Below are 55,012 nucleotides of genomic sequence, written 5' to 3' on the forward strand. Positions count from 1 at the left end.
TCCGTCCCTCTGTAGTAGAGACATTTCATTTTCAGCACTCATTTTGAAAAAAATGTTAATAAATAATTAAAATAGAGAAAATGTAAAATAAGAGAAAGAATAATATAGTAAAGACTCTTAACTATATTATTCTCTTTTTTACTTTACTTTCTCTCAACTTCAACTATTTATTAATATTTTTTTCAAAACGAGTGCTCAAAATGAAACGCCTCTACTACAGAGGGACGGAAGGAGTAGTATATTTGATGTATTTTAGACTTGTTCAGTTTGAAAAATTATATCTCACAATTGAATATGTACTAAGTATTATGTTTGGTTTATAGAATCTCATACTTGAAAATCAATAATTATATGATAACGAGGCATAACCACCATTCCAACTAAAATAGTATCACAACTTAATTTTAGATGAATAATTATATGATAATGATGTTAAAAAGAAAAAGATATTATAGTAAAATTATAATATTGGAGCCTAAGATATTTGAAGCACTAAGTCTTACTATACATATTTGAAGCACTAAGACTTAGTGACATATTATTGAATAAGATCATAAATCTAGAAATCTAATCTTTCATAATTTAATTCTAAAATAGATAATATGATAGGAGTAGATAATTAGCAATACTTCTACTTGTATGTACGTGTTTAATGGATATAAAGTAGGACCGACAGATAGTGAAGTTGTGGGATCGGATTCACCTTGAAAATAAAAATGATCTGCTCCTTTGTTCTCGCTTTCATTACTTTGTTGCCTCTGCTCAAACTTTACTCAACAATTATCTCACTTCGGTAAGAGGTAAAATCCCTCATCCCATCTCTACACTTTGTTGATCTCCAAAATTGAAGCTTTGCTGTTAAATTTTCTTCATTTTGTGTGTATTTCAAGAAAGTGATGATCTAATTTTACCACTGAGGAGTTTCGGTATAGCAGAGGCAAAATTTAGAGATTTTATTAGATGACATTTGCACTCACTTGTTTGTAAGATGTATAGATCTTGATTTTCTGTTTGTATACATGTCGCAAAATAAACCACTCTCATATTTTCTGATTATAAAATTTGTGCTGGTTAGAATCACATCTTTTAAACACAAAATTTGCATTACCTGATCCTCCTGCATATTTGAAGATTGAAGAAAAAGGGTTTAATTACATTACTGCAACAAAATCTTCCATTGGCAAGAGGATTTATGCAACAATACTTAAATCTATGCTTATACTTGAACCTCTTAGCCTTAATCTCTTGTACTCTTGTTGAATAGTTTTATATGTTCATTGTTTCCAAATGAAAATGTGAATTTCAAGTTTTGATAGTGCTTTTTTTTAATAAAAAGCAACTCTGGTTGATTCTTCAATTTCGGTGATGCTTACTCTCAGTTCCAGCAACAATGCAAGGAGGAATTCAAGCTTTTTTCTCACATAGCAATGTGATCAAGAGCGCAGTCCTGCGCCACCTGCTCGTGGCGCCTCCAGCCGCTCTCTCTCTCATGTTTGCACGCCACGAATCCACGACTGCTACTCGTATGGAGGAGCATGGCTTCGAGAGCACCACCATCTCCGATATTCTTCAAGACAAAGGGAAAACTGCAGATGGATCATGGCTCTGGTGCACCGTGGAGGATACTGTCTACGATGCTGTCAAGTCGGTATATAACTTCTCTCTTCCGCCACATGCCTCACTAGCAATTTTCTGAGCTCGAATTGTTTGATATCTTTACATTGTTTCGTTTCACCATCGGGGCTAGAGTTATAATTTGTGTTTGTGTGCTCTCATTGAAGATGACTCAACACAATGTTGGGGCTCTGGTGGTGGTTAAACCCGTGGCTGGGGAGCACAAGTCTATTGCTGGGATCATCACTGAGAGAGGTAGTATCACCGAAAACTATATTTTTTGAATGGAAACTGAAAATAATGTGCGTGTGTGTGCAAGATATGATGATTTTATGATGCTGTTTTTATCTAGATTATCTGAGGAAAATCATTGTCCAAGGAAGGTCATCCAAGTCAACCAAAGTTGGCGATATCATGACTGAAGAGGTATGCATAAATATTATACATACATATATTCTGTTAGGGTTCACGCGAATGGTCATAATAAACTCTAAATGGACTGACTGATTGCAGAACAAGCTGATCACAGTAACACCAGATACAAAAGTTCTCAAGGCAATGCAGTTGATGACAGGTACTAGTTTCCATTGATACTTGCGATTTCTGCAACAGTCTGGACTAAAATTACTTCAAACTCTTGGTTGGCAGATAATAGGATCAGGCACATTCCGGTGATCACTGAAGGAGGAATGATTGGCATGGTGTCCATCGGAGATGTGGTTCGTGCAGTTGTGAGCGAGCATCGCAATGAGTTGAACCGTCTGAATGCCTTCATACAGGGAGGATACTAACTATGGAGGGACTAAAGATTGCTGTAAATATTTTGCTGCCATGGCCCATGAATCAATCTACTGGAGTGTCTCTGTCAAACGGAGTTCAACAGTAATAATATGCACTCTAAGCTGACTGCTTTGTTTTAATTATGTGTGTGATGATCACACAAAGTCAACTGCTATTTCTAGTGTTTTCTTAGCCCAAGTGTTATGTGGTTTTATTTATTGCCAGTTTGGGAACCATCAGGACAATGATGAATTCCTTCAAGCAAGGTATCAAGTATTGAGACAAAAAAAAGAAAAAATGAAGGTTACGCATATTCTACCGTAGGTTTCGATTTCTATATATTAGAATGTATTTGTACGAAAATTCAGTACTAGAGTATAAGATAAGATGATGTGCTACCAAAATTATAAGCGAAACAAGATTTCGAGGAAAGGCCAGTCTCCACACAAGAAATCATGGAACAAGTCTAACACTACTCCACCCCCATTGAGAAACGATCGCAATCACAAATATCCAACACAAGTAAAATGATCCTACTCAAATCCAACACAGCTCACTCTCATAATAGATACTACTCTGATAGTAGTATTCCGATTGCCCAGTGGCTCCATATCCAAAGCGATCCTCTTACCATTTGATTAAGAATGAATAAGTCACATGATACTCGACCACACCCTTTTAGTTAATGTATAACCACGTTTTAATGCATTACTTGAGACCAAATCTTAAATTAAATAAAAAAAATTGAAGGATGAGATTGTATGGGTTTTAAAAACACTATCATTCACTATAAAGGCATTTACTATGGTGTTTTATTTTATTTTAAATAAATCATAATTATTATAAACTAAAACGGGAGAACTTTGTGTTTTCAAATTTAAAAATTTTAAAACTCAATTCAACCTTCCTTTTTTTAATCTAATCAATTGAGATTTGATCTTTAGTTATGCATTAAAAGTTACTACCTTCGTCCCTCATTAACTGTCACATTTATTTTTTTGCACTCGTTTTGTAAAAATGATACTCCCTCGTCCCATAATAATTGTCACTCTTTTCCATTTCGATCCGTTCCACAATAATTGTCACTCTTTTCCATTTCGATCCGTCCCACAATAATTGTCACACTTCATTTTAACCATAAATAGTAAGTAGGTCTCACATTCCACTAACTCACTTAACTCACATCAAACCAATATAAAAAAGTGGGTCCCACATTCTACTAACTTTTCCAACCAATTTTTCTTTACATTTCTTAAAACCCATACCAACAATAAGAGTACCAATTATTGTGGGAATGAGTGAGTAATAAATAGTTAAATACGAGAAATAATAAAGTATGAGAGAGAACAACTATTTTATTATTTTATCTCTCATACTTTATTACTTCTCGACTTTAAATATATCATTTTTATAAAATCATTGTAGAAATATAAATGTGAGAGTTAATACGGGACGGAGGTACTAGGTAATACTAAACACTACTGATTGAGTATTTCAATATTTACATGATCAAACAAGCTTGACATTATTCAATCCGTAGTATGTGAAATCATGTGACTGAAAATAATATTAATACGTCTATGAATTCGTTGTACGAGTACATTTTGATTTGGTTTTATAAAATCATTGCTGCGTAAGGTTTTGTTAACACGTCTATGAATTATAGTTTGCGGAGTGCTTATCAAATTCTCACTAGTAGTTTCTCATCCCGATCAAAATCATTTGATAAAGCCTAGTTGAGAAGGCGAATTGGTGAGCAGAGTCGATTCCTAAAATTTGTGTTTCTACGTTTCGCCTTGTGAAAATATCTACGAAAATCAACAACTATTTCTGTTTGTTTTAATTTTCGTGTAGCAATGAAATCGGATGCCACTGCTGCCGGCGGCGAGGTGAACGAGCCATCGCCCGACATGTTAAAGAATACGCCGCTGAATATAATGCGGTTGTCTAGTGAGATCGAGCAATGTGAGGGGAGGCAGAAATATCTTGCGCGTACTACCAGTCCCTCCGACGGCGGCGATGTGCGCTGGTACTTTTGCAAGGCTCCGTTGGCGCCAAACGGTGAGTATCGACTGTTTTGTCATTTTGTTCTGAAATGCTTGTATTTTTTGGTGGAAACTGTCTTTGCAATCCGTTGTTGTGTCGAATTGATGCATGTTTATCACTGCATTGCTGTGTGCCAAAGTTGATTTTAACCATAGATGAATTGGAGTTATGCATCTGCTTCTTGTCATCTCAAAACAGGACCCAAGCAATTATGCGAACTTCAAAATCCATTGTGTTCTTTTTTAGGTATTCACTGTGCATATGACTACTAGGACATTCAATTACTCACCGAGTCACTAAACAATAGTCAAAGAATGCATAGGGAAGTAAAGCAGCAGGGACTAGGGACTTCATTAAAAGGTCTAAATCCACAAGAAGCTCACAAGTACAACCTCTACAAGACTTTATATAGTCACACATAATCAAAATTGTCAATTTCTGCAATTTTGAAGGATTTGGTTGTACAACTATGTCCAATCCTTTGTTTACAGTGGAAATAAAGATAACAAAATATGTGAGACCATACTTGGATTGTACTAGTTTCCATACTCGACTGCCAATACCAGCTCCATTTTCAATTTATAATGAGAGTCTGGACGATGATAGTATCTCATTTATAACAAATTAACGGAGTCCATCTGGGAATCATTTAAGAAACCTTAATTGTTATTTCAAGAGGAGGTAATTTAATTAAAAAATTCTAGTGTATATTCATGATACATACTCCCTCCCAGAAAATCGTGCATACTTTTCCATTTTAGGGTGTTTCACAAAATAGTGCACATTTCTTAACTTTTACCTTTCTTCATACTTTACCGTCATTTGCACACCTACTTACATAAAAAACAAACATGACTCACCAGTCACCATTATCCGCGTTAACTAACATAAAGAACAACAACATGGGGCCTTTCTTCACTCACAAAATACACTACCTAACTTTTATTAAAACCCATGCCACACCAAGGCATACACTATTTTGTGGGACAAAGGGAATATATGGTAATGATCAGTACCTCTTGTTTTTCTCAGAGTTAGCTGCATCAGTCCCTCAGACAGAAATTGTTGGAAAAGGTGATTATTTTCGATTTGGTATGAGGGATTCTCTTGCAATAGAGGCGTCATTCTTGCAGGTCATGCCACTTTCTTCTGTTTTGTTGATTTCTCAATATCTCATGGATATCTTATTTTCATTTTGAATAGAAAATAATGTGCCTTGGATATGAGTACTCTACTTGATGCCATTTCCTACATTTGCAGAGAGAGGATGAGTTACTTTCAACCTGGTGGAAAGAGTGTGCAGAGAGCAGCGCTGGCCCTATAGAGACAAGTTTTGTTTCAAAGTCACCCTTACATATAAACAGAACACTGCCAGGAACTCCACAATCCAACCAACGATATTCAACTGACGAAGAAAGAGTTGGTGTCCCTGTAAAGGGAGGCCTATATGAGGTATTGCTATATGCAATTGTGTTATCAATTGATATAGTTGTATTTGGTATAGTTATATTTGGTATACTTATGATCCGTAGTAGTCCGTTTAAGAGAGGTGGCTACTTTATAAAGGGAGAGTTGATAGCCTTTTCATATGTAGCTCACCATCATTTATAGCTTAATGGAATCAAAGTACATTATTGGTTCTACAAACTTTATACGCTAATTCAGATAATGGGCTTGAAATACAATAATAAGCAGATATGCTGGTTAACCGGATGCTCTTTTACCTTCTGGCTTGTTGCATTTGGTTTGGTTTGGTTTGGGGGTGAGACGCATTCTGTAAACAACCAGTTGTAACTCTAGAATTGTAATTTCAGCTAGTTATGTTTATTCCATGTTGTGCCCCTAGTCCTTTTAAATCCCTCTCCCCAACAAAGAATTCTGCAATATTCCGAGTTGTAATCCTTCAAGGGAGATTTAATTTTGCTACTAATCAAATAGACCGACTTTATACCAATTTGATCAATCCCAACTGATATTGAAATGCAACAATGCTAATAAGGCACTTACCTTAGGTAGGGATGCCAAATAACAGCTACATTATGTTTTTACGTAATGGGTTACTTTAAAAACTAACAAAATATCAGGTCTTCTGATGAATGAGTAGAACATAGGGGCCATAGGGCTTGATTGAACCCACTCTATTAACTTTTTATGGAAAAAACATAATCATATGGATGGAGAATGTTGATCATAAAGCAAATGCATCAACAAATACAATATACATGTATAGATATCTGCACCATTAAAACTTGTGGGCTCATTCACTTCGTTGTGCTAGTTTGCCTGTCACTTGTGTGTGTATTTCAACTTTGACAAGTCCAATATTAAGGATCTTGAAAATAATGAAGTTCAATGAAAAAAAAATTCACCTAAAAGTTCCTATGTGTACCTCCACTGGTTGATCACATACAACGGCAGTCTGGCTCTTTGTTTGTTGCACCATATAAAATCTTATTTTGGACTGACAGTAGAAGTACTATCCTATAACTGACAAATTTTCCCTTTCTGTAATCAAGTTCTGTAGGATATATTTGCATGGACCAATAATTATATGTCAACAGAACAACAACAATTGTGCCCCTAATTCATTTTTTTGCAAAACGACTTATGGTTTACTTTTGTGGGTAAATCTTTGTAATAAACTTTGTGACATCTAAACACTTCATTCTGCAGTAGAGATTCAATTTGCTCTAGATAGACGAATCTTCAACTCTTGGTAACAATGCATATTTTTCTTTATCACTCTTGACATATTATGCTCATACTTTCCAGTTACTGCTGAAGTGGGTTTATCATATTGCCCATATTTGTTTTGAGAATGCATGTCTATTCTCTTTAACAATTATGTAATGTATAGAAATTTTGCAGATCCGTCATCCATTGGGTGCATTTGTTCACTGCATAAATGAAGAAGCGTAAAATGTTGAACGGTTTTAATTAGTGCAGGTGGATTTGGTCAGGAGACATTGTTTTCCCGTATACTGGAATGGACATAATCGCAGGGTCCTACGAGGCCACTGGTTTGCTTGTAAAGGTGGTCTGGATTGGCTTCCACTGCGCGAGGATGTTTCTGAGCAGTTGGAATACGCATATCGCAATCAGGTGCTCACTAATCCCTTCTTATTGGTGTATTTGTGGTGAATCAAGTAGATTAGAAGGGCATGGGGCCTTGCCATGTTCCTGAAGACTATGTAGATAAAGGTGCTTGATTTTTTTGATTTATATTCCAACCTTCCCCTTTTTTCTCTATTGTCTTTTAGGCTCTTTCTATGCCTCTGATTAATTTAATGGACTTTACTGGTCTAGTTATGACTTTCTTTTTATCGCGAGTTAATCTCAAAGCCTGAATAAGGTTGGGTGCCTGCATTCAGGTTTGGCGCCGAAGAACGTTTCAATTGTCAGGTCTCTATGCTGCACGAGTTGATATACAAGGCCCTACTCCAGTATGCCTTTCTGCTCTAATTTAAAATTACTTTTCATAGTTTTTAAGTTAAGCTATATATGGTTTCTGGCTTCAGGGACATGACAAGTAACCGCATCTAATGCCAATGTTATGGTTAGGGACTACATGCCCTTTTCACTGGGGAAGATGATACGTGGAAAGCATGGCTAGGTGTAGATGTTTCTGGAATTTCTGGTGTTGTGAAATTCGGAAAGAATGGGATCAACATAAGACGTGGATATGCTCCACCTCAGTCTCAGAAACCAACCCAGGTAATTCATTTCACTTGTAATTATTGTTGGCTAACTATGTCTTAGAATGCCGATTACCTATTAATTTCTTGGAACTTAGCGTCATTTTCTACTACGTTTCTCTAAGATTGGAGTGGAAGAGGATTTCTTAATCTACTAGAGTATTTATGGTCCATGATCGATATAGGCTTGGCTATTGACAGTGATAGAACTATTGAAGTAGGCGTTGGATTGCTGAAATTCTCAAAGGGACAGGCAGGGAATATCGAAGAACAGAGAAGTGCTGATCACAAATTGATAAAACTGAACTACTAGGAAATAAAACAACTAATGATACGTCACCTTGAAGAGGGCCACAGCTATGAGAAGGGCTACACTCAACAATCATTGGTACTAAAGACTAATTTTATGGAAACTTCAAACTACTACCAAACAATTCCGGATCCCCTTTTTACTTAATTAACACAATTCAAACTGGCGTAAAAAAGGAAAGGACATATTCATGGGAAAGACTTGAAGAAGAGAAATGTACCACATAGATTAAGTTTCTAGAGAATACAATATTGAGAGAGACCAAAGATGAAGAAGGAAAAATGTACTGCAAAGAGAGGGAGAGACGCATAGAGAGAGAGACAGTAGAGAACGCTCTTTTTTAAAATCCTATATTAGGGAAAATGAATACCTAGGTTGAGATGATGAAAAAGAATATTGATATTTTATACTTCCACTGTCCACTACCTATAGTCTTCATAGTGGATGTCACTATTGAATAATGTTGCTACAACTGTCTTCACTCTTCATTTTGTTTCAGGATGAATTACGTCAACAACAGGAGGAAGAGATGGATGATTACTGTTCACAGGTGAGACAAGATTTCAGTGAGGATATTGGTGTGAAATTTTTAGAGTACGTGAGAAATATGTATGCCAATTGGCAAAACAAATTGTTGTTTGATGGATGAATACTTTCTCTACCAAAAATATGTTTTCTTATTAATGACTAGTTCTTTGTATGTATTGACACATTTTTAAGTAAGAACAGAGTTAGACCATCTTTAACAGGACAGGTATAATGATTCTGAATGGCCAAATGAAAAGACTCGATGTTTGCTCCTCCTATTATAATATTTAATATCATTGCTTATGTCTTTTTTTGCATTCATAATTATTGAGTTTTAATATGAGTCATGAGATGCAAATACGTTTTACATATTATTAAGATTAAACATATAAACAAAAATATTCTGGAATATTCCTTTTTTTATATATAAAATAGAGCAGATGGTTGGGGGATGAGTATAAATTCTGCTGTAAAATAGATACTACCTCCTTCCATGAAAATGGGACCCGCCTTATTAGAGTAAAAATTTTCTCTCTAATAAGGCGGGTCCCATTTTCACTAATAATACTTCAACCACTTTTTCTCTCCATCTCTGTCTTATTTTACCAATTTTATATTAAAATTTGTGTCATTTACTACTAAGACTATTTTTTATGGACGGTGGTAGTATAAGTTTTCTGTAAAATGGAGATGCCTTTAGCTATTTCTTGTCCATGGATGAGACTGCTGAAAGTTTTTGTTAGATAGCAATTCTTGTGAGATCATTATGGCACCTTCCTGACCAAGCTTGGAGTTTTCTCATTCAAAGCTCATACATGGTAAAGTTGACGTGATGGATGCCTGAAATGGTGGACATTGATTGATGAATAGATCGATTCTGTTTCTCATGGAAAATAACTTGCATGTCTCTCGTTTATCATTCAAGCAATGTAAATTGATCTGAAACCAGTACTGCAAGGAACTATATGTTAAGATGTTTGCATGTTCGTTCTCATATATTTAGTGAGTTACATACATTATAAACTTTTAATAGTCGAATATGGTGATATTGAACATTGAATTTTTCAGCTTGTATTTATCATAGAACTATGGCGATGCTAAGGCTCGGTATGGATTTCTAGAAGGATGTTTTTCTCCTTTTCCTGTCCTTGAGTTTACTATGCATTTAGTTCAGTGATGATCTTCCATTAAGCAAAGTTCCTTTTATTTCAAGCTGTGTCTGATTGTTTTCTGGTGTAGGTTCCTGTTGGACATTTAGTCTTCATGGTTCACGGCATTGGTCAAAGGTTGGAGAAATCCAATTTGGTGGATGATGTTGGAGATTTTCGCCTTATAACTGCAAGGGTTGCTGAAAGGCACCTTACTTTTCATCAACTTGCCACTCAACGAATACTTTATATCCCATGCCAGGTAGTTTATTACCCTGTTTATTACTGAATCCCACTTGATTGTCCTCTTTTTAGTCCATGTTGCCATTCTTGATAACATTTACCTTTACCATTGTATATAACTGATTTTGCAAAGTGAAATATTATGAAATTATTTGACTGACCTTTCCTGTATCAACACTGATGTGGAGATTTTTTTGGATATTGATGTGCGCACACGTACACACATGCAAAACTGAGATATGTGGACCTTGCTATGAATATATATGCACTAAAGTTCTAGAAATAATTTTGGGCTTGATACCACATATAGTGCTCAAACAGTAAACTTTTAAAACAGATTTTATATGAATAATCTTGGAAAGCTATAATTCCCATCAAGTATTTGTATTGATGGTTTCTCAGCAAGGACTATTGGCCTTGCATTTCTAGTTCTCTTCTCCTTCCAGGTGGGGGAGGGAAATCTTTTCTATACATACACTTTTTTAAAACATTTATTGGTTTCATATGAAGTTTAGTTTGGCCACGTGAAGAGGAGTTTATTAAAATGGTGGATGGCCACAAGATGATTGGTGGAACCTAAACTATTCCGAATTTATTGATGAAACTGCTTGGCTTTTCCTTACAGTTGATCCCTAAAGAATTTACAATAATTTAAAAGTAGCTAGTTTTTTTTGTATATAGTCAGCCAGGCCTGGTCATTGTGACCCTTTGGAGGCACCCCTTCTCCCAAAGTTACAGGGCTAAGAACATCATGTGCTTAACCTATCAATTGACATCCTAATTATTGCTGAGTCGTGTGTGCATTGGTTGATAAAGCATTGAATCATAGCCCACTTTTTCTTTATATCCTGGGAAGGAGACTCTTACATATAGGGTGCCTGCTTTTTCCTTGGCTGAAGGTGGGGGACACATACAGATAAAATACACTTGAAGAGATGGTGTGAAAAATCAACAACTTTTTTCCCCTCTTTGTCCCACTATATCATTAAGTACATACTTCATCAAATTAGAATGATGATCTAATTGTTTGCCTTATTGTAAAAAATAGCTTAGCATCATCCTCATAGCTGTTGAGATAGGCCTGCAGAAGAGCAAAGAACAATATGGTCTCTGGTTGAAAATATGTTCTTTAGTATCCATGAGTTGTTTTGAGATATTCTAGTTAATTACCAATCCATGAGGATTCTGTTAAGACGGCTACTATTGCAAATTTTTATTTTTATTTTAGTTTTATGCTTTACTTTTGTTGTGACAGAATAGAGCAATTGTGTAATCGAGATAAACAGAAACCTAAAGAGACACAGAATTTACGTGGTAATCGGGCCGGGGGCACTCCGCCCCCCCGGACCCCAGGCAAGGGGGCGTCGCCCCCCTTGACCCCCTGACTCGCTGACTTTGGCTAGCGGCAAACTATACAGATTCAAGGCATAGTAACAACTTTTTTTGCTTGCAATACCATCCTGATGCTTATGAGAACCAATGTTCGTAATGCTGTTATCATTATTAGTTTGTCTTCTCAGAATGACTCATCTCATGTACCCCAACTTCTTTAGTCATGAAATTTGTTTGTTTCGTTGTAATAATAGTAGTATAATACTTTTTGCTTTTGACAGTGGAGGAAGGGATTGACTCTCAGTGGAGAAGCTGCAGTTGAGAAAATTACTTTGGATGGCGTCCGAGGGCTACGCAGGATGTTGAGTGCAACCGTTCATGATGTCCTATACTATATGAGCCCAATATACTGTCAAGAGATAATAGATTCGGTAACTAGCTTCTGATGATCTCTTTTCTACACTATTCACTGACTTCACTTTCTTTTTCTAGATATGTAGATGTTTTTTTTTCTGGTTTTAACATCTGTGTTTTCTCAGAAATTGTGATTTCCGTGTGTTACTAAAGGTCATAGTTGATTTTATAATCATATCAAAACATGCGAAATAGGTACCTATATATTTATTATAGTAAGTGGAGTATCATTTATATGGTTTGATAACCCAGTTATCCTCCATTGTGGGAAAAATTGTTGATTGAAATATATCAATATTGTGTTTCTGCTCTTAATTCTGCTAGCATTTTGTTTATGGTCTTCAGCATCCTATCAAGCAGAGAATACTTCTGCTTTTTATCTGGAGTATTATGTCTCCTACCAAACAGTTGATTACCTTACGTTCGGTCTGTTAATTTTAGCTGTTTACATGGCATGTCCAGGTATCCAACCAACTTAACAAATTATATCTGAAGTTTTTGAAGAGGAATCCTGGTTATGATGGAAAGGTATTGGCCAAAGAAAATATGTTCAACTATCTATATGGCCAAAGAAAATATGTTCAACTATCTATATAATAGTATAATTATAATTAGACTTATCCAAACATGTCACCCGATTTTAGTTGTCTAATAGTGATTCCAATTTATGTAGGTTTCAATTTATGGTCACTCTCTGGGTAGTGTACTGTCTTATGACATCCTTTGTCATCAAGAGACTTTGACCTCACCATTCCCAATGGAGTGGATGTACAAAGAAAAAAATAAAAACAATATTCCTCATTCTGTCAGGAATAATTTAACATCTAATAACAGTCCCAACTCAAATTCTCGGTGTGAGAGCTCAGAGAATGTTTTAAGTGAGAACATGGATCTTGTAGAAGAGCCTACAGAGGGAACTTCCAATCCATTGGGGCCTCCGATATCATCAGAGTCTGATTTATCATCATTGGGTGGAAATGCCGATGAACTTTTCCACAGTTTATATGACATGGATTTCAATAAAAATGACCCGATAAATGAACCCGATACCATGAGAACTGATGCTGTACTGTTCGACGACAGTACAGAAAATTTTCATCGTAGTAAAGCTGATAAAATTAGGTTATTGATGGAAGAGGTAATTAGTGATGACTTAGCTTTGTGTGCTTGCCTCAATATCTTCGTATGCTTCTTACCATAGTTTCATTGTCTCAGAAAGATTTGCTAAAAGCAAAAGTCAAAGAGTTTGAAGCTGATTGTTATGGCAAAGGTATGAATATGCAGTTTCAGTGTAGTTTCAAATGCTTTTTTGGACTGTACTTGTTTGTCTTAAGTATTCTCATTGATCTTAAACACCAATGTCCCGTAATTGATAAGAGGTACTATCAGTGAATGCAAAGAAGAATTCCTCAGACGTAAACCAGTCTGATCCTAAGAGACGTCAGCATGGGCATAGAGATTGTTTGAAGAGTTATACCCCTCAGATCAGATATACAAAGTTAGAATTCAAAGTAACATCTTCTCTCTCTTTGAAAATATCTTTCTTTCTGTTTACATATCGCGTACACCCTCTCCAAAAACATCTTGATCGTCTTCCATATATATATATATAGAAGTTCATAGGTTGAATAATACACATTACTTTGATGTCAGGTTGACACATTCTTTGCAGTTGGGTCTCCTCTTGGAGTTTTTCTCTCCCTTCGAAATGTTCGTATTGGGATTGGTAATAACTGATGCTTTTGAAAGTGGCTATACTATTTTCTTTCTTGACCTTCTACTTCTCCTTTTAGGTAGTGTGGAAGTTCTCTTTAAGCATGAGAGATGAGAGCATCATGGAAAAAATGTATAGTTTATCATTACATAGATCAGAGCATATATTTGATTTCTATGGATTTCACTATTCACTTCTGAAATATTTCTCCATTTTGGTCGCATTGATTGGTTTGTTAACAAATAATAGCTGCATTAAGTTGGCTGGGTTTAGCATCAACTGTTCTTACACGTCCGTCACTACTAATCGTTCCAAATGGACATTACAATGCTGGGGAATACATACACACAAAAGGTTCATCCTTCCTGTGGAGTTAACACTGCCCTGAAATTGTGGAAAAAATGCTTTGCACAGTCGAGTCATATTAGTCTTTTGGGCCTTCTTTAGAAGTTAGAACGAAGCATTATTTTCTGGGTTTTCCATGACTTACTGTCATACTTGGTTGTTTTTCTTACAGTCTGATGGATTTGGGTACAGTTGACTAGAATATCTCCTGATGTTTGCATTGCTAGGCAAAGGGAAAGAGTATTGGAAAGAGAAAAATATAAATGAAGAGATGCCAGCATGTCGGCAAATGTTTAATATCTTCCATCCATTTGATCCTGTAGCATATAGGCATGTCTTCTACCCCTTCAATTAGAATAGTTATAACTCCTTGTGATAAGCTTCATTTTCACATATTATTTATTTGCCACAGAATTGAACCACTCGTCTGTGAAGAAATTATGCACAAACCTCCTGTCATTATTCCTTATCACAGGGGTGGGAAACGGCTGTATGTTGTGCTCAAGGTAAGGAACTGTTGTCTTGAATGCTTGTGGGTTAGTTCCTCCTTGATTTTTGGTTTTGATATAATGTTAAACAGGAATTCAAAGAACGCTTAGCATCGTGTTCTCAGGCAGTAAGGAATCACTTTAGCAGAGTTAGGGTAGGTAATTGTTGGTTTTCTTACTATTATTTCAGAAATCACCTTAATTTTTGGCAATTCTTCTGTAAGTAGGCATCTGGAAAGTTATTTGATGCAGCGGCAAAAATTACATTTCTTGATCGTGTCAATAGGTTCAGGCATGATAACTTGTTACTTATATTTGTTTTGTTGAATAACTTACCAAATTGCTTATGATTACAAGCGTATGAACTACAATATAATTGAGAATTGAATGCTGGATCTTAATTGTTAAGGACCTATCATTTCTTCTATCTTTTGCTTTTTCCAGGCAATTAAGAAACACAATATGATATCCTTCAATTGAAATTAAGCCCAACATTATGCTCGAGCGTTAGGAGTAAGTATTTTTAAGGAGCTTTGCACAGTTCTGCTTCGCCAAAGAATTTTCTGGCAATCATGCTGTGACAAGTTAGCTCAAATTCTGCTCTGTTTGCAAGTAATACTATATGTTAAGCACTGCATCAATACAGTACATATTTACATATGTGAATCACATGATTGGATTTATTTGTGAGTCTTACTGAAAGCTTAATTAATGAGTTAAGTGCTCCTATGTAGGTTAAAGTGCTAACACTATGCGAATCTAGGTCAGATGATGAGGATGGTAAGTTCTTTAAAGCCATTAGATTTAAAATTTCTGCTTACCCACTCCTTGTATCGAGATGTAGAGGCTCTACTTTTTCTTTGTGCTAAATTTACTGCAATGTATTTGCCCTATTGCAGAGCAATCTGCTAGCAGTCATAAAAAGAATGAGAGATCATACGGTATGATCATGATGAATAGGCTTACGGGAAGTAGAGACGGGCGAGTTGATCATGTATTGCAAGTATGTGCTATCACTGATGTCCAACTTCGTCCAAATCACAACATCCGTCTGAAAAATTGTATCATGGTGTAACTCTCTTATTTTCTTTGCTAATGCAGGATAAAACCTTCCGGCATCCGTATGTATCAACCATCGGGGCGCACACGTAAGCTTCACCATTCTGATTGAGACATTTGCTTTGTTAGCTTCTACAGTGTTGTCGAAACTGAGGTGAAATCGATTTTTGTCAGAAACTACTGGAGAGACTACGACACGGCTCTCTTCATGCTACGGCACTTATACAGGGACGTAGCAGAGGAACCGAATTTGAGCAGTGAGGAGCTGGAAGGCAGCTCGAGGAGTAGCTTGAAGGGGTGGTCTAAACAGAGGGAGATACTCGGCGAAGAGCTCCCATTGACGTTTGCTGATAACGTCTTCATAAAGCATTTCTCCTACCAAGTGAAGAAAATGTCCAAAAAGCACTGAATTGTCAATTTTGAGGTTCCACGTTCACTAGTCACTACATATGCTTCATCGACTTCAACTGCGGTTAGTTTTGATTAGATTTTTTAGCAGGCGATTGGTATGCTCAGAAAGGAAAATGCAGGTTGGGAAATATGGCTAGTGAATAGTAGCAAGGAGATTGAGGCTTTGAGCATTCCTAAAAAGTAACGCTTTTGAGCTTTCCTTGTGCATATATTTCTCAAGTATTGCTCTAGTGTCAAATACTTATATAAATCATGAAGGCCACCAAAGTTGGCCCGGCCACCATTTGTGGCTCTCTTGTGGCCCTCCGCAATGGTAAATTAACAAAACTATAAAAACAAAGAGGGCCACGAAATGTGGCTCTCTACAAAAAATAAAAATTGATTGCCTTTTTAAATGATATTTTTAATTTAAGTTCAATAAATTTTATTAGACTACAATTTATTATATTTATAATTTTAATTAAAATAAAATAATTTGGAATAAAAAAAAATTAACAAGAACTTCGTTGTACTATATTAAATTAGGAAAATTATACAACGAAAGTTTTCTAGTTTAAAAACAATAACCCGAAAACCCATATCACTCTGCGGCGCTCCTTCTACGGTTCCAGACCTCTTCAACCATATCAGCCTGCAGTGATGTATGCGATATTTGGCTCCGCATATCGGTGTACTGCTGGATCAAGTATTCATTAGTACGTGGTACACTCATCTGCAGGGGCTTCATGGCAGTACCCGAGCTCGAACTAGCACCATCTTTCGGTGTCCATCGCTCTGCAGCAAATCCTTCGTCAGCTATTATCATATTGTGCAATATGATACATGCAGTCATGATGTCTGATACATAATTTTCGTGCCATTGTCGAACCGGGCACCGTATGATGGCCCATCGCGCTTGGAGGACACCAAAAGCTCGCTCAACATCCTTCCTAGCACCCTCTTGTTTTTTCGAGAAGTAGGTTTGCTTCGGCCCAACGGGTTGTCGGATCGACTTCACAAACACGGGCCAACGAGGGTATATCCCATCGGCCAAATAGTATCTCATGTTGTACTGCGTGCCGTTGGCCATGAATCTAACTTGCGGACCCTCACCCCGGCTCTCGTCATTGAACAAGTGGGACGAACGTAGAACGTTGATGTCGTTGTTCGACCCAGCGACCCCAAAATACGCATGCCAGATTCGCAAGCGATAATCAGCAATGGCTTCCAGGATCATCGTGGGATGTCGACCTTTGAAACCAGAAGTGAACTGCCTCTTCCAAGCCACCGGGCAGTTCCGCCACTTCCAGTGCATGCAATCGATGCTCCCCAACATCCCTGGAAAATGATGTACCGTCCCGTGCATATCAATCAGTTGCTGGCAATCATCGGCCGTTGGCTTCCGTAGATACTCCCCTTTGAAGATATCCTTAATGCCCCTACAAAACTGCCTCAACGTCTGTAGGGCAGTCGTTTCGCCCATCTGTAGGTATTCGTCGAACATGTCGGCGGGCCCGGCATAGGCAAGCTGCCTAATTGCCACCGTACACTTCTGGTATGTCGACAAGCCGGGTCGGCCGGTGGCATCATATCGCAAGTTGAAGCACTTGAACCGCTGCGCCAAACAGGTCGCTATATGGACGAAGAGATTTTGCGACATTCTGAATCGCCGACGGAAAATTTCTGGCGGATAACGGGAGTTCTCATTGAAGTAGTCTTCCATCAACCGGCGGTCAGCCCCGGCATGGTCACGGTCGATATACCGCCGATGATAGAACGGCCGAGGGACCGCCACCGCCGCCTCCGCCTCGTCAGCTTCACGTTGTACCGCTGCAACAAGGTTTTGGAACTCCAGATCTACCACTTCTTGGAACTGTTCATCGTCGGAATCCATAATTCAAAAGTTGAATTGAAATAGATTGGAAAGAGTGTTGTTTGAATTGGGGATTGGAAGTGTAAAATGGAGTGAAAAAAATGGAAATGGAAGTAATATTTATAAAATAATTTTCAAAAATTTTTAAAAAATATTATGTCGCGGCCCAGCCGCGAAACGTGGCCCGCTGCAGTGGAGGGCCGATGCTCTCTCTCTGCTCTCGGCCCTCAGCCGCGTCTCTCGGCTCTCTGCAGTAGGGGGACGCGTACCAAGCCGCGGGCGCGGCTCTCCCACTGTGGACACTCTAAATGCATTCAGATACGATCGAACGTATACACTAGTAAGCAAAAGAAAATAGGAAAAATTAAACATGCGAAAATATGATTGTCAGATTGCTTGTTCCTTCTCCATAAGTCGGTTCCTCCTTTTTCGTACTCAGACATTTGGGCTTCTATCTTATTTCAGTATCTATTTCAAATATTGTGGGCAACTTCCTTCGCAGTACAGAAAATGAGACCAAAACTTTTGTAGGTTAGTATCGAGTTTGTGAACTATTGAGTTCTCTGCCTCTTTTCACCCACTCTCACTGTTGTTATTTCATTATGCGTTTTTTTATTCAAGAAATTAATTAGTAATTTTTGTTTTCTGGAAGATTGCAATCAGTGAGGAATATGAGGTTTATTCTAATTGGAATTCGGGTTGTCTAGCAAGATTTGCATAATAATTTCCTCAAGCATGATCTTTGATGGAAAATTAGTGTGTTTTTAAGTTTATGAAATAGTTAGATTTTTTTTATTTTTTGTAAAAATGGTTGGGATTTTGTTATTGCTTCACTCTTCTACAGTTGCTTGCGCCACCTAAAAAATTATGTCAAGCCAGGAATTTAATCCAACGGGCGTAAAAATATATCTATAAAGAAATTTTATAAATTCGAGGTGGTACACTTATAAAGAAAATTGTATTTTTTAAAAAAATTTAAATAATAAATTACCATAAATAAAATATACTGTACTAAGGAGGGCCATTGCCCCTTAACACTCCCCATATAGATCCACCATTGTATATATTACATCAATAAGACCCAGATCGAGAATATTAGACATGGAATAATTGCGAAATACTAGAATAATTGCGAAAAATTTTCAAGTCATGATATAGCGATTGATTTTCAAACACGTGGGACTGAACAGAATTAAACTAAACTGCATGATTTTCCAGTAAATTTTTTGGAATCACACATATATTTAGAGTTTAAATTGATAGTATTTGAAAAATACACATCAACCGAGAATGACTTCCAAGTAGCAAGTAGGAGTAATAGATTTCGAGAGAAATAGGATCCAAAGATCTGGAGTATTAAATAGATAATGACCATTTAGAAGACTGTAGATAAGTCATGTATGTTTAACATTAACAGCTTTTTCCAAAGTTGGCCTGTAGATATAAGGTAAATAACATCCTCAAAAATCTACTAGACATAACCACATAAAGAAAAGTCATGCTTGCAAAAAAAAGCAAAATCTTAACATTAACAGCTTTTTCCAAAGTTGGCCTGTATAGATATGCCCCTTCAAGATTTGGAAGCCTTCTGTTTGGCCTTTTCTATGAGAGGTCTCAACTGCTTCTTTTCAGCAAGGATCTTCAAGAAGTTGAAGAGAAAGGGTATGTAATTGTGCTTTCGACGGATGTTTTCGGTTCTCCATTTCTTGAACTTCTCCTCCTCCATCACTATCTTCTCAGTCGCAGCTTCAATCCCAGCGTTTATCTCTGAAAGTGACATGTTAAGCGCATCCACAGCACTTCCGTCTACCATTCTCTCTGACTGCAATGCGCCAAGTTGTTGGAGGATTCGTTCCCTCTTCCTCTGGAGTTCTTTGAGCTCAGCTGTGTAAACTTCTTTTCTGTTCTTTACTATGGCCAATAGATTGAATCTTATTTCATTTTGGGAATATCTCTCAATGCGTTCCTGAATCACAGGTTGTACCAAGCGTAACCATTCCATATCGCCTTGCCCCCCAACAGGGCATGGGCCGAGGCTTATAGGTCCCTCTTTCAGTCCATCAAGCTCGTAAAGTACCCCATCAACCGGTATATAGCTTATGAAGTGATATACATCATCGTCTTTTCCAGATGTTCTCTGTTCTTCGGGAACAAAGGGCTCAGGTCTGGCAAAACTATTGTGCGCTGTGCGGATTGCTTCACTGTTATTGATAGCTAACCCCTTGAGCTCGGGCGGGAAGTTTTTTGTGAATTCCTTCAGCGCTGACAACTCTGATCCAATATCAACATCAGGGCTGTTCAGCAGAATTGACAGGATTGCTTGGGTTGCACAGGCATTATTTATTACCTGCAGTTGTATATTGCAAGAAATATTGAAGCACTCACAAAATTTTTCCAATTTTGACCTAAGATTCTGGTTATGGATACTAACCTGGCTGGCAAAAAACAAGTTTGGGTTTGGATCCTTTATTACAGGATGGTCATCCTTTTCTCCCGCACGCCATTTAAAGAGGAATATTAGCCCATAAACTGGCCTGTCCGCAAAAGAGACAGAAACGAAACCCAGAGCCAATAACATAAGAGCTCAACTTTAAAAGCAGGTGGAAAAAATAGAATCACGATATTAATTGAACAAAGTGATATGCATGAAGTTTACCTTAGATGGTCTAGTAAATCAAGATCCAAAGAATACAACTCCTCGACCTGTTTGAGCATAGTAATTGAAATAAATACTTGATTGCTAAAAAATCTGCCAAGTAATTACAAAAACAAGTGGCGACAGCATCTCAACCTCATTCTACTTTGAAAACAAAACAAGACAAAATTTTGGGCAAATGAGCTCATTACAAGACAGCAAACATTATTATCAGATATCCTAGAGCCTAGAGATGATGAAACGCTCACGATAATTCAATTAACCCATTCTTCTTACCATTAGGGCAAAGCTAGATGACCAGCGACAACTATGGCAAGGCATACAAGGACTAAGGAAACAGCTAACTTTTAACTGAGTTATGCTTATCTCACTCAAAAATAAAAATATACTCTTAATCAAATAAGACCAGTCTGATTGATCAACTTTCTCCACCTAACAATTAATCTCGTTAAAAATTGTAACAATTAATCAATCGCCAAGAGCAATCAATTACAAACTGCTTTCATTCAAAACTTATTGGAAGTTATGAAATCTGAATGTGACACCCATATAATTGCACCATTAAATAAGTTGGGAATCGGAGTAAGATTGATGAGTTCGTTTGCTCTCTTCTTTTCCGTATCCGTAATATTGGGTGTTAGAACGGATTCTCCTTTATTAGCTAGTCAAAGATAGTTCACTTGGAACTTGCATCCAATGAAGGAAGTAAGCCGGACATTGATTCAATGGAAATGAACCAGGCCTAAATGCATATATTTGGCAGAATAATACCTGAACGCCTTTCACTTGCATCTGCTGTATAAGTTCAGTGAAAACACCTGTAGTGCAAAAAAATTTATAATTATATGTATCATTCTAACAAGGCAAAAGAAATTCAAGAACATGAATGGAAGTATTTATTTTCCGTTAGAGAAAAGCTCCTGAATGTACTCAAATATGTAATTCTAGCATTAGAGGATATAGAAATAACATACATATAAATACGCATAGACATGTATGGTGCATAAGAAACTTTAACATACTTCATGAGCTCTTATTGAAGAACATCAGACAAACTGAACACATATTCCTATGACAGATTGTCAGAAACACTTAATTGTAGGGCTTGTTAGAAACACTCAATTGGCTCATGCATATTAGGATGATTTCAACACCAGCCTCTTAGTGAGCCTTCACTTACAAATACAGACCAATTTCTAAATTTCCTTGAGCATCCCTTTATGATACAACTATGAACATGATATCTGCTACTGAGACGAAACTCTCAGTTCACTATGCCATGACAAAGTCATAGAGCTTTGTCATCAGCTTTTTAGTAACCCCAATGTTGTAGACCTCTTGCACTAGGCATTCTATAGCCAGGGTTGACAAATTGGGGTCAGAACAAGTCAATAATCTGATACAAACAACACTGCATTTCACAATAACAGCAAATATGCTTAAAAGTACAAAACCATAATTACATCCCCAACCAATCAATAAACCTCGGACAACAGACTGAGGTTTCTTATGATTCAGAAAGAAAGAGGAACAAATTATTATCTTTGTTTCGTTTCTAGATGAGCTTTGAAGGGCCTAACACATACAAGCTTGAGAAAAAAACAGAAATCTCATGCTCGTCAGATGCCTTTGATAAAAATGAGGCTACTTTCAATGTCCAAAAAATTTCTCTTTACAATAACACATGATCACATATCATATCATACAACAAGTAGTAATTCCTTTTACATTAACTTTTTCCAACACCGAAGAAATTTTAGACATTGAATTTCGAAATTAAAATATACCAGGATCCGATTCAATGGTGCACCAAGACATGATTGTATATCAAAATCACTGCAAAATAATAAAATAAAGTTAGGGGAACACGAAAATTAGGTATTAGAACAGAAACCATCATAGATATCATTCAAATTGATGCAACAGTGGTAAGATACAAATTAACCGTTGAAGCACACGAATATGCAAAATAAATTGAAGAGGGCAAGCAAACCTTCACCCAAATTTTTATTATAGCTGGAAAAATAGCTAACTCGCACTCCTTGGTTTTATTTGAAATTTGTTTCGATTGAAATCTAGTAGTGTAGTTGTGTTAAATTGGAGAAACGGAAGCATACCTAAAACTCGCGGCGGAGGAGGTGGCTGAGCAGTAAGCGGCGACAAGGAGCTTTCTTCGTTAGAAACTTTATGGATTTCGGTGTACACTGTTTGTTACCATATCAAAGTCGGACCGGACCGGGCCGGGTCGGCAACCCGTAGACTATGCAATACGTACATTAAAAATATAATTTTTATTTTTGACCTAAAAAGTATAAACAAAGATATTTTAAAAGCTAGACAAATGTCAATATCTTTGTTGGTTGATTAATTAGTTAGGTAAATATTTTTCTTGTAACTATATTAATTTTAAGGCCATAGAATGAAAGTTGAACAGCGCCCCACACCATTTTGATGAAAGATGTCGGTTAAATCAAAATGGATGAGAGCAATCCATGGATTGGTTATTATTTTATTTTTTATTTTAATAATAATTATTATTGAATCATTTATCTCATCAGTCTGTAAAATTAGTCAATTATGTTTGGCTTTAGTTATACTCCAATAAATAACATTTACTGATTACATATGTATAAGTTCCATATCAACATATCATGTTTCTTATTCCGCAAATACAAAAGTATACTACTATTATGTACTCTGATTAATTTTCAGAAATTAGTTTTAATTTAATATGGATGCTATCATCTATTCTGTTTAGTTTTCATAAATTAGTTTGACTGTTTATGGATATAACAGTAGGGGAGCCTTATTCTCCTTTTCAACTCTTAGATCATTTTTCCTTCTTAATATTACGCGTTAGATCTAAGGCATCAACGGATCAGATTGATTCTATAAATCTGGTTCCGTGTTGCATTATAGAAGGTGGTTGTATGCATTACATGGTTATTATTGACATTTGACGATAAATGAACTGCCCTATTTTGGTATCTGCGAATTTTACGGGTTTGTAACAATCCGACTCTTCTTCTTTCATCATTCATTACGCACACCACCAAAACCACTCCCTCCACTCTCTCCACTACCGAAAACCCTAGATCTCACTCCCCGTCGCCGCGTTTGAAGAATTAGCAGCAGTGCACACAAATTTCGCCGACAACTAGCTACCGGCGTTACATCGGCTCCTAAACACCGACTCCTTTCGTCTAGGTATGTTTGAAAAGGGACGTGGGCATTTTTTTTGGGCGATTTTGCAGACCCGAATTGTTAAAATTGCAACTTTGAATATGTCGAGACGCAGAAATTTCAGAAATAACTTGTTCTTTGTTCATGATTTTCACCGAATCTGTCGTGATATTGGGTTCGGTTCAATAGACATAAATTTCGGTATCTTATGGTTTTTTGGTTTCTGCCAGATCCAAAATGCCTAATCGAGGTCGACCGCGCTCACAACCTTCACAAGCTGCAGGTATATTTGAGTCGCTAATTGTGCAATTCAAAACCACATGTGTTGAGTGTGTGGAAGGTTAATTGCATGTCTGTTTAGTGCGCATTAGGCCATGTTAAAACCGCATTGCATATGCAGTTGGTTTCATTATTGAAAAAATATTAATAAATGTAATAGGATCTGTTGTTGTTTTGCGAAAAGTGGTTCTTCAAAGAATTTTATATGCATTATTTTTATTTGTATCTGCATTATTTTGTTTATGAAGTGCATTATGAACATGTTCATTGTCATAATCTGCAGTACATCATGCATTTTAAGGGTATTGTGTGTATTGTTTAAGCAACTAAGTCAAGAGTACATGTACATATTATTTGGTTTGAGTAGTGCATTATGTATATATTTAAATTGTCATTATGTGTAGTAAATTATGCAATGTGTAGGGTATTATGTGTTTTAGTGACTAAACTCAGGACAGATTATATATGTGCATTATTTAGGTTAGAATGTGCATTATGTACAATGATTTATGCATTATGTTGAGTATATTATGCATTCATAAGGGTATTGGTTGTGTTGGTTAATCTACTCAGTCAAGATTAAATATGTTAATTATTTGGTGTGGGCAGTGCAGTGTGAATCTGTAATTATGCATCTGTTGGAGTATGTTGTACATGTTGACTGGTATTCTTTATATGGGTTAATAAACTTTGTATGTAATACATGTGCATTCTTGGGTTTAGACAATGCATTATGTATCATGATATTTACATTAACTGATGTATATTATGCATTATCAAAGGTAATTTGTATTTGTACATACATTGTGAAACAGGTAGTGTATGTATCACATGTGCATTACTTGCCATGTGTTATGCATTATCGGTCATTTTTAACTCATAATTTTCGTATGATTCATGCATTATTTGATATGATATATGAATTTATCCTTTAAAAGTTCATATCATTATGTATTCTGATTAAGTGATAATTTTCTGATTTAATATTTTGTTTGTTCCATATCAGAGAAGCAACTTAGATTAGACATAGACGATGCAGTGGACGATGTTATTCCCGTTGCGCTGGCGAAAAAGTTTAGGTATAGGTTGGCCGAGGTAGGCCCTAGTACGCCCGGAGATGATAGTGAGCCGAAACAGACTAAAGGACGAAAGGGTGATCGATTGTATTTTTAGGGCTGTCCTTTGTTTTGACATTAAGGAAATCCCCAGTTATCTTGCTTATTGGGTGTTGAACGCCCTTAATCGAGCCCGCGTTGCCTTGTTTGTCATAAGTGGATGTATCAAAACGATATGAAAATGTGCACTGTTTGAATTAAACCTTTCATTATATTTCGAGAACTTATCATTATTCAGCAATAAACAAAGCGCATTACGTTTTTTTAGTTGTGCATTATGTTTAATTAAATTATCATTATTTGCAATACATTATGCATTATGAGAAGTATGCATGGTATATTAAAAGTGAATATAAATTCATTAGTAGACAGATAAGTGCATTATTTGATTAAACCGTTGAATTATGTACCCAGAAATTGTCATTATTTAAAATGTTTTAGGGAATACGACATATCAATGAGCTGCATTATTTACTCAAATAAGTGCATTATTTAATTAAAACGTTGCGCCGGAATTCAGGGATGCATGGCATTATTTAATTAAAATGTTTCCGACCGACAAGAGGCTTCTACTCCAAATAACATTCAGGTACAATAACCACTGTACAAAAAACCAAGAGATCAGCAAATGCATACATGGCATGTCATGTTCTGACATGTAATGAACCTAAGAATAACTTTACTATGTATATATTTACATTACATAATACGTTAATTATGTTTAACTCAAACACGCGCTATTTTTAAACATTGTTATTAATGTCTACGTACTATACCCTAGCCCCTAAGCTTATCAAACCGTTAGGGGAAACAAGAAACGTGTGCCAAACATCAGAACATGGTACAACTTGTGCTCATGCATTGCAGTTCACATATTGTGCATTATATAGTCATTCATATCCATTACTCGTTACCATGTGGTACATTATTGGTATCGGTTTACAATTTGTTAGTAATGTCTACGTACTATACCCTAGCCCCTAAGCTTATTAAACCCTTAGGGGAAACAAGAAACGTGTGCCAAACATCATAACACGGTACATCTTATTCATATGCATTGCAATTCACATGTTGTGCATTATATAGTCATTCATATCCATTACTCGTTACCATGTGGTGCATTATTGGTATCGGTTTACAATTTGTTAGTAATGTCTACGTACTATACCCTAGCCCCTAAACTTATTAAACCCTTAGGGGAAACAAGAAACGTGTGCCAAACATCAGAACACGGTACAACTTGTGCGCATGCATTGCAGTTCACATATTGTGCATTATATAGTCAATTATATCAATTACTCGTTACCATGTGGTGCATTATTCGTAGCAGCCTCGCCGAATTTGCTTTCCTTGCCTTCCTCCTCCGGTTTATTAGCGTCGGATTTTTCTCCATCCGATTTCTTCTCTTCGTTCGGCTTCTCCTCCTCTTTCTTCTTTGGATCGACCTTCACGATTGCGGCGTGCTAGCCGGTTTTTTTGTAGACGTAATCGGCGAGGGCTTTCGGCTCCATCGCTCCTTTCACGGTGACCTGTGAGTTCCCCAGCTTCACCTATGCGCTTTCAATTCCTGCATATTAAATTGATTTTGAATTGAATTGTTCTTCAATCGACCTAGATTCTCTTTCAATTAATTGAAATTGAAGGAATTTCATAGATTCAATTGCGTGAAGGGTGGATGAATTCACGTCTGGACCGCATTGCATAGAAGAATAACCGTGCAGATATTCTTGAACGTGAATTAAGGAATTACGATAACTAACTAAAATATTGAGTTCCAATTTAGCCCTTCTCACAAATTTTAAACATTAAATTAATTGTTTACACGGCTAAATATAGGCAATAGGATTTCAAAGATCAACGGTTAAGATTAAAAAGGAAATAAGAGGCAATATGGGAAAAGAAAATGAATATATCCCTATAACAGTAATATTAAACGTCCTCCTTTTATTTTATACTGGTATAATAATAAAGGTCACATAATCATCAATTACACATATTATCAATCAAATATGGAATAATCAATTGGAGTAGTATATCATATAAAAAAATTGTATCCACATTTTGGCAACAACATGGATAGACTAAAACAGACAATAGTATGTGTCTCCGCATGAGGCTCGATCAAAACTACTCAAGGAGTAATATTTTTATTGCGTGTGGGGCCGATTAAATAAGCTGCAACATGGTAATCTCATATCATTACATAACCTTTTTTATACAGCAATTCATCACAACATGTTATGAACCAACCATATGGCTCTATAGCTGCTGCATAATTTTGAGCACATGTTTCAATACACAATTGTCACTCGAGTTTAACAAAATGACTCCAAAAGTACCACTTAACGAAACAAGATACATGAGGTCATCCACAACGCTGTTGCTATACCGTTCCTTAAACTACTATTTGCGGGTCCCACTCTACTTTTTAACTCTATTTCTTAACTAAGGAACGGAACCTGCAACCCTCCGTCCCTTATCCGTTCCTTAAATTAATATTCATTCAATTTCATTTTTTAATTTTATTTCCAACCAAATTCAATTAAGAAAACACACTTCATTAAATAAAATAAACTTACAACATAAAATTCGTAAAAAAACATAATTTAATAATTTCCTAAAAAATAAAAGTACACAATTTAATAATTTCATCCGCCAAAGTTTGCCCAAATGTGCTCAATTAGATCCTCTTGGAGTTGGGTGTGGGCGCTAGAGTCGCGTGTCCTTGCACGAATAATAAACAAAGTTGATTTGAGATGAAAATTGGGGTGGAAATAGAGAGGATTTGAGAGGAATAGATGTGTGTTTGTAAGTGAAATGAGTATGAAATAGAAGTATTTATAGAGTAAAGAAATAAAAAAAAATTACAAAACGGCTATAAACGGTAATATTATCATTTACAATTTTTTTTAAAAAAATATTTATTGCGCCATCGTGACGACGCCCTCTCGCGGGCAGGCGAGTGGGCGTCACGCATGGCCTGGGAGCTGGCCACGTCGCCTCGGCGCGTGGCGAGACGCCTCGTGCCGCGTCGCGTGGTGGCGGGTCGCGGGACGGGTTGGGAACGGGCTGGCGACGGAACGGGCTGGCGACGGAACGGCGACTACTACAGGTTTCTTCGCGATTTCGTTCCTCCGGAACGGAACGCGAGTCGGTGACTTAGTTTGCCGAAATGGTAATGTGCTAAAATAGGAGATGCGATTGTTGCCCTCTTAAAAAAGTCGGTGATTCATCCATGTACATACAGATGTACTACACTCAATTTACAAGAGAGGACCGACAAAATAATTCAACTTAGAAAGCATTAAACATGCTTAACAAGAATACCTAACTAAATTCCTAACCTATAAACGAATTTTCAACGATCAAGAATTCCTATTGATGCATAATATTAAAAGACTATTTACTATGTATATCAAATAGTCCATCATTAAGTTATCATCTAAACGATTCTCATTTGATAACACATTATCAAATAATCCATCTAAATCCAAGTTAAAGAGATGTTGAAAATAAATAGAGAAATACGGAGTACTATTATAATTACATTTAACATAGTAAAATAGACATTCTACAAGGACAGTAATGAACAAACAAAGAATAGAAAATAGTATAGAAGAAATCTACCGATTATTTTACGTCTAATTACATGTTTGGAGCAACAATGACATGTTTAACCAAATATGTTAAACTCAAGAACACCAAAAACAATGGAAATTCGGTAGTTCATGATGCTCTTCTGTTGGAGATGATGGCTTTACTTGATGGAATTGTTCTTCTACAATCAATCTGGTCGATATGGCACAGCCCACGTGGAGAATGTTGCTTGGGCACGCGTTGTATGGCGTTTGTGGCCTTTTTTTTATGAGAATCATGATTTCGAGCAAAATTAGATCTCTTTTCAGCGAGATCTTCGTCCCACAATAAGAGTCCACTTTTGCCATTTTAGTCCGTCCCACAATAAGAATCCACTTTTATTTTTACTATAAATGGTAAGTAGGTCTCACGTTCTACTCACATTTATTATGAAACTAATACATAAAAGGGAGACCATTACTCCACTAACTTTTTCAACTCATTTTTCTATACATTTCTTAAAGTTCATGCCGAGTCAAATGTGGACTCATATTATGGGACGGGGGTAGTAACATATTTGTGAGTCAAAACATAAATAAAACCACATGAAATGAACGAAAGAAAGATCAAATATTTGATTCACATCATGGTCTCCCAAAATTTTTAGTATTCTCTTTGTCTTATAAAAATAGATCATTTTGTCATTTTGTTATGTTTCTTAAAAATAGATACTCCTATCCATTTATGGAAACTTCTTCACTACTAATAATGTGAGTTCAACTATTCACTAATACAACTTCAACTACATTTATAATTATTATTTCTTACTTTACCAGTTACACATTAAAACTCACGTAATTTCAAAACTGTCTATTTTCATGAGACGGAAGAGTACTATTACTTTCTCATTCCTCTAAAAAATATTATTGTAGTTTCGAAACTGTTTATTTCAACTAGATGTGGGGTTAAGGTATACCGCACCGAGAATGTCATACTGCATATCGTATCGAAAATTACGGTTTAAGAAAATATCCTACCTATACCTTACCAAATTTTTTGATATACCAATATTCATTATACCGAAAAATTCTGTATGATAAATTTTCGATATTGTTACCGTATCGTTACTGCGGTATACTGTATCATATTTTAGTAAATAAAATACGATTTGACATGTTGTAATACCTCTATTCATAGAAAAAATTATATTCAAGTTATGTAATTATTTAACAAATATATTAATGTATAATTATAATATATAAATATATATGATCGGTATATACAAGATATGCAGTATATATCAGACATTCAGTGATATTGATACCGCATGTCCGGTATGTGCCATTTTTGGTATACCACGAATATTTATACTTTTACCATACCAAAAATTAAGTATTTTTTTGGGTCTGATAAAAACAGTATTTTGTATTTTCATACCCCCTCATTTCAACTATCTTTCCTCCAAATTTATTATTGTTTTCTTCGCGCACACTGCTTACGAGGATTTGAGAGGCTATTCTTTTATGAATAATGCTATGCGGCCACATTATGGCCAGCCATAAATTAAGTAAATAACAAAAAAAATTGATTTTTTTCAAATTTTTGGTTTAATACTATTTGATTTTACTTTTATAACATCTTCATTATATGTTGCTCAACATGTTAGTGTTGTTCTTTCGTAGTTTTTGCTCAACTTATTACTTCTGTCATTTCTTGATTGTTGCTCAACGTATACAGTAATTCGTGATATTAATGTGTTTTACGTAATGAAATTCAAAGATAAGTATCAACTCACAAGTCCATTCACACACATATAAGTTTATATCGATAATTCTAATTTTTTTATACATGTAAATGGATTAAATTAACTTTTTATGGCCGGCCACATTATGGCCATTTAGCATCACTCTTCTTTTATATCCATCTTTAATTTTATCATAAAGTGACATCAATGATAAATAATGTCTGTACTTGTGTATAAACAAACACAAATCCCCTAAATTGGCGGTCGCGCGTGTGTGGTAGCTAAAAAATCATTCATGGCGTTTAGCTGAGCCGTAATTCCTCTACCTGCTCGCATTCAATGCACACCAAATTCGTCAAACCTGAAGAAGCAGTCCAAAGCCAATAACAAATTCAGACACCCAATCCATTCCTTTGTCGTTTTCTTCTTTGCCACTCACCACCAAGTTCGTTTCTTCCATTTCTTTCGATTCTCAATTTTGTTCATACTTCTATCTATGTTCCCTTTTTTTCTTCTCTTTTCTTTTAATAATTGCTGCTGCTTCTTCTTGTGGTAATAGTAATAAAGATGGTGTATGGGTGCGATACAGATGAATTGACACCAACAATATGCATTTAATGGACCTTTGTTTATTTTTATTTGCCTTCCCTTTTGAAGTATGTTTATCTGCAGGGAAAGAGGAAAACGGATGAGAGGTTTGGAAATGGGTGCTGGGTTTTTTACTGTGGCTACTTCCACCAAGCAATTAGGTTGGCTCTCCTCTGTTTTGGCTGGTATTTTGATGTGTAAAGTTGTAAGCGCCTCCTTCTCTCTCTCTCTCTGTTCATTTTGTGTTGTGAGTTAGTTGCCATGTGTTTAGCTGAATTTGGAAAATATATTTGTTCCGCCAAATCTTGTTTCAGAGGAAAATTGCTTTGTGATGTTAATTTGTGGAGTACTACTTCTGTGTTGTTTTTGTTTGGTTTCCACTTCAATAGTATGTATGTAGGCTACTATCAAAAATTTTCCGGAAAAAAAAAATCAAAAATAAAAAATTTAGAGGTTTAGGGTTTAGGCACAAGAGCTGAACAAGCAAGATAGTACATGATTGATTAGAGAATTGATCCTAGCGACCGGCATGTTTTCCCCGGCTCTTAACTAGCCAGCACGTTTTCCGGGCTTTAGATTTCGTTTTAAAGAGCTCATGTTTTGTTCTTGAAGGTATATGACTTAACCGGTGTGATTAGTGCGTCGTTGGTGAAGGAGTACAGAAGACTTAACCGGAAACAGAAACTAGAATGGGACAACAGGTAATGCTTGTTTCCTATTATCATGGATCTGTTTGTTATCTGGCAATTGCTATTGCATCTGAAATTTAAATGGTGGCTGATTGTTTGTGTAGGGGGTTCTCCACCTTCCACGCCATCGTTGCATCAGCTTGTGCTCTGTATCTCTTGCTCGTTTCTGACCTTTTTTACGATTCTCGAGAGCAGTTGGTCATCAATCGGTCTTCAAGCTTTTCAAACACTACACTGGGGGTATGTGAATAAATGCCTCATAATAGTCGCAACGACTTAATAATAAAAATTGCGTTTTGATCACCCTGGAACTTAGCATACTTGATCAGAGAACCTGAATGTAGATAGCTGTCCCGATCTTCATTATTTGGATTCTTTCAGGAAACTTACTATTTCAGGAACCAGTTACAAAATTGCAGATCTTATTTATGGGTTATGGTATGCTTTTCTAATATGTTTTGGCTTAATGATGCAGGTCTCAATTGGGTACTTTTTATCAGACTTGGCGATGATACTCTATCAATATCCTGCCTTAGGTGGAGTGGAGTATGTAAGTGGCCTTCTCTAAATGAATATTCAAGTGTCTTACGTTACGTGTATAGCTTTTTGTCTCAGTTACCTAGGATGTTGATAGTCAGGATTTTTTCTTTTGCTAGCTCATACATCACGGACTCTCCTTGTTTGCAATTACTCAATCACTTTTCAGCGGTCAAGCGCAAATTTATATACTAATGGTTCTCTTCACTGAAAGCACAACCCCATTTGTTAATCTACGATGGTAATCTTCGGAAGCAGAGATTTTGTAGCATTCTCTTTGGTATCCTTTACACTCCTGCCAGTCCTTTATTCCTTTTAACTCATTCAGGTATCTTGATGTTGCCGGCCTGAAGAACTCCAAACTATATATTTACAACGGTGTTACTCTGTTCTTGGGTTGGTTGGTACGTACCATTGTACTTGAACAAAGTTCATCAGATCGTTTTCTATTTTCATATTTTTAGTGGCATTTGTAGTAAAGAAACTCAATTAACTTCCCAAACCTAACTTTCTGCAAGATGTTCTAGAAAAATTTAATGGAGATACAAACAACATTTCTAGTTCATTAAATGCATTAGCTGAATTCTCTATATGAAGTCCTGTTTACAATTGGTCTCTTTCTTTTATTCTCTTTTACCAACTACCTTTTGTGTTTGACAGCATGGTATGGATTATCTTGAAACAGAAGTTGATTATATTTGCATCTTTTGATATAATTGACATTCTTATTATATGATTTGTCATGATGTTTTATATACATTGTTTCCTTTCATCTATTTTGTTTCATGTATGTCATGATGGTTATAACACTTCATTTTGATACTCAGGTTGCAAGGATCTTTTTATTTGTTTTCTACTTCTACCACATGTACGTCCATTTTGATCAGGTGAGCGAGCATATAACGTTTAATAATGCAGTTCGATCTCTAGTTGTAAGCATGCTCCCCAATCATGTGATTTGGTTGGAAATTGGAATAGATTAATGGTTCTATTATTCAGCTGGAATAGTATTTGGTTATCATCTCATCACACTTGGACCGTTGCGTAAATACATGATTTGAAAGTTTTCCTTGGTCAGTAGACATTATATATGCTTACATTGATAAAGGCATGTCCGCTTTAAGTGAGCTAGAATCGTCATGTGTATTGCCTGTTTGAAGCCTTCGAGTGATACCCAAGAAACGGGTTATCACGACCCCTGGTTCTGATTAGGTTTGTGCATACATTATTGGTGTTTGGCAGGTGAAACTAGTGTACCCACTAGGATTTTACAGCTTGCTTACGGTGCCCCCTGTGTTGGCGACGATGAACTTGTTCTGGTTCTGGAAAATCGCAAGAGGTATGGTGAGGACGTTGAGCAAGGCTAGACACAGTCAATAGTTTTTTACCATTCTCATGAGGCAATCCAATTACTATCAACTCTCAACTAGAATCTACACACCCTTCAGCATTTGCTGTTAGTCAAGTTTGTTTTTTCCTCTGTAATATTACTCAGCATTTTACCTCTGATTCTTTATACTTGTGGGCCATGTTTGGTTGCCAGGATTCTATCTGGGAAAGTAATCTGATTCCTTAAATTTTAAATTCCTGTGTTTGTTTCCGTTTTTAATCAAACTAGGAAAGTAATCAAAATCCTGAAACAAGGAAAGTTAGTACAACTTTTCAGGATTCTGAATCCTAACTTTTCTTAGGTATTCTTTTTCCCAGTTTAAGGATTCTTACATATTTAATGCAATATAGTACAGTTATTATTATTATTATTATTATTATTATTATTATTATTATTATTATTATTATTATTATCATCATCATTTTTATTGTTATTATTTATTACAATGTTTTAAAAATAATTTAAAAGTATAAACCATACTTAATTTCAGGATAATAAATAACTATAATTCAAATTATCATAATTATAACTATATTATTAATATTTATTTTTATTTTTATTTTTATTATCATAAGAATAATAATAATTTATTAAATAATTAAATATAATTATAATAATATAATAATTATTAATTTATAATTTAGTAATTAACAATAAAATTGTAGTGAAATTTTAAATTATAAAATTAATCAATTAAAAATTAAGTAAATATAATGATAATAATAATAATAATAATAATCTTATTTATTATTATATTATTATATATTATGATGTATAATCCATATTTAAACTATCAATCGTAATAATAAATAAAATAATATAATTATTATCATTTGTAATTAATAATTTATTAAATAATATGTATTATTATTTTTTATAAATAAAAAATGATAAGTATATTTTTAGTTTAGTGTTTAAATCAAATATATACTTTCAAATCTTGATATTTTCCAAACACGGGAAAGTAAAGTTATTAGAAATCATATTCTCGGATTTCATTTTCCCAAGAATCATTTTCCTTGCCAACTTTACTTTCCCGCCAACCAAACATGGCCGTGAGGTTTTTGATCTTGGATCACCCATTTTAACTGACCAACTCTTTGTTTTTTAATTTTAAAATCAGTATTTAATTAACCTAATAATTTAACCTTAATTGTGGATTATTAAATCATAATTTTAGATTAATAAACCTTAACTATGGATTGAAATACCATATTTACGGATTGTAAACTCTAAGTAAACTAGTAAAGAATAATTAATAAATCTTTAATCGTTGATTACTACTAATTCCTAATGGAGTATTAGTTTATTAAACTCTAATTTTAGATGGAAAGTTTTAAGCTTAAGACAGACGACTATGTACTAACTAGAGTTACAATAGCCTGCAAACCTTTATTGCATACGTGGTAATATTGTGTTTATTGCAATAACCTACAAACTATAGAATAGGTAAATCCTATTTTAAGTTCTCTATTTTTTATTTTATAAAAGAAGAAATATTACTTGCTACTTATTCTTTCCTATATAAGTAGAATTTGAGAAACTTTTGGTGTAAATTACGTCTCTCTCTCTTCTCCTTTTGGTGAAATACTTTTTGGTGTAAATTACGTCTCTATCTCCTCCTCCTTTGTGTGTAAACTTTTGGTGTAAATTTATCCGGCACCGTGTAATAGTTTTGTTTATTCTAAATGTGAAATACTCTAGTTACGTCTATATCTCCTTTTCCTCATCTATTTTTTGTCAACAATTATTTGTAATTATAACTTGATTTTTTTCTGTTGCATCCTTAATATTTAATCTTGATAGTTACAATTAACCGAATAAACCCTAGATTTGCTATATATGGAGTTGTATATATAATTAATTAAGTAATTTTTGTACCAGGGATATCATAATCAATTACTCCTATTTGAACAATTGCATGCATAGTTGCATCCAGTTCTAGGCTAAAAGCAAATTGATAAGAACACATCATTTAATTTCCAGTCCATTTTTGGATATGATAATACTTTTTCCGCTGTCTACATGGTGTCATGGTAGGTTACAATTGCATTTTTTTAATTAATATTAATATTCTATTTTTAAAATTTAAATGTGATGTGATCGTATAAATTATATTACGACCAATCACGAGATTTGAATTAGATTCAAACAACACCATTAAAGTATAGCTTTGCGTGCCTGCGTTTGTGCATGGAAATAAGTCATTACGCTTACAATTTTGAATTTGCAAGCAGCAAGTTATTGACCACTGCTGTGACTATCAAATAAGAATGTTAAGAATCTTGAAATAAAAATGATACTTTTCCAGTAATCTAACTTATACATTTAATCATTTTTTATTGTGCCGTTTGATTGCTCATGACTCATTATCATATAATTATTTATTTATGATTAAGTTATAAGATTATTATAGTAAGATAGCAGTGACTATAACTCATTATCATATAATTATTTATGTATGATTGAGTCGTAAGATTAAATCTGAATATAATAGTAATACATACCTTTTAAATCGAATGGACCTAATAGTACTAATTTGGCACGTCATGTGGTACTCGTACAATTTTAACAAAGAAGTGAGTGCAATTTTGACAATGCTAAAGGTAAAAGCTTATGTATATTTTGATACACTTGTATTTATTTTAAATTTTAGTTTAAATTCAACTAAAATAGAAAGAGGAACAATGACCACATCTTTTGAACAAAAACAATAAATGAAATTCCTACTACTATATATGCCAGAACTTATTAAACAAAAAAAAGAGTAGCGCAGGTAATCTATTTAGAAGTCTTTCACATCTCCACTCTAATAACGGAAAATATGGATCATTAATTCAATACTCACTACAGATTTCAAATTTGCTAAATATTACTTAACATAGAAAAATATAATACATCTCAAACCTCTCTCTCTCTCTCTCTCTCTCTTCCACACTTGTCTCTCATTGCATCATCTCCATCTCCACCATTATCATTCTTCTCTAATGCCACACGACATCATCTAACCACATTCAATCACTCATCACTGGTCCACCTTTTTTTCTGATTTTGATCGACATGTTGCGAACTCTGGGGATCAATCTTCTGCGACGGACCGCGCGCCGACCTGCGTATCGGTTGATTGGCCCGTCATTGGCTCGGCACAGCAGCACCGGAGGTAAGGAAAAGAGCGGGAACGTGAAAGCGAAAGCAACGACGAGTCATGCTGAGGCGATGCGGCTGGCGAATGTGGAGGCGCTCAAGGAGAAGCTAAGGAAGGAAGGCAAGGAAGTAATACCCTACGATGAACTCGTCAAAATCTGCCGCACCACAGGAGTCGTCACCACCACCGATGAGGCTGCGGCCTTCGCTCGGGTGTTAGACGACGCCGACGTCGTCCTGCTCTTCTGCGACAGAGTTTACCTCCATCCTGATAAGGTAGGTCGGTAAAAATCTTATTCCAATGATGATAACTATATATGATCATTTGATCAAGGCATTTGTTCTTGTGTAAATACAGGTGGTTGATCTAGTGAGGAAAGCAGTGCCTCTGGCTCTCCTACCGGAGGAGGAGGCGTCGTGGAAGGCAGAGCTGCAGAAGCTGCAAGAGAAGAAAGAAGAGATCGACATGGCTGCGCACAAGCAGGTGCGCGGAATCCTGTGGGCAGGCCTGGGGCTGACTGTGATGCAGGCAGGGCTCTTCTTCCGCCTCACCTTCTGGGAGTTCTCGTGGGACGTGATGGAGCCCATCGCCTTCTTCACGACCACAGCAGGGATCGTGGCAGGTTACGCCTACTTCATGTTCACTTCCAGAGACCCCAGCTACCAGGACCTGCTCATGAGGCTCTTCCTGGCCAGGCAGAGGAAACTCATCAAGAGGCACAACTTTGACGTGGCTAGGTTCATCGAGCTGCAGAAGCACTCCAGGATGCCTCAGTATACATGTGCATCCGTCAAGAGGCAGATCGGCCTCGACATCGATCCGCATGATCTTCTGCAAGACCACTCTAACCAAAACTAACACCTATCGTTTCCTTCTATTCTTTTAGGTGGCTGCCTTAGCCACTCTCATTTCTGAGTAATTTTATATGCAGTTTCTGATTCAACTGTATCATTGTTGAAGGCTATCCAATAACACCATCTTAGATAATCAAGATTTTTCCATTAGAAAAAGGCTCCCTTAAAAAAGAGGCTATACATGAAATCAACAAGAAAGAGAGAATTCCATCTACTAAGGTAGTAAAGTGAACTCACACTAGGAACTGACCCAATTCATTACATAAGATGGTAGAGATTTTTCTTCTTGAATATAAAAAACTCACTCTCGAGACAATTTAGGACATTGATCACCGACTCTTCTCTCGATCCACTGAAATGCTCCACAATATCCGAAAGCAGAACCTACATATAACTTACATTAATGATTTGATTTCGAATAAAACCAATTTGCCTATTTGCAAGTTCAAACATTTACCCCATCTTTGAAGTTCTTGAGCCAGTCAAGTACAGAATCCTCTGTTGCTTCCAAAGCAACAGACTGCACTGCTTGTGCTTCGTCAAGTTTCAAGCGTTTCCTAGAGCAAGTGAAGTCATCTGCATTCTCAGATTTTCCAGTTGAGTTATCATTCATCGCGCTGTCAACTTTCATCTGATGATCCCCACTGTCAGCCAATGGCGCAGTATTGGACTGAGTGCCTTCAGTCTTGGATGTAAGGCTGGTGGATCCTCCCAAGAGTTCTGATGTCTCTTTCTTGAAGTTGTCTACTTCACAGCTTTGCTGATGGGTAGATGCAATTACTTCAGTCGATATTTGCATCTCTTGCATCAGCAAGCCAACCTTTATTTGAATGTAGGTCACCTAAGAGTTACAAAACATGGTCATACTTACAGAGATCATGTTTGTCATTTTAGTGCATAATCTAACATGATTGCATCAGGATAGTATTGTCTAATATCAAACCTCTTCAGGTAACTCGTTTTTTATAGGTTTTAAATTTGTCCCAACTTTTGAAACGGCTTCCTGAATGTTGCTGAATGTCTCCTGTGTCAGTCCAACCTCAAGACATAATCTGGCCCAGTCAATAGGACATCCCTCTCTTCCGGCTTCAATTATATACATCAAGACTGTTTCTTCTTTTATTGGAGCTGCTCTACTAGGATGATTCTGAAAAAAACTAGGATGTTACTATAAAGAAAATTGTGCAATGAATGTAACTAGTCTAGTATGCCCTTTTAAGAGACCTACAGCAATTTTTTGGGCTGTAAGGCCATCCTCTTGCCACATTTTCCAAGCTTCGAACTTTGCTGGTGATAAGTTTCTTTTCCTGTGAATTGTCGCAACCTTAGTTTGCATTGGAGATTCTACACTTGGCTCCCCATCCAAATTAAGACCCTCTTCTTGGGATAGCTGCCTAATGCTTTGCAGTAAACGATCTCCATATGTATTTAAAAAGTGCTACAGAAAATTCATAATATGCACATTAGAGACCCAATTGTATAAAAACAGAATGAAAGGGATAATTTTTATGTTGAGAATAAAACATGAAGTCATTGAAACAAAAACCCAGTCAGTGGAAGATGTTCACTTCCTAAAAAGCCAATTTAAATTACCTCACTGTATTTGAAAAGTACGATCGTGATGAGTGATAGTTAACACATTTACTGTCTTAATTTGTAAAACAAGTGTACCTGATTCACACCATCAATATTTGCTAGCCTAGCTCTTGTTGAAGGCCTTGTCAATGTAATCCTTCTTAATGTTTGATCACCACATAATGCATACCTGAAAGGTGAAAAACTCTTTATCATCATGAGTTGTTTTTTCTCAAGCATAGAGCACAATCAGTGATCGATGAATATAAGGAAAACTAAGAACTTACGGAGCAGTTCTGTGTGCTTTTGCAAGTTTCATTCTCTCTTCCAAAAGCTTTTTGTAGAGCTTATCCTCAGCCTAAACCACATAAGTAATAAGTACAAACATACTAGTGAAGCCATGTTCTTTTAGTCCAACTTCATGCAAATGTGAAAAACAAGAGAAATATCGAAACCTAACTATATAAGTGAAGTAGATTGGATGTTGTAAAAAATGTACTTTATGTTCTGATTGCCAATTAACAGTCATTGCACTTTCAGTTATCTAAATTGTTTTGTGCTTCTATCTAGAACACTAGCACTTTAGCGAGTAGCTATACCTGGGATAATCCATTCGAAACCTGACCCGAATTGTCAACAATCCCATTACCAGTTCCATCTTTGATCGCATCCTCACCCGCCAATTCTGGAGTCAGTGCTATATATAATGGAGGTTGATAATCAGGGTTGCAGGAAGTCAAAAACTGATTTCCTTTTGTTCCAACTCTGGTACAACAAAGAAGACTTGTTCAGGGCAATGAAAGTTCAGTGCATATGCTACGTATATCAACACCCTTGTGAAGATGGGCCAAGGAGTAAAGAACTTGAGCTTTTCTAGAAAAGCTCAAGTTCTAGCATGGTCTGGGGGTTTTCTTTGCTCATATACATCGCCTACTTAGTAAAGAGGTTATAATGATACTTCTGGAAAATATTATAAGACCAGCCTTTTATCACGATAGTGTAGTAAAAATACATACCTTATACTTTTGTATATATCTTTGAAGGTTTCGACCAAATAATCTGCAGCCAGTGTAGAATTGATGGTGAATAAGGTAGTCTAGTGGTAGAGCATTTAATATTGCAATCAGAAATAATGCTATCCACTAGTTTAATGTTATCTGGTCCTAGAGAATAGTGCATGAATAAAGTATATTGCTCGAGGAGTTTCTATATCTCAAAATCGGAAAGACACTAGGGATATTGGGAATTCTTCTCATAAATTCTGGATATGAAAGAGTGTGTAACTTAGCACAAATCATTTTTAAAGCAAGGCTCCTATTATATACCTTGTGCAATTAATTGAGAAGCTAGTGCCTTCCACCAATTAGCTGACATATCTTTTCCTAAACCATGGAACGGAATCTTATCAAAACGAGCATCAAGAATTTTCTTGGACTGCAAACACAGAGGAAGGTATAATTATATAGAAAGAACATAGAATACTGCAGAATCTACAAATATAACTAGATGAATATATCTTTTGACGCCTTGAACCAAAACAGATCAATGAAATCCAATTTGTAAAAATAGGAGATGGAAGTGCAATGAGGATTCTAAATGAGATCCAATTGTAAGAATAGGATATAGAAGTGCAATGACGAGAATGAACTACAGCTAATTCACTCACACTTTTGCATACCCCCAAAACAAAAGTTGTTTGTAGAGACGAACAAAAACCAACAAAAGAGATGTTGAGGCTCATGAAACTACTTGGAAAAAAATGAATCTTTTTAGAGTATGCTAACTTCCTATATGCTTGTAATAATGGCTTATCACTATATATTTTATCAGCACAAAAGCTTACTCTGGATCCGCGAAGTACATCAATAGGCAAATTGAGACCCCAATGTCCCCCACATGATTGAATGCAAGCCATAAGAAGAAATGCCTCTCTAGACATATCAATCTCTTTTTTTGAGCTGGTGCAATTATCACAAGTCCCTGCATAAATCATATTTAGCAGACTCTAATGTAAAAGAAATATATAATGTCTAACACATACTCCCTCCATCCTTAAAAAATAGACAAACTAGTAAATGGCATGAGTTTTAATGTGCAATTGGTAAAGTAAGAGACATATGGGAAAAAAGTAAGAGAGAGAGGGGGAAAAGGTAGTGGAAGGAGTGTTAGTGGATTGTGGGGCTCAAATTATAAATGATGCATAGGATTATTATTTGTTGAGAACTTTTCATATTTAGACTTGGTCTAATTTTGGGGGACGGCCGAAAATGGTAAAACTAGTCTATTTTTTGAAGACGGAGGGAGTAATATCTAATAGTTTTAGGCGTTTAGTAAACCATAAAATGACTTTAAAGATTATGCATTCTTCCTTTTTGTACATTGGGACTAAGACCACAACCTATGCAACCAGCTGTGATCAATAAGACATTATGCTTTGAGGTTTTTACCCATACATCAGATTTATTAATAGGACAAAACCACACTCTCAATATTAAAACAAGACAAATTTACCTAATCTTCATTTTAAAGATTTTGAAGCACATCCAATTTTAGAGTTGCGAATCTTATCTAATCGTCGACTTCTGCTCTAACTGAAGGAATCAAATATTCAGGCACCTTCATTTTATTATCAGCAAAGTCTGTGATGATATCATGATGCTTTAAAGTTTTTTACTTAGTAGATGACTAACCAATCCCTGTTTGCAACATTATTTCTCGAATGATGCATCATTATTTAGAGGTTAAACAAAGATTTTGTAGAAATCATTTTCGAGTCACTAAATAGAAAAGGCACTGAGTCTAGTTTCAGAATGATTAACCATTTTTGCACTCACTTGATGCTAGTAGAAGAAAGGAAAAAATATGAACTGATAAGTAGATCTAGATCATATAAATGCGCAAATATGAGAACTCAGAATGGTTGGTTCTCTTAGAATTGAACTTCCAGCCACTACTTGCAAATGTGGTAGTTGAATAACAGGAAAGAATGCAGGTCCAATAATATTTAGATAAGAAAAAAAAACAATATTTAGATAAGAAACAGTAACATAATTTCATACCACAGCGAGACGATGGGTATGTCTCTCCAAAGTATCCTAAGAGGAAATTTCTTCTGCAAGTTGTCACCATGCAATAACGTTGCGCTGCAGCAAATGAATCCATTATTGCTTCTCTTTGGTCTGCCTGGTTAAACATCACATCACATGTATAAAAAACCTTTATCAGAACCAGTGTAACAAAAAGATATTCAAAGAAAAAAAAATGAGGTAGGAAACTGCAGATATATGTGAAACTATTAAAAAGTTGAAATATAAAGAGTCAAAATACATACTGTGCGTGCTTCAGAACAATAAAAATCACCCTTGCCAAAGTCACTTCTTGTGTAATATAGCCGGCAGTTTGAAGGAATCCCATCTCTACCACAACGCCCACTCTCCTGATAATATGATTCCAAACTCTTTGGGCAGCCATAGTGTATTACATGTCTTATATCAGGCTTGTCAATGCCCATGCCAAAAGCTATAGTTGCAACCATTATATAAAACTCATCTCTGATGAAGGATCTGTAAGAAGTCATGACACATCAACTGCTATTTCAGAAGCTTTGATGGACACAATATTCAGACCAAAAAGATATTATAAGCATATGGAATATATCCATCATATACTCAAAACCATCAGGAAACATAAAAAAAAGAGAAATCTATGTTGATCATATTTGCAGCAGCATGTATCCTGAGACTAGTAAAAAAACAACTACAGTTATGCAGAAGGTTTATAAATATATAGACCTGTGGTAGTCCTCGCGTGCTTTATTAGACATCTGTCCATGGTACATTCCGGCCTGAACTCTTGATTCCATAAGGCTCGCAAAGACCTGAAGAAGCCATAACAAACAATCAGCATCAGACGCTCCAGTGCAAATATATTAGGGCCTCAGAAATTTCTTCTTCAGAAAATAAAATAAACTTTTGAAAGTCTATGCATTTTAAATGTAGATGTGATATGGATATATTAAGGTTTAATATATTTTCCCTGCAAACTTATGCATATAAACAAGATATAGCATATGATGCTAGAGTAGAGAAGCATGAATACCTCTTCCACATCTTTGACTGTGGTGCAGTATATTATAGTTGATTCTGTTTTAGCAGCACACGTAGAGATTTCTGACACAAGTTCGTTCAGAAAAGCACTGCCCCGGACAAAAGATTGACAACTGTAGAAGAGATTCTGGCGGTCGAATGAGCCAATGGTTATATACGGAGATTGCAACTTCAATGACTTCACGATATCATCACGAACCCTGGAAGTAAAAAGAATTACTGGAAGCAATGCACGAAATCATATCGAATAATAATAAAATTGCACTGGAAAAAGAATGATAAGTCATGGATTCTAAAATATATTCCTTCCGTCCCACTATTAGAGAGAAGCCTAGACGAATTGGACACATAGATTAAGAAAGCTGTATTATGTGTAAAGTGGTAGGGTCTAGTGGTCCACTGAAGTTTACTAACTTTTTGTGAGTAAAAAGTTACTCCCTCCATTTCTTCATAGTTGAGGCGAAACTTTTCGGCACGGAGTTTTAGAAAGGAATGTTGGGTGTGTTAAATAAATAGATAAAAAAGTAAGACAAAGAAAATGATAGAGAGAATAAAGTATAAAGTGAATAAAGTAGAGAGAATAAAGTAAGAGAGAGTAAAGTAAGAAAGAGAAAAAAGTTGCCCTATATGGAAATGACTCAACTGTGAAGGAACTTCCCAAAATGGAAAAATGACTCAACTATGAAGGAATAGAGGGAGTACATATTTGGACTACGCCGCTTATTGTGGGTTGGCCCGATAAGATATAAATGTCACTTATAGTAAAAGTGAGGAGTGTAATATAAAACTACACAATGGGATAACCACAAAAAATTCCAGATGAAAATTGTAACCTAGATGACTACTCCTATTTGCTATGATAAATCATAGACCAATACAGCAGACAAACAAGTTTGTCTTGCAATTTCAGGACAAAATAACTAGTTTGACAAAATTATGTACATCAAGGGACACCAGTCTTAATAGTGCAAAACATTGTGATCTTGTGTATTGAATTTGTGACATAGCAATCCAATGGCTATGAGAAAATTTCCAAATTTTAAATTACATGCACCCTGTGTGAGGGAAATTTGTTAAACAAATGGTGTGTAATTTCCAGGCAGAGGCATGTTATCACTGAATGCAGCACTACAGTGATCGGATCTACATCACCAAGGTAGATTCTATCATTCTACTAACAGAGTACGCAACATACATTGTCTTGATTGGAGGGACTTAAAATTGGATAATGTGCGAGTATATATGGAAAATAGATCTATACTTACTTTCCAGTAGCGGTAGCTGTCAATCCAACAAATGGTACATTCAAAAGAACATCACGCAGTTTATCTAATTGTTTGAATTCCACCCTGCATAGTAGGCAAACCTTAAGAAATGATGAGAATATCACAGGTGAAAGATTGACATAATTGTGACTTAACATGACAGAACCACAGATAAGTTTGATGATACTAATGTGCCAACATAAACATGAGAACGTGCATGTTGCAGGATAATGTTTAGTAAAATCATACTACTTCTTTCTCATATGAACAAAAAACTAAAAAAAGAGGATTCAAAGAATCAAAATTATCTTCATAAAACCCGTTCCAACAAGGACAGCAAACTATTTGTTGGTCAGAAAAGCCAAGGTTAATTAAATTAAATAATCAAATGTTGAACTTAAGGATCCAAAGTTAGCTCATAATATGAATATCCTCAATTATTCATATGGGAAGGTGAGGAAACAAAAATGTGTTAGACGACTGGGCTGCAAAGTGTCACAAATTTACTTATTTGGGTGCCCTTAAATTTCAGTTGGAGAAAATAGTTTTTTTTAGTGGCACAAAGATGTATTTTGAAAGAAGGAATACCGGGTTTGAAAGAATTGAGAGTTCAATAATAAGAACGGACATATACTAAAAGAATATAAAATTGTGCTTTAGAGAAAGCAAGTCAAAGCAAAGAAAATGATAATTTTATAAAAACACTAAAATGCTTTCCAGTAGACATTGTTAGGCATGTCTTAAATCAATAAGTACATCTTTACTTTGGGGAATGATAATTTTCAGGGGAAGTAAATCCTTAACAGCATAGAGCTCTGGGAACACAAGAGGGGTTGGGGACTAGGGGCAGGTAAACCTTTTCTCAAGTGTCTATTTTGATGTGAATCTTGCTTTCTCAGGAGCAAGAGAGACACATTAAAAGCATTTAGTTAGACATGATAAGATCATAAAGGACCAGAGACTTCAGAAACTAGTAGAGATGATAAGTGACATTATGTGAAGTGAGCTGAAAAGCACACGCCATTGTGAACCCAACTGATAGTTATCATAAGGCAAAACAAAGAAATACAGTAGATATTAGAAAGAGGCTTGCCCAATGAGCCACTCAACTGCTCATTGTCTCACAGTCATATACGCCGGTTTCCTTACACACATTTTACAATCAATATGTTTGTGTTATATAAAAAAAAAGAAACGTAACAATCATTATAAAATCAACCGACCTGAAGTTATGTCCCCACTCTGATATGCAATGTGCTTCATCAACAGCTAATAAGCAAATTCCATAATCCAGTAATCTTGACCAGAAACTGCAGCACCATCGTCATAAATCACGAGAAAGGCAATACAAGAAGTCAAACAGAAAGTAAGTAATCAAATAGCTTTAAGAATGAACAGAAATCAGCATTCAGCTCTAATAAACAGGCATCAGAAATGGAAACAGACAGAGTAGGAACAGTCAAGGAAAACTTATGCACGTAGCTCTTTACAATAAAAAAGTATCTGTACCACAAGCTATGTATAAAGAGGTTACTTAACAGGGATGAGTAGATGAAATCAAAGTTTTTTATCACAAGTTCACCAAATTTCATCTGCAGATAATACTTATAAAAACGATACGCACCTGCTCGGAAGCATGCAGGCCTTCTCTGGTGTCATATACAGAATATCATACAGACCTCTCTCAGCATTAGTTAGGGCATTTGGATCATTCTGAGCACTAGAAAGATACTCTGCTCGTATATCCCTTTCCTTCAGGGCCATGACCTAATCACAAAACATGATATAACTACATCCAAACCAGTTCCACAAATTAACTGAAAGCATGACGAATAGGCTAAAATGCGTACCTGATCCTGCATCAAGGATATGAGCGGGCTTATGACTACAGCAGTCTTATTCAGTATTAGAGGAGGCACCTGATAGCTTTATCATCGGAGTAGGTTTTTCAAAAGTTGATCAGTTTCAGTAATTATAGTAAGCTAAGGTTACAAAACTTACAATGCTTAAAAAATGGAGCAAAAATTAGAAAAATTACCACAATGACTTGCCACTTCCGGTCGCCATAACCACTAAGCAATCTCTACCTTGCAGGATACTGTCCACAATTTCTTTCTGGTAAGGTCGGAATGTGGAGAATCCGAAGAATTTCTGCAGCCAAAATAATATAACAAACGATAAACCCTTAGACACAACGAAGGGAAATAAAGACGATGGAAATATAGTTAAAAAATAAAGGAATAAGCGACGAACTTTGAGAGTGGACTCCATTGATGGACCTTGCATTTCTTCGGTGACACAACAGTCGGCCAAGCCAAGATACAGAGACCTTATTAGGGTGTTATTCTGTGGTTGAGTAGTACACTTATTACTGTGTTTTTTTTTTCTTTTTTTTTATTCCCGCACATATGGCTTCCCGCCATTTTTCATGAAATTTGTATTAAATAAATATTTCATTTTGATTATTACGAGTTTTAAAATATAAAGAAGGAAAGTAGAAATAGAAAAGGTTAATAATAAGCATTATATTTATGAAATTTATTTACTAAAGAGTGGAGTAGTAAAAATAAAATGACCGAACCTAAAGGAAATTATGAAACAGAGTAGTATGTACTAGTGTACTACTACTATAAATTTGTAACTGTGAATCCAAAATTAACTTTGACACGACGCATCAAAAATTAAATACAATTTTATCTGTATGCACACAGCACACATCATGATTAGTCTATTCAAAGGGAGTGTATAATTATGTCAATAATTTATATCTAAATCAAAATTAAGCCAATATGAATAAAATTAAATATGATTTTAAAAATAAAAATAAAAACAAAAACATAGAGAGATCAGAGATATCGAGGAAGAATTCAAAAGGGTAAAAGATGAAAAGGAAAATACTGATATAAAAGGCCCATCATCAAATTAAGAAGGCCACCACTAGTCAAGCACTTTCTAGTCTTTACACTATCTGCGTTCTATAAGAGCATCTGCAACAGTGTTCTCCGTAAAAAACTGACTCTTTTTAGGATCATATACTACTTTTAATCATTTCTTATTTTATTTCTTATCTAAGACATAACACCCGCTGCAACAATTCATCTTAATCTTTAATTATTTATGGGTTCTATTATTTTATTCTTTAATTTAAAAATACAATTAATAAATATTTTATTATTAATAAAACTTCATTAAAAATCTGAAAATCACATTGCAAATTCTTAAAATTAAAACTTACATAAATTAAATTCTCAAATTTTAAAATTGCATAGTTCAAATCCTAAAAATTACTAAAAATTATATAATTAAAATCCTAAAAATAAAGTATCATTAATTTTTCCGGAGGTGGCGGCGGCTGCATGTTCAAACGAGACATGAGGAGTGTAGTTTATGGTGTTGTGTTGCTTATTCTGGCCGCGTCATACGCGAAGTGTCGGTGGGTATAGCGGTGAACAATATTCTTATTAAAAAGTTGTGGAAGTTTGGAGGGTCGCTTGGTTTGTCCGTCTAGTCCTCTACTTTTAGATATAATTTAATTATAAATGCAAATAAAAAATTTATAGAGAAAAATGAGAGAAGAATGAGTGAGTATTTTTGTTTATGTGAACAAAAATTAGATAGGGTATTTATAGATGATTTATGGATGAACTAAATAAAGGTTACATAAATGAAAAAAATAATAAAACAAAACAGTAATACAAGTGGGAATTATATATATATATATATATATATATATATATATATATATATATGGGAGCGTTATTCTCCTATTCATCCCTTAGATCCTTTATTCTTCTTAATATGGGCCGTTAGATCTCATTCATCAACGGTCCAGATGATCTGCATTATTACACTATAATGGTGCATTATTAGTCGGTGTGCATTATTCAACTGAAAATCTGCATTATTACAAAATAATGGTGCATTATTAGTCGGTGTGCATTATTCAACTGAAAATTTGCATTATTAAATGTCACCGACTAATAATGCACCATTATTGTGTAAGCAGATTATCTGGGCCGTTGATGAATGAGATCTAACGGTCATATTAAGAAGAATAAAGGATCTAAGGGATGAATAGGAGAATAACGCTCCAATATATATATATATATATATATATATATATATATATATATATGTGTGTGTGTGTGTGTGTTTGTGTGTGTGTGTGTATGTATGTATAAGGTAGTGATAAAATGCAGACTTATATGTACAAACTCCAAACTATTCAACACAGTGCAAAATTTCAAGATTTTAATGTCAATACAATTTCAACACAATATCAACACAACATCAACTGTTGACATTGTGTTAATATTTTCGATTGCTAGTATTTTGACATATGTTGACATTTTTTAACGGTCCATATCAGAGTTTGGAGTTTGTACAATATAGAGTTTGCATTTGATTACATTCCTCTATATATATATATATATATATATATATAATCTTAACATGACCTCAAACCCAAAGTTTATAATATGACCTAAAACTGCTTTACAATGACCCTCCATGTTTTTGTTTAATTATTGACCATTGGATTGTCAAATCTCATGGTCAGGATTTGGTCTGGATTTTGTATTGAGATCAAGTTTTGTATTGATCATTTTCCTATATATATATATATATATATATATATATATTTTTTTATTTTTCCAGTTTTTTTTAAATCAAAATTCTAACAGTCAAAACGATGCCTATTGGGTGGGGGGAGTGTTCGGCGCGTCGTCTCCTCAGACAAAGACATAGTCTCCATAGTGAGCGGCTCTTAGCGGGGAGATGAATGCAACCAATGGCGGATCCAGAATTTTTAGTTTGGGGGTACGAAGTTGTATAATAAATAATTACGATATAAATAAAATAATAGTATTAAATATAAAAATAATTTGAAATAGCAATAATTTTTTTTATTTGAGGTATAAGTTGTAGTACTAAAAAGTATTATATAAATTGATAAAATAATAGAATAAGTATAATATAAAAAAAATCAAAGCATTTAATAAAAATAAGATTTTTTTTATTTGAATTACGAGTTTTGCTACAAATAATATTACATAAAATGATAAAAATGTTAGAGTATATTATAACAATCAAAGCATTTAGAAATAAATAATAGAGCATAATGTCTGAAAAATTGATAAGTCGTATTCTAAGCCTTGGTTACTGGTCAGTTTGTTGAGCTTAATCGCATATTTCATGTAAGAATACCGCTAAAGTGTGCAGGATAGGGTACAAGTTAGGAGGAAGGGTGCTTAAGTGTTTCAGGTGAAAAGAACATTGGAAGGGTGCAATACTAGTCAGGATGCATGTCGCAGGGCTCGAGATATAGAATGGAGGATTGCTAGGAAGGACCAACTAATCAACGGGGGGCAAAAGCGACAATTCATGCCAAAAAGACAACCCTAAGAATCAGGGGGAGCCACCCTATAAATAGAATGTCACATGAAGAAAAAGAAGAAAGCACTTTGAGAGATCCATTCCACACATGGAGGCTAGCTCCACCACTTCTCGTTCCTCGCCCGTAGTTAGAATCACTTGAAGACTCTGTCAACTGCCGGGGGTAGTTCGTCGTCGTTTCATGGAAGTTGTCGTAGTTAAAAGACTTGCTGTTACATCGCCCGCGGGGCAAAACAATCATTATTTCTGTATGTTTTGAATCTGGTTTTGAATCTCGTGTCATTTTGAAGATCTTTTGTTTTATGAACTTGATTTCCTTGTTTTAACACAACTACTCTTTGGATCTAGTCGTAATGAAGTTGATTTCGTTTTCTTCCTTTTGACCTAGTTAGCTAGATCTAGTAGTTTTACATTGATTTATGTTGTTGGATGTTTAAATCTGTTTAACATAGCTAGATCTAGTCTTTCTTCAAGCTTTTACAAGTTTTAATCTGTCAAATGTCTCTCGAAAATGCATGGAAATCGTCTTTGTTCGTTCTGCCATCTCGCATGTTAGCGAGTTCGTAGATTTGAAATTGCTCTTTTAATCGTTAAATTTTAGATTTAATTTCGAGTTTGAATCTGTTGCAAGAACCGTTTAAGTCGTTAATGGAGTTTGTGAATCTCTGTGTTTGTGCATTTCTTGGTGAGAAAGACAATGTGTTCATCTGGATTTTGGGACAACTTTATGCTTTTAGCCACCTTTTACCTTTTATCCTTTCACTTTTTCACTCCTTTCTAGCAGATCTGACAGTTAGCAGCCAAATACCCACCAATATTCTTTGTTGCCTTATCTAGACATTTATAGTAATCTTTCACTTTTCACATGCATCGGGATTGTCTAGTTCACATATTTCCATACACAGTCACGTGCCGATAAGTTAGCAGTCTACCAATCAGGATAGAATAGGTTCCAATTACGTTTCATATTTAGGTAAACTCAACCCAAAGCGTGGTAGCAAACCAACCTTCCGAAATGTCATTTCAATCATACTTCACACGCATCCATCTATATGTGATTCGACCATTTACTCCACTATACTAACCATTAGAAATGGGTTGAGGTCTTGATAACAAGTTTCCTTTTGGTCTTTGTGCCAATGACACGACTAGGTCTAGGTACCTTCCTGGCTAGTTGATTAACATGATCTTGAGCACCATAAGTAGAAAACCTGCCCTTTCAGAAATCAAAATAATTAAAGCATAGTAAACAACTCAATATCTAGAAAAGAAAACAGGAGCGCAAATAATTACATAATTAAAAAAACTAATTAGATAAAAAGTACAAATATATGTGCAGAAATAAAAAATAAGAATGCAAATTATATAGTACTAAATTACTAAAAATATTGAAATGGATAGTAAAAACTAACACATATGCGTATGGGTGCCTCCCGAGAATCGATCTGGGGATGGTAGACAGAATATGCAACTCAGTTGTCGCTGGATTACCGAGGATTTATGTCAATGCACACTAAGAATAGTATTAATATTATTAAATTTGGGGGTACAGTGGTACCCTCTTGTTCCTACTTGTATCCGCCACTGCATGCAACTATGTCTCGTTGGCATTTGGTCCCACCGGGACGAGCCATCTCGGCGCAGATACCAGCGTTGCAGATGCTTTTATGATCAATAATTTAACTCCAAAATTGTGTCTAAACAATTACAAATGCAAAGGTCTAACTTATTGCCATGCTTGTTTGTATATGTGCAATAATGAATAATTCAACGAAAATTATAGCAACTAGACCTAATTATACAGCTCCAAATAAAAAGTTTAAATTTTGTTTTTGAAAAGTTAAAAAAAAGATATATATAGCTAAATATCAATAATTGTACATTGGTCCTTGTTAAAAAGTTTGTATATTGTCTCTTATTTAACAAGGATGAAGCGGATCGTATTTGTGCTATACCACATAGCACTGGCATACTGGATGATAAACGAATATGAGGATATGATAAGAAAGGGATATACTCGGCCAAGACAGTGTATCACCCTGCAGGTACATTTCTTGGGAAAAGTCAAGAATATACAGCCTCCTCAAGTAGACTGGAAAATGGCTGGAAAAGATTGTGGCATTCTAAAGTTACACCAAGAATTCGACACTTCTTATGGAGATCATGTGTAAATAGCTTGCCCACTAAGGAAAATCTTTATCGTCGAGGCGTTGATGCGGTATCTATTTGTGAGATTTGTGGCTTGAGTTGTGAGTCCACTGATCATCTATTGCTACACTGTACTGAAGTGGTTAATATTTGGAGGTATCACCCTCTTCGCTTGAACTCTCAACTCCTTAATAGCTCTTATTTTAAGCAAGTGGTTTGGTATCTTTTGGAAAAATTACCCCATGAAGTCTTTGCACTTTTTGCTTGTAATGCATGGAATATTTAGAAGAGGAGAAACGAATTTTACTTTGACCAAAAAGTTTTTAACTGGGAAGAAATCATTTCATTGGTGCACAAAAATTGGATGGAAATGTCTGACATTTTTTAAAAGAATGCTGGAAATAAAATTGAACACTGCAGTTTGCAGAAATGGGAACCTCCTCCATCGGGTACTCTTATGATGAATAGTGATATAAATGTTCTCAAGAATGGTCGAGTTGGATTGGGTGTGATCTTTAGAGATGAAAAGGGGGTGGTTGTCTTCGCTTGTAAGACTGAACTTAGAGTGGTTGGGTCAACGACATTGATGGAAGGTATCGCAATTCAGTATGGTTTGAATATGACCCTTTTGCAGAATATCTCTAAGGTATATGTGCAATGTGATAACCAAAATTTGATTAGGGGACTACATGATGATGTGAATCTTGATCCTTACAGTGAGGTTGTGAAAGATGACATCTTGACTATTGCGAGAAGGGTTGACGTCGTCGATTTTCAATTCATCCCTAGAGCTTGTAATCGTGTTGCCCACTTATTGTCCAGAAGTCCAAACTTTATAGGGGTAAACTTATTCCAAAAAATATTTTGTCGTTGTATCTGAAGAAACATCTTAAATTTATAAAATTACCTTATTTCTCAAAAAAAAATTGTAAATTGGTCAGATCAATAAATAAAACTGAAGTTATAGTACTAATAACTAGTTATAATAAGAGAGCTAAATAGAATTCGGTAGTTTTAGTTTCTAAAACATTTACCTAATTTTCCATAAAATTGTTTTTCGTCTTTCGCAAACAATTTAACTCTGCTTTACACATCATATTTATTGAGAACCATGCGAAATTCAAAGCAAATGGAAGTCATAATTAAGAATTTATTTTCCTCATTCGAAGAGATCGACGCTGACAAGTGACAACTAATTAGAGGTCCTTCCTTATTTATTAATTGACCAGGAAAACCCATTTATCTTCGATACTTTTCTATGTGATCTAGACTGTGGTTAGTCAGTCAAATATAACGTCTTTTGTTATTTGTCCTTACTTCTTTTAAAGAGAAATAAAATTTCCAAAGTTTTGAATAATCTGGCCAACAATTCACAATTTTCTACTATATTGGCAACGGGAGAGAGGTTGGAGCCAGGAATTATCGTAGGAGGGGCATAATTATAGTATGTAGAAAAATTTTATATACAGTACTTGAGAAATTTTGGAGTATAAATTTATATGGAGTATATATTTGAACATTTGTAATAAATGTATAAAGGTGAATAAATAATGGTGAGGAAGGGCATTTGCCCCATGCGCTACAAGACTAGATCCACCCATGGGTCATTTATAACTCTAAGGCCACCCGCAACGCGTCACGCGGGTGGCTCGTAACCTGTCACGCCAGGACGAGACGGCGGCGAGACACGTTGCAGCGTCCCGTCTCGTCCCCCGTCCCGCAGAGACGGATGGCGAGCCGTCTCGCCACGCGCTCCGGCACCATGCGTGACGCCCACTCGCCGGCCCGCGTGTGGGCATCGTCACGCTGACGCAATAAATAATTTTTTTAAATTCTAATTTAAAAAATAAAAAATAAAAAAATGGTAACATTACCGTTTTTTGACTGTTTTTTCTTTTTTTTTTTAATTATTTTTTATTATTTTACTCTATAAATACTCCTAATTCATCCTCATTTCACACACAAATACACATCTATTCTTCCCAAATCATCTCCATTTCCTCTCCAATTTTCATCGAACCTCTCATCACAAAATGTCCGGCGACGGAAACTCTAGCGGTGGTGGCTCCGACGGGTTTGACATCAACGCGTTCGGCACTGGGGGGACATGTACAATGTCCTGGGTGGTGGTTCTGGTTCGTTGACGCCGGGCAGCCAGGGTTCGTCGACGCCAGGGGGTACCAACCACCCCATTTTGATGCGGATGCATACGCCCGTCCCTCCGCCCCGAGGTATTCGCGGGGATTATCCCAAATTTGGGAGGATTATTCGGTTGAACCCACTCCGGAAGGAGCCCGAGGCGGTGGAAGCTCCAGGACGGAGGCGGAGGCGGACGAGGAGGAGGAGGATCTAGGCCGGCATCCGTACAGCCCAAGGAAACGCTGGTTGTGTACAACTCCTGGATCAGCGTCTCGTACGATCCCATCGTTGGGAATCAACAATCCCGAAAGTGCTTCTGGGAAAAGGTCACCGATGCCTACCAATAGATTAAGCCGAAGGGGTCCCGCCGCCGCACATTTAAGATACTCCGCGCTCACTTTGACCGAGTCGACAAAGAGGTCAAAAAATTATGCGCCATCTACAAGAGTGAAGCGGCTCATTACCAAAGCGGAGCCACGGGAGCCGACATTCTGAGGTCGGCTTTGCGAGTCTACTTCGACGACACCGCTAAACAATTCAAACATGTCGATGTTTGAGAGGTCGCCAAAGACGAGGAAAGGTGGGCCGGCGGTGTCCGGTCCTGCTCGGGCTCGACCTCGAAGCACACGAAGCACACAGAGGGTGGCCAA

The 55,012-nt window shown here is 35.8% G+C and overlaps 6 protein-coding genes across 16 annotated transcripts; 4 read left to right on the forward strand and 2 right to left on the reverse strand.

Annotated features, from left to right (window-relative positions):
• The first annotated feature begins 662 nt into the window (after positions 1 to 662).
• Positions 663 to 2,717, forward strand: LOC121810927 (CBS domain-containing protein CBSX3, mitochondrial-like). 2 transcript variants are annotated; one of them, XM_042211665.1, is made up of 6 exons: positions 663 to 800; positions 1,380 to 1,648; positions 1,782 to 1,869; positions 1,967 to 2,040; positions 2,128 to 2,188; positions 2,263 to 2,717. In XM_042211665.1, exons 2-6 carry the CDS (start codon positions 1,391 to 1,393, stop codon positions 2,403 to 2,405), a joined length of 624 nt encoding a protein of 207 aa, XP_042067599.1. In that variant the 5' UTR covers positions 663 to 800; positions 1,380 to 1,390; the 3' UTR covers positions 2,406 to 2,717. The 2 variants fall into 2 exon arrangements, with proteins under 2 accessions (XP_042067599.1, XP_042067600.1); XM_042211666.1 differs by having other exon boundaries at positions 693 to 793.
• Positions 2,718 to 3,943: 1,226 nt separating this feature from the next.
• On the forward strand, positions 3,944 to 16,377 carry LOC121811367 (phospholipase SGR2-like). Of its 7 annotated transcripts, none has more exons than XM_042212209.1 (22): positions 3,944 to 4,146; positions 4,249 to 4,455; positions 5,473 to 5,573; positions 5,701 to 5,892; positions 7,387 to 7,542; positions 7,812 to 7,883; positions 8,002 to 8,154; positions 8,945 to 8,995; positions 10,213 to 10,383; positions 11,978 to 12,127; positions 12,573 to 12,638; positions 12,784 to 13,248; positions 13,326 to 13,380; positions 13,488 to 13,621; positions 13,764 to 13,836; positions 14,397 to 14,499; positions 14,582 to 14,675; positions 14,750 to 14,812; positions 15,392 to 15,437; positions 15,557 to 15,660; positions 15,759 to 15,805; positions 15,891 to 16,377. In XM_042212209.1, the coding sequence occupies exons 2-22, from the start codon at positions 4,251 to 4,253 to the stop codon at positions 16,123 to 16,125; spliced, it is 2,736 nt and encodes a 911-aa protein (XP_042068143.1). In that variant the 5' UTR covers positions 3,944 to 4,146; positions 4,249 to 4,250; the 3' UTR covers positions 16,126 to 16,377. The 7 variants fall into 7 exon arrangements, 5 of the variants coding, with proteins under 5 accessions (XP_042068143.1, XP_042068144.1, XP_042068145.1 ...); XM_042212210.1 differs by having other exon boundaries at positions 13,500 to 13,621; XR_006052535.1 differs by lacking the exons at positions 15,759 to 15,805; positions 15,891 to 16,377 and adding an exon at positions 15,102 to 15,269 and having other exon boundaries at positions 15,557 to 15,661.
• Positions 16,378 to 19,315: 2,938 nt separating this feature from the next.
• On the reverse strand, positions 19,316 to 22,884 carry LOC121811450 (ubiquitin carboxyl-terminal hydrolase 2-like). The gene is made up of 6 exons (XM_042212307.1): positions 22,753 to 22,884; positions 22,423 to 22,471; positions 21,407 to 21,453; positions 20,636 to 20,682; positions 20,411 to 20,513; positions 19,316 to 20,326 (listed from the first exon to the last, which is right to left on the reverse strand). Exons 2-6 carry the CDS (start codon positions 22,451 to 22,453, stop codon positions 19,550 to 19,552), a joined length of 1,005 nt encoding a protein of 334 aa, XP_042068241.1. The 5' UTR covers positions 22,454 to 22,471; positions 22,753 to 22,884; the 3' UTR covers positions 19,316 to 19,549.
• A 7,904-nt stretch (positions 22,885 to 30,788) lies between these two features.
• Positions 30,789 to 33,930, forward strand: LOC121742040 (TLC domain-containing protein 4-B-like). 4 transcript variants are annotated; one of them, XM_042135060.1, is made up of 9 exons: positions 30,789 to 30,977; positions 31,205 to 31,325; positions 31,733 to 31,821; positions 31,914 to 32,049; positions 32,285 to 32,359; positions 32,466 to 32,587; positions 32,675 to 32,750; positions 33,174 to 33,233; positions 33,589 to 33,930. In XM_042135060.1, the coding sequence occupies exons 2-9, from the start codon at positions 31,221 to 31,223 to the stop codon at positions 33,724 to 33,726; spliced, it is 801 nt and encodes a 266-aa protein (XP_041990994.1). In that variant the 5' UTR covers positions 30,789 to 30,977; positions 31,205 to 31,220; the 3' UTR covers positions 33,727 to 33,930. The 4 variants fall into 4 exon arrangements, with proteins under 4 accessions (XP_041990994.1, XP_041990993.1, XP_041990992.1 ...); XM_042135059.1 differs by having other exon boundaries at positions 30,974 to 31,110; XM_042135056.1 differs by lacking the exon at positions 30,789 to 30,977 and adding an exon at positions 31,014 to 31,084.
• Positions 33,931 to 36,499: 2,569 nt separating this feature from the next.
• Positions 36,500 to 37,754, forward strand: LOC121811493 (calcium uniporter protein 5, mitochondrial-like). The gene is made up of 2 exons (XM_042212367.1): positions 36,500 to 37,156; positions 37,239 to 37,754. Exons 1-2 carry the CDS (start codon positions 36,797 to 36,799, stop codon positions 37,737 to 37,739), a joined length of 861 nt encoding a protein of 286 aa, XP_042068301.1. The 5' UTR covers positions 36,500 to 36,796; the 3' UTR covers positions 37,740 to 37,754.
• A 106-nt stretch (positions 37,755 to 37,860) lies between these two features.
• LOC121811492 (ATP-dependent DNA helicase RecQ-like) lies at positions 37,861 to 47,057 on the reverse strand. The gene is made up of 20 exons (XM_042212366.1): positions 46,935 to 47,057; positions 46,720 to 46,832; positions 46,532 to 46,607; positions 46,306 to 46,448; positions 45,905 to 45,991; positions 44,682 to 44,765; positions 43,409 to 43,616; positions 43,102 to 43,187; positions 42,642 to 42,873; positions 42,370 to 42,493; positions 41,154 to 41,290; positions 40,636 to 40,744; positions 40,327 to 40,369; positions 39,910 to 40,075; positions 39,598 to 39,668; positions 39,407 to 39,500; positions 38,964 to 39,173; positions 38,679 to 38,882; positions 38,193 to 38,576; positions 37,861 to 38,119 (listed from the first exon to the last, which is right to left on the reverse strand). The coding sequence occupies exons 1-20, from the start codon at positions 46,965 to 46,967 to the stop codon at positions 37,994 to 37,996; spliced, it is 2,730 nt and encodes a 909-aa protein (XP_042068300.1). The 5' UTR covers positions 46,968 to 47,057; the 3' UTR covers positions 37,861 to 37,993.
• Positions 47,058 to 55,012: the final 7,955 nt, after the last annotated feature.

The sequence above is a fragment of the Salvia splendens genome, chromosome 7, assembly GCF_004379255.2.
Source record: "Salvia splendens isolate huo1 chromosome 7, SspV2, whole genome shotgun sequence".
In the NCBI taxonomy this organism is placed as follows: Eukaryota; Viridiplantae; Streptophyta; class Magnoliopsida; order Lamiales; family Lamiaceae; genus Salvia; species Salvia splendens.

Coding starts and splice junctions, on each gene's coding strand:
- LOC121742040 (XM_042135056.1), top strand. CDS start 31,029: ATGTTCCCTTTTTTTCTTCTCTTTTCTTTTAATAATTGCTGCTGCTTC. Junction 32,360..32,465: donor CCTTAGGTGGAGTGGAGTAT/GTAAGTGGCCTT, acceptor TTCTTTTGCTAG/CTCATACATCACGGACTCTC. Junction 32,588..32,674: donor CCATTTGTTAATCTACGATG/GTAATCTTCGGA, acceptor TAACTCATTCAG/GTATCTTGATGTTGCCGGCC.
- LOC121810927 (XM_042211665.1), top strand. CDS start 1,391: ATGCAAGGAGGAATTCAAGCTTTTTTCTCACATAGCAATGTGATCAAG. Junction 1,649..1,781: donor TCTACGATGCTGTCAAGTCG/GTATATAACTTC, acceptor CTCTCATTGAAG/ATGACTCAACACAATGTTGG. Junction 2,041..2,127: donor GCGATATCATGACTGAAGAG/GTATGCATAAAT, acceptor GACTGATTGCAG/AACAAGCTGATCACAGTAAC.
- LOC121811493 (XM_042212367.1), top strand. CDS start 36,797: ATGTTGCGAACTCTGGGGATCAATCTTCTGCGACGGACCGCGCGCCGA. Junction 37,157..37,238: donor TTTACCTCCATCCTGATAAG/GTAGGTCGGTAA, acceptor GTGTAAATACAG/GTGGTTGATCTAGTGAGGAA.
- LOC121811450 (XM_042212307.1), bottom strand. CDS start 22,453: ATGTCTTGGTGCACCATTGAATCGGATCCTG. Junction 21,454..22,422: donor CACCATTGAATCGGATCCTG/GTATATTTTAAT, acceptor TTTGCACTACAG/GTGTTTTCACTGAACTTATA. Junction 20,683..21,406: donor TGCAAGTGAAAGGCGTTCAG/GTATTATTCTGC, acceptor ATGCTCAAACAG/GTCGAGGAGTTGTATTCTTT.
- LOC121811492 (XM_042212366.1), bottom strand. CDS start 46,967: ATGCAAGGTCCATCAATGGAGTCCACTCTCAAA. Junction 41,291..42,369: donor ATACCCATCGTCTCGCTGTG/GTATGAAATTAT, acceptor TGATTTATGCAG/GGACTTGTGATAATTGCACC. Junction 40,745..41,153: donor ATGTACTTCGCGGATCCAGA/GTAAGCTTTTGT, acceptor CTGTGTTTGCAG/TCCAAGAAAATTCTTGATGC.
- LOC121811367 (XM_042212209.1), top strand. CDS start 4,251: ATGAAATCGGATGCCACTGCTGCCGGCGGCGAGGTGAACGAGCCATCG. Junction 13,249..13,325: donor TTAGGTTATTGATGGAAGAG/GTAATTAGTGAT, acceptor TCATTGTCTCAG/AAAGATTTGCTAAAAGCAAA. Junction 14,813..15,391: donor ATCACTTTAGCAGAGTTAGG/GTAGGTAATTGT, acceptor GCTCCTATGTAG/GTTAAAGTGCTAACACTATG.